Genomic DNA, 72,089 nt, shown 5'->3' with positions numbered 1-72,089 from the left:
ACCAAATGTGCAGGTGAGCATTAAGTGCTCAAAATTAATGAATCGAACGACTCTATCAATCCCTAATGGCTCCAAACAGGGACCAAGAATCAATTGGAGAACAACAATAAAGTCAATTGCAAGATCAATTCAACATCAAAAGAGCTTTTAATGCTAAATTGTCAAATTCTTTGTAATACACTTGTGAGCTTCTTGTTTATTCTTGCTCAAGTGTAATTTGGGTGTGTGCATAATTAGTTGCAAACTCATTTGCCTTTGTGAGATTTTTCTTTTGTTTTCTAAATTTGTAATTTCTCTTTGGGAGAGTGTGTAAACAAGGTTTTGGGGGTGTAAACCTTGTGTGTCATTGTAAGATTACACCTTGTCCTTGAAGGTTTGCAAATCTAGTGGATTTGAGAAATCCTTAGTGTGTACAACTAAGGTAATGGATGTAGACTTAGTTTACAAGTCGAACCACTCTAAATCGTTGTGTAAAGTTTTATATTTTGATTGCATCCTCCACATATTCTTCAAAGGCCAATTCACCCCCTCTTGGTGGTTTTCGGTTGATCATTAAAGCTAACAACCCACCTGCCCAACCTGTTAACCCGTAAAACCAAAAATATGAATCGATCCAAATTTTGAACGAGCCCTATAAGACTGGATCGAAGCGATCCAACTGAACCAGATCAGAACGGTCTAACCAAACCGAACCATTGACCATTGACCGAACCAAACTATTGACCATTGACTGTCGCTGTTGACCGCTAACCACTACCGTTGACTTTGACCAGCGTTAACTTTATCGGAAAACCTTTCTCTTGACATTTTTCGATGTCCTGAGTCCATTTTGCATATCGTTTCGTCAAATTTTAACCCGAAAACCCCAAATAGAGCCTATTAATTCGAAAATGCTTAATATTTTTAGCATTTTTTGCTTATTTATTTTGGAATTTGATTATGGAATTAATTTCATATTATATTTTTGAGAAGGTACCCGTGATTCCCCTTACTGAGGGTCGACCAGATCTGGTACTTCCCGTTCGATAGATCAGCTCGTTACACGTTCTTCGAGAGAGACTCTTAGGTTTTCATAAATTGTTTAATTAAATATTATTATTTATTTTATGTTAGGATTTTGAGATAATTTTTTCGATTCGTAGGGTCTAGCGTTACCGTCGATCGTTATATGCAGACTCGAGAGTATTCTACCATCCCAGATTTCTCAGATCGGTACAAGTGTGTTCCTATTTGGTGTTATAGTATTGTTGTAAACTATCTGTCTGAACTATTTTGAAATTTTAAATATTCAGGATGCATGATATATATTTTACCGTATACTTTGACTTTTGATATATGATTATCGTATATTTCTAATATGATCTCTGGTTACCTTATTTATGTATCTGGTTCTAAAAAATAACATTTTTAATGTTTTATTAAATTAAATTATTGTTTCACTCAAATTCATGCATATTTACCATCATTAGGGGTTATGATTGGAGAAAATATCTCAAGCCTAGTCTCTGACTTGTAAGACCTTGTCCCAGGCTCCTCTGCTTTGTGCAGAGGCTAAGACCTTACCGCAGACCCTTATGCTATTAGTATAAGGTCCTTACCGGGCATACTGGTAGGTGTATGGTTTAGGGAGCCTGCATATTCTAGTGTTCAGATGAGGTATTGTTCATGTTTTAAAAATCACATTTTATAAATGAACTTTTACTGAAATATTTTATATGTATGTTTTTATACACCACAAGGAACACACTGGGATTTTTAGCTCATTCTTTAATTTTTAACTTTTCAGATAGTACCAGACAGTAGGCTAGCGGACTTGGCATCAAGAAGACCAATCTCTCCTCACTTTTGTATCACTATATATTTATGGATGCCATTTTTGTTATACTTTAATGACACATTTTTTCTACTATATTTACGCATCTCTATTGTCGATATTTTTTTTTGACGCTAATATTTTTTTATATTTATCGCATGGACTTTTCTTATGGTTATTTTTGTATTTTACTGTTGGATTTTATTTACTGAAATGGATTTTAAGTGTGCTTTGAATATAAAAATAATTTATTTATATGACATGTAACCGCCTAGATTCGATCGAAACTACCAGGCCGGATCTAGGGGTTACAATTTTTAGTATCATTTTTTAGGCTCACTAGAGTATTCTTTTTCTCCTTTTTTAAGACTACTCTTCTCTTTCCCTATTAGATTAAATTTAGAATTTATAAAAAATAAAAATAAAAAATGAAACCCACCTCGCCTGTCCGGCCCAATTGACGTCCCAAAATTTCTATATATATATAGATTAGAAGGGATTTCTTTCAGCAATAATTTGGTTTTTGTTACGCTACTCAAGGCAAGTATGATCTTTTTCTGTTCATGTTTTTATACATAATTATTTCCCATTCGATTAATAGCCTATTTATCCATTTTTATCTGATGGTTTTTTCTATAAAAAGAAAAAAAATCGAATTTGATTTTATTATAGGTAATATGTTTCAGTGTATGAATCTTTGAACTCGGGTTTAAACTGAGTGTCGTTTTAGCCATCGTTCTGGATGTGTTATTCTGATAACCTGCGTTGAATTTGATGAATGTTTATCTTTGATGCTGGGCATGATTCCAGTGCCCGAGTTGTTTTACTTTTTAACTTTAGTAAATTACACATTACTTTTAGAACTTTAATCTCTTTCCTATTTTACTCATCATACTTTCAACTTTTCCAGTTTGCTCATTAAACTTTAGACATTGAACTTTTTTTTGTTACTCTTCCATTAAATATCTAACGGTGTTATGACGTGGATAAATTAAATTATTTTTAACCATTAAATTCCAGATAAAAAATAGTTGAAGTAAATTATTTTTTAAGTTGTTCTCTTTTCCTTTTTCTTTCCTCCTCTAAACTTATTTCCTTTATTTTCTCTCTTATTCAACCACCCAGCGTATTCTCTGTTGACAGCAAGAAGAGATCAACAAGCCAACAAACAAAGAAAAGTATTTTGGCAATTATTCGTCATTGGTAAGGTTCACAAATATGTAGGTGAAGGAGGCAAGAAACTTTAATGAAATTCAAGTATTTTTTTTTCTTTTGTTATTGATTTTATGATGCCTATTTTTAGCTATTGGTTTCAAGGATTGGATTAGACTTTCATTTTGTTTCTTAGAGATTTGTTATCAATTATATATTGGTTTGCTACGGATTTCCAAAAAACAACTACCCAGATTCCATAGTCCCATCAACATCTAACAAAACCTCAATTTTACCCATTACTAAATCTAATCACAACCTTAATCCCACCCTTAATTTACAACAACAATAAACATGATAATTATAGCACCGATAATAGCAATAAAAACTACAACATCAAGATTATAATGAAGGCCAAGCCGGTTGGTTTGTTGAGGTTGGAGAGTTGAGGGGGGATAGGTGTGGTTGAGATGGGTTTTAGGATGTTTTTTTAAGGTGAGAAAGAGAGAGGAGGATAAAAGAGATGAAATTTATATTAAAAACAGAAAAAAAAATTACATTGGTGATGAATTTGAGTGAGTTTGAAGAGAGCATTGTTAGAAGAAGATAAATGTTGAATACTTGCAGAGAGGAGTGGTAAAAATGGAGGTCAACTTATTATTTATTAAAAATCTAACGTGGCCTATCTGATGTGGCCCTTTTAATATTAAATAATTTCACATCATGCGGTTGTTACCGAGTAAACGGATTGAGTGACAAAAAAAGTTCAATGTCTAAAGTTTAGTGAGTAAATTGAAAAATTGAAAGTACGGTGAGTGAAATAGGAGAGAGAGTAACATTTAGTGAGTAAGCATGTAATTTACCCTTAAAAAATGGATGAGAGGGAGACTTTGTTTGGCTGTAAAACCTTCATTGCCCTCTTATATTTTAAATTTCGTGATTGTTGTATGCAGTTTTTGAATTGATCATCAAGATCTACGGCTTTCTTCTTCTACTTAAATTAACTGGTTTGTTTTTAATTGTTTCTGCTTCCTGCATAATGTTTTCATTTATTTGATGCTCCATTGGCTTATTTTTTGAAAATGGCGAGGACAGGTTTGACTTCCCGGAGTGTAAGATTAAGCCTGCTACTGCTTCACCAACTAGTAGAGGTAATAATATGATCCGCCTCTGCAACTAAATATATTTGTTCGGATCGTAAGATGATTAAACCATGTAAAATCTGGTTCTATGCAACTTTAGCAGTGAGTCTTGGCTTGTAAACTGATGCCTCTTTTTCTTGGTTGCAGCGGATTCAGCTGACCATGTTAGGTTTTCATTCAATTTCAGTTTGGGTGCTCTGCGGTTGGTGTTCAAACATTATTTGTTTAGTTCAAATAATATTAAAACACTTTGGTTGCTGTTTTATCCACTCCCAACTCCTCGCGGTATAAAGCTTGTCTCTTTAAATTGTAGGTAAACTACACGGTTGACCACCGAACTATGGTCATCAATTATTTTGATCACCAACGTTTAAAAGCGATCAAACTTACCACCAAATTATTTAAATGGTTCAATCAAGTCACTGGCCGTTAATTTTTAACAGAGATGATGACATGGCCGCTAATAAAATTGACATAACTATATATTTGTTCCTTGATATTCACATATTCTATCAATTTAATCACTATTTGAATTCAATTAAATAAATTTAGTCCTCCAATATGGAGGTGTCATGTGTCACTATATGATTAGAGGCTGAATTTAATTTATTTTTAATATTTTAACTAAATAATTTTTCTCACCAATCAGGTGGTGACACGTGTCACTACCGTTATAAAGGAAAACAAATTAAACCTACAAAGGAGCTTAAAAAGAGGGAGGGGGATTCAATCCAAGGATTCTAAGAATCATTGATCAAGTCTTTACCACTAGGCCAAACAACTATTTTGGTTCAAAATTGCCTAATATTTTATATATTTTGTTCAAGGTTATTTAACACATGTGCGTATATCTATATATATTAAATTATTAAAACAAATCTAATGAGTAAATTATATTATATATATATATATATATTAAATTATAGTTAATGTAAAACTTAAAAATAAAAACAAGTTTAATATTTTTATTTAAATTATTTTTTAGAATTACTTTAAAATAATAATATATAAAATATTATAAAAATAAAATTATATTAAATTTTTTAGAGAATTCAAATCACAAAATGAAAATGAGATTAATATTTTTATTTAAATTATTTTTTAAAATTATTTTCTAAATAATAATATATAAATTATATTAAAAATTATATTAAAATTATTTAGAGAATCCAAATAATAAAATAAAAATAATTTAAATTAAATTAAAAACAAAAATATTAAAATCATTTTTATTTTTAAGTCTTAAATTAATTATAATTTAATATATATGTAAAATATAATTTATTTATTAGATTTGTTTTAATAATTTAATATATATATGTGTGTGAAATAACCTTGAATAAATTATATAAAATGTTGTGCAATTTTGAACCATATGGGTAGTTTGGTCTAGTGGCAAAGGCTTTCCTAGAAACTCTTAAGATCCTTGGATCAAATCCCTTTTACATAGGTCATGACACGTCACCACTTGATTGGTAAGAAAAATTATTTTTAATAAAAATATTAAAATTAATTAAATTCATCCTCCAATCATATAGTGACACGTGACATCTTTGGATGGTGGATTAAATTTATTTAATTGAATTAAAATAGTGATTAAATTGATAGAATGTGTGAATATCAAGGACCAAATATATAATTATCCTAATTTTATTAACGGCCACATCATTACCTCTGTTAAAAATTAACGACTAGAGGTTTGATTGAACCATTTAAATAATTTGGTGATATGTTTGATCGCTTTTAAACGTTGGTGGTAAAATGGTTGATGACCATAGTTCGGTAGTCACCTGTGTAGTTTACCCTTAAATTATTGACTCGTTTGATCAGTCATGAAGTACTTTACAAGGTTCAGTCATTGTTTCACTCTAAACACTCTGCCTGGTTGTTTCTAAAACTTTGGATGAATAATAAAGAAAATATGATGAATAGCCAAGGAAGAAAGAATAAATGTTTCGTTGTCACTTTAATTTAATTTTATATTAAATTAGTTTTTCTTAATTAAAGATGTCACATATCACGTTTTAATTAGTTCATTTAGTAGTTTTTTAGATACACTTAAAAGTTTTTGGGTTATTTGGGTAATAGAGGTATAGTTTAGAGGGTTCTTCAAACAAAAGAACTTTTGATAGCAAATTGGAAAAAGGAATATAGTTTCGGGGCAATTAGCTAATTAATAGTAGCGTAAAGTAGGCAAATAGTCCCCGAACTTTTAAGATGCTTGTATTTTAGTCACTAAACTTTTGAAATTTGCAATTTAGTCATCAAACTTTTAGTTCGTTTTCAATAAGATCCCTGTCATTAGCTCCTATTAGTTTTTGCTGACATGGCATTTAACTCCCATTAACCCCTTTCTTCTTCTTCTTCTTCTTCCCTCTGTTGCCATACCATCTTCTCTCCGCAAGGAAGGAAATCGAGGAAAAATGAAAATGGAAGGAATATAAGGAGACGCCTGGGAGGTATATTACATCCAAAGTGAAGAGCTTTTGGTTTACAGGCCATTGATGTTGGGGTTGAATCGATCGATGATCTGCAGTATATGAGAATCTAAAAAGCAGCAAAACAAACACCACGTAGTCAGATTTTAGAGGAACATCGCAACAATAGAAACATGTTAATCACAAATTGATCTCCAGTCTCTAAACTACTTCAGGATTCATATAACATCAGCTCATTACTTCAAAACAAATGGAAGAGATTTCACTATTCCTAAGAATTGATGAGAAAAAGGATGACCTGAAAACTATGTTGCACTGATACCGATACGGGGACGGAAACGGGAAACGATAATTTCTAAAATTACAGGGTACGAGGACGACATGGTACGTCAACGTACAATAATTTTAAAATTATAAATAGATGTAAAAAAATTATAAATAAAATCAAATATCAAGACTCAAACTACAATATTAAGTTTAGTTGGATTGGTGCATCATAATCCATGTTTAGCCAAAGACCATGAGAGACGGGGATCGGAACACCCTCGCGGAGGCTGAAGGGGTATCCACGGACAAAGTCCGCACCCTCCCGATATGGGTCATACTGGGTGTTGAAGAAGAAGGGAGTGGACGGGGATCACAGGTTCTTAATGTGCTGCTCGAGGGCATTGATCGCTTTGCCAGATGGTCCTTAGCAACTTAACAATAAAAACAAGACCCAAATCTCAGACCTTGACTTGCAGATTTGATGTTCATCATGTAACATGAATATATAACATCCAAGATTTTAAAATTCCATAGCTGTACATCACAATGCTAGCAGACCCTTAATAATTGTAAGGTATATTTTCATGATTTAGGAACGTGCGAAGCTGCCAAAAGTGCACTCCATGTGAAGGGAACTTTGTAGACACCATAATGAAGGGCACAGAGGAGATTCAACAAATGAGTTAATCCAAATCTCACATCAAAACAATAAAAGCATAGAACTTTTGTTTTGACCAAAATAACAGAAACCCAATACAAAAACACCACAAGAATTCAAATCAATGTAGAGATCCAAAAAATCGACTAAAATAGAAGGGAACTTACAAAGCAGTCATCATCAATGGTGAAAATATACTTCTTCTTGGAGACCATGTAACCAAAGCAACGACAAGCAGAGTCCTTGAAGGAAATGCAGGAAGCTTTAGGACCGAGGATCCTATTGATGTCATTCCTGTTGTAAAGCTTGTAGTCAAATCCCTCGGGGACCTTGATGGTCTTGGAAGGATCACCATCTTGAACGATGATGACATGGTAAGGCTGGAAGAAAGGCCTCCACATCTCAAGAAAGTCCAAGTTCCTTATGGTTGGTATAACGATGTCGAGCTCATCTTTCAGCAGAGCCACTGCTGGTGCTGCTGCTTGTGTTGCTGTTGTAGGGTCTGCCATTTTCACTGCAAAGAAGGAAAAACGAATAGAGAAACGGAGTTTTTAACTTTTTTGCAGTTTAATTGTTGGAGGATTACTGATCTGATTCGAGAGGGAAAGCTGTTATGCCAATATATATAGATGGCAATGGAGATTGAGGAGTCATGTGAGAAACGAGTGAAACGTCCCCGTATCGTTCGGCCGTACCCTGCCACCATGGCACTTCGCTGGTACGTTCCCCGGCCGTCCCCGGCCGTCCCCGTACCGTCCTCCCCGTACCGTCCTCGTGCCAGGGACGTTTCGAGTACTTGAAACGCCCTTCCTCTGCCTTCCCCGTGCAACATAGCCTGAAAATATAAACAAAATCATCTTAGTTCGTTCAGAAGAAAAACTAAACAGTAACTAGAGAAAACGGGAGTGAGTTTGAAACATTCCCCTACTTAACCAATTATAAGAAATGATGAGAAAAAGGAACCGAAATGGGTACTGACCACTCTTAAATTGTGGTTCTACGAATGAGATTTCTTAGCTTCATGAGCTGCTAAGCGGAACGAATTGGTGAGATATGCTTGACCAGAAGAGGCAGTGGTAGCCGAGAGAGCTCGAACCACAGCAATGGTAGACTCAACATCACTGCTGAAATTTTTTCTAAGCTATGAAAATTAAAATTAAAGATATAAATAAAAATTCAGAAACACTATGTAACCCCAGACCCGACCAAGAAGTTACAACTGAATCAAAGTAATCACGTTGACCCCAGAAATAGTTTGCGGACCATTTTAAAAGAAAACATTTACCAAATGCAAGATTAGAATAACACATGCCATATTTTAAGAGGCTGAAAGCAAAAAATTTAACCTCACGCAGTATAAATCGAGACGATTCTTCCGATATCCAAACCAATTGTACATCTGGAAAATCTAAAAATAGAAACAACAACACAGTGAGATACAAAGTCCATTGTGTCCTCTAAATGCAAATAATAATTCAGACATGATATAAGAATAATAAAATAAACAAATAACAACAAAATCAAATATTTATTATCAGAAAATTATACAAAATTCACCTCAACCTTACCTCTCTTCACAAACGAACAGAACGAAAAATATTACCTATTGAAAGAAACCTTAGTTCTCCAAAGTGGATCCGGAGCGGAATATAAAAATCAGAATAGGGGCGTTACCCTCCGAATAGGAACCCGAGTTAACCTCCAAGAAGGAACTCATCAGAAATCAAAATAAGGATGTAATCCCATACAAAACAAATCGGGAACAAATCCCATATAGAACAGATATGAGAACAAATCCCATACAAAACATATCAGGGATTTTTGTTCTCTATAGAGAATCCTATGTGATTATTAGAAATGGCTCAACATTTAAATAAATGGTGATGTCACAATATTCAGAAGACATATATGTCACACATATATATAAATATATATACACAGTTCACGAACAGATTTACAGATAACAACATATAATATAACATGTTAAATATATCAAACAGGTCAAAGAGACACAACTATAACAACTAATCGATATTGTCTAAGCCTTATGCTTCTCACGATCAATCATACTAGGTCATGCAGGGTGGAGACCTAAAAATAATACCCCTAAATGAATACAAATTCCAATAGTTAACCAAAAATAAACTATGAAATCACTAAACAGAATTACGCATATCTCAAGACGAGTCCAAAAACACAAGGGTACCTTCAGAAAATAACACTAGGGAGTGAGTTCAAAATCTCATAATTTACTTAGCATAATTATGATTTTAAATGATAAATGATTCAAAACATGGTTTTCGGGTCAGAATTTAGCAAAATGGAATGTAAAACTAGACTGAGAACTTCGAAAAACGTCAGGATAGATGTCTTCAGAAAAAGTCAATGGTTAAAGTCAACAGTCAACGATCAACTTTCAAAGTTAAAGGGTCGGGTTGGATCAGGTCAATGGGTTGGACCGGTTCAAGGTCAAACCGTTTTAGTTAGATCGATTCAGAAGGTCAGACTAGCAGAACAAAGCCCACTCGCGCACGATGGCACGTGTGGCACATGGGGCCTCATTCGGTGATCAAATATTATGAAAAATTACAAATAAAATTATTTTAAAATACGGGGAGTCACTTACAAGTGTCGGTTTCTCAAAAAGATCGACGAAAATGGGGTTTTTAACAAAACCCAAATATTCAAACCTTCACCGATTGCAAACAGCATAGACGAAAAGTAATCCAAAGACACCGAACGAATGGGGTCTACGAGAAAAATGTATAGGTGCCAGAGGTGTCACACACCTCCACTTGGTTAACAACGAATCAAAGAAAAAAAAACCAAAACAATGGGTAGCTGAGAGAGAGAAGAAAGAAAGAAAGAAAGAAAGAAGATCGGGGGTAGGGGGTTGTACGACTGAAAAAAAAAGGAAAAGAAGTAGGGAAAGTTATTTTTAAACAACTTAAGGAACAATTACGTTAAAAACCCTTCCACTTTAGAGATACTATAAATTGGTATCAAATTTTCTAATCATTGTAAATTTGGCCCCGAAAATCAAAATGTGACACTAATTTTCAAATCAATTAAGGACAAGATTATAATAAAATATGGAAAAAGTAGAAAAGAAAAAGAGGGAAAGGAATGTACCTAAGAGGCAAATTTGGAGAGAGTAGAGAAAGCAAAGCCGTGATCAGGGTTGATAGAGAGCTTGGAGTTGACAAAGAGAATGATGACTTGCTTTATGGAATCCAATATGGTGATTCTCGTTGTTTCATTTCAACAAGCGACTCTGCGTCCGCATCTACATAAAATAGTATGTCCTCACTGTTTATCTGTCTCGGGTTCAATGTGTAATGCCCTGGTCCTCCCTCCCAGGCATCTCTTTCTATTCCTTCCATTTTCATTTTTCCTCGATTTCTTTTCTTGTAGCGAGAAGAAGGTATTCATAACCAGAGGGAAGAAGAAGAAAAAGAAGAAGAAGGGGGTTAACGGGAGTTAAGTGTCACGTCAGCAAAAACTAAACTAACGGGAGGTAATGGCATGGACCTTACTGAAAACGAACTAAAATTTTGATGATTGTATTATAAGTTTCAAAAGTTGGGTGACTAAAATGCAAGCACCCTAAAAGTTTGAGGACTATTTATATACTTTACCCTTAATAATAATAATTAGGGTTAATTACATGTTTAGTACATGCAATACAATAAATTCATCAATGTCATTCTAATTGTCTTTTCTTTACTTTCATACATGAAGTATTTCATCGCCAATCATTTTGTCATTTTTCATCAAAAAATTAGAAGTGGCAACAACAGACCACTCAAAAGGTGATAGATAACATTTTTAAAAATATATATATAATTCTCTAAACCTTAGTCCTAATGACAATAGGTATAGATGCCACATTGAGATCATAAAAAATTTCAATAACTAAACACCATGTCATCATCCACAAAATAACCAAAAAGGAATTACAAATTTAGAGCTAAAAACAAAATAATAAAAAAGAAGTACAAATTTAGAGTTAGGACTAAGATCTACATGAATATATATCCACCAAAAAGATAATAATTGTACTATGAATATGAGGTGATGAAGATTTTTTTATCGACAGTGCTCTTAGTGGCAGAACTTGGTGATAGAGTTTGAGGGTTATATTAAAACTTTAAAAACTTTAGAGGTTTGAATTAAGATTTTTAAAAATTTTGAAGGATTTAGTGTATTTTTTCTAACACCTTGACCCGTATCCGACCCGGATACGCGTCTGAGGTGTCACATTGACTTTTCAACTTTTTGACTATTTGAAAATATGACTAAAATTTAACTTTTATTGGAAAATGAAACATATTTACAAAACATATCAGAGCATCTACAATTTAAAACATCATTAGTACATGCCAACAACATTTCAAATAACAAAACACATACTATTCAAAATCTCTCTGATCTGATAATCTTCTCAATTATGTTGTCCTACCTTGCTAACTCGTCTTACTCCTCGAATCTCTTTGGACCTACGTTGAAAACACTCACAACTTAGTGTGGCATTATGATCAATATAAAACAATAAAACATTTATATAAATTTTACAAAAGAAATATTAAGTATAAAAACAACACAAGTTTTATAACTTATAACATATCTTATTAAACATTGATAAATTTATATTCATGTTACTCTTGCTTATACATTTAATATCATTAACATATAGAATTTTATACAATGTACAATTTATAATCAGTTTACATTTCATATAAACTACATATAACTTATACATTTTTCTATCAATATCAATTTGTTTAAATTATATCCTTTTATTTAGTTAGCCCAACGTATATCGCTGAGAACTCAAGGTATGCGAGTACATTGAGGTTGTGCACTAATGCAGTCACCACTGCTCATATAAATTGCACCGAAGTGCCACGTAGAATTTGTCTCGAAGGACCGCGTAGAACCCTCGACTCTTGGCATGCCAACTATATCCCTAATTCTCATAAAATATACTTTGGGCTTTAGTTTTATAATTATTTTTCATTCCACTGTTTAGAGTGTGTCTTATTCACATAGAGTACATTCACATAAAATATTTTCACGTAGAATAAATTCCACGTAACATTATCCAAGTTTAACATTTATTCACATGGAATTTACTCTCATAGTACTTTTTTCAGATATCATATATTCACATATAACACATATTCATACCTTGGCTTAATTCAACATCATTTATTGATCTCTATAGAAATCATTCCAATAAACAATATAATTGAAATATTTCACATATACTAAAACAAACTTATCATATAAAATAGATTGAGTAATTCATACCCAAAATTTATTCAAAGAATCATTTAGCAAAACAACATGAAATATATTTAACATAGAAGAAAAATTTAAAAGCAATTTGTTTCCAAATCATCTGAGGTCGACTCATCGTAAGTCTGCCTCATTCCATACTTTAAAACATAAATATGAATGCACTCACCTTTGCCTCACTTAATCCCTATACAAATCCTTTTCATTTACACTCTATCTTTATACGTCAATTCGTTCATCATTGGCTTTCGAACGATTCTACACATTAACATGATCAAAATGAATATCGGAGCTCAATTAACATCTAACCAATTAACCTTTAATTGAGTGTAATGAAACACCTAATTAAAATTTTCGACTGAATAGTATTGATACTCTGCCCACAGTACTGATACTTCTCTTATATGGTATCGATACCCCCTACAGTACCGATATCATTTTGGCATTCTGTAATTTCATCTTTACTTACAGTATCGATACCTTACTATTGGTATCGATACCCTTACCAATATCGATACTACTACCATTCAGTATCGATAATGTTCATCCAATTCATATAATTTCATCCCATTTAACCTTATAGTATCGGTACTATTCTTCCAGTATCGATACCCTTACACATATTTCACTTATTTCATTTCAAAAGTTACCCAAAATTTAAATAAATCTCATACTTTTAACCCCATTTAAATCCTTAAACTCAATATCACTTATCATAACAAACTTATAACACTTAACTCCCCTTTATCATCCCAAAATTCTCCATAGAACACTTGAATCTAAAAATCATACACAATCTTCAAACATGTTCTTAATCATTTCTAACACTTCTAACATCTTATCTAAACCCTTGACAAGTCAAATATTCTTTTAGAATTCAAATATTCATCATTTTCTAACAATTCCCTTAAAAACCCATTTTACTAATTTACCAATAACTCATTAATTCCATGGTTTTTAGTTATCTTTAAGCTTCCTTAAGCTCTTATATCACCCAAGGACTGAAAACCAACTAAAAAACGAAGGAAAACCCACAAATCCTTGCTTTCATCCTTAGCATTGAGGAAAACCATGGTCAAAAGATGAAGGGAAACCAATTAACTTACCTTAGCATTGAGGTTCACAGGGAAGAGGAGAAGAGAAGAACTTCTAGATATTTCTTTGTTTTCTTCCTTTCTTTTTGTCGTGATATATATATATATATATATCCTTAAGAAATGAATTTTAAATTCATTCATGGTCAAAAGACCACTCTGCCCTTAAATCCTTCAATCTTTGATGATCAGTCCTATACAACACTTACCAAAATTAGTCCTTAAACTTTTCAATTTATCATAATATAATGACTAACTTTTAAATCCTTACATTTCAGTTATTGACCCGATGTTTGGGGTATTACATTTTTCCCAAAAAATTAGAGTCTAATTAAAATTTTTGAAATTTTTAGAGGCTTAATGAGAATTTTTAAAATTTATGGGAGGGGTTTAATAAAAAAAATCCAATATTTTAAATTTAATCTGAATTTCTAAAAATTTTGGGAAGTCAAATTAATTTTTTTTTAAATTTTAAGAGTCTAAATTATAATTTTTAAAATTTTTGGGGACCATGGCCCCCTCTAGTCTACTTTGTGTTTTGCCACCGGATATTCCTTAAATATAAATGAAATTTATTAATTTACATATATAAAAAATCGAACATTGGGTTTTACGAACTCAATAATATATATCTATTCTACTATAATTCATATAATTCATACACATACATGAAGTATAATTATAAGCATTTTATAACATACTGTCGCGACCGTCTTTCGGTTGGGCCCGAAATTGGCTTCGACTTAGGATTAAATGCTTAGGAGTCGCCACCGACCAAGTTAAAGCGAATTTAGGTGGGTCGGACACCATCTTACTTGATATATGTTGTACTAGAAACGTGTCGGGTTCGGGAGTCGGTTACGGTCACTGAAGGATTAGCACCCTTGAACCACCCTTTCGGTACCAATTAATTTGTCGTTTGTCTTAATCAAGGAAATTAAAAATTAAAATTAAAAATTAAAAATAAAATTTAAAAACCTGATTTGAATTGTTTACCTTTGGTTAGTTGGAAAGGAAAAAAATAGAAAATGTTAGATAAAAATAAATAAATACTAAAGCAATCAAAGAGGGAAAATAAATAAGAAAAATAATAAATCAAAGGGGAAAGAAAAAAATAAAGGATGAAAACAATAAATAAATGAAAAGTAAAAAAAATTATACAAAATTAAAGAGAGGGAAAGAAAATAAAAAAAATAAGTCAAAAGAACAATGAAATAAGAAAAATAATAATAATAAAGTAATGAAATAAATAAGATAGAAAATAAAATTTGATAAAAAGACGAATGATAAAAATAAAATAATAAAACAAAATAATAAAAAATGAAGAGTTAAAAAGAGTTAAATATAAAAAAATAGAAATTGTCAAGAAAATACGTATTAACAAAGAAATAAAAAACAATAAAAAATTAAAAGGATCAAAACGAAAAAAATAAAAAAACAATGGCCAAATCAAAAGAAAAGAGAAAAAAAAACAATGGCCAAATTTTAACATGCAAAAAGTACCTGGGCCATTTTTGAATGAAACATAAATTGGGGACAAAAATGCAAACATATCAAACCCAAGATCCAAATTGAAATGCTGAAAATTTGATTCAGTGACTAAATCGTATAGAAAACAAATTACAGGGACAAGTTTCATAGTTAACCAATACACAAAAATGCGCAGTAGATCCCTATCAAAACGACGTCGTTTTGCATTTAATATAAATGCATGCTTCAAAGGCCAAAATGGCCTGCCCCTCTTCATTTCTCCTCCTTTCGAAATCTGAAGAGAGAGAGAGAGTTGAGAACTCTCTCGACCTCTCGTTCCTCGGTTGAACTCCGGCCACAGTCCAGTGGCGTCGCCGCCGCCGTCGGAAAAAAATTAAAACCCCACCAAATGTTCATCCAGAGCCCCTCGACCTAACCCCGAGCACCAATCACATAAAAACACCCTTAGACAACATAGATCTAGGTTTAAACCCCTGACTTTTACCCTTCTTCGCGAAAACCGTTCGCCTCCCTGATGTTCTTACGTTTCTGTTTTGCTTCTTGGCTGATGTTTGTGTTGTGGCTTGCTTACTGTTGGTTTTTTGAGGCTATTGGCTTGTTTTTTTCGTGTTTTGTTATGATGATGTTTTGATGTTGGTTCGTACTGTCGTTTGTTGGCTTTTGGGGTTTTTTTTTATGTTAGCTTATATGTTGAGATGGGTTTCTCTTGGTTGTACTGTCGAGGGTTCTCGGTCTGTGGTGGTTCTCGTTGGTCCTCTGCGGGTTTACTGTTTGGTGTCGTTTTCTCGCTGTGGTTTTTCCCTGTGTATGGTGATGGTGGGGTTATTTGTACCCCACCGCCATTGGGTTCCTTCCGTTCTTTTCGGGCCTAACGTCGTTCGTGTGACTCTGTTTGTTTCGCTTGACTCTGTTGGCTGTTTGTTTCGCCTGGCCGTTGGCTTCGTTGTTCCATGCGGCGCTGATGCTTGACTGAAATGTGAAACCCTAATTCCCATTTGAACCTCCCACTAGGCCTGCTTACTAGGCCAAGCTTGCAGGCTCGGTTGGGCTTCGACCCATACCTTGGCTTTGGACCTGGAAAGAAAAAATAAAATAAAAATGAAATTAATAAAATAATAAAAAAAAGAAATAAATAATAATAATAATAATAAAATATTTTCCAAAAATCTATACAATATATATTTTCAAAAAAATATTTTAAAATTATATATTATATATTGTTTTCAAAACTATATAGTTTTCAAAAATATTTTTAAAACTATATACTATATAAGTTTTAAAATTGAGTTCAAAACTATATAATATATATGTTTTCAATTTTTTTTTTAAAAAACTATATATATTTTCAAAATGTTTTAAAAACTATATAATATATATTTTCAAAAATATTTTAAAATTTATATATTATATTTATTTTCAAAATGTTTTAAAAAATATAAAATATATATTTTCAAAAACGTTTTAAAAATTATATATTATATTTATTTTCAAAATGTTTTAAAAACTATATAATATATATTTTCAAAAACGTTTTAAAAACTATATATTATATTTATTTTGAAAATGTTTTAAAAACTATATAATATATAAATGTTTTCAAACATGTTTTCAAAACTATATATTATATATATATTTTAAAAATGTTTTCAAACTATATAATATATATGTATGTATATATATAAAAAAATAAAAAAAATGGAACGAAATTTAGTGTCCATAGCTGCCCCTCTTTGTCCTATTTTTCCTTTTTCGTGGAACGAAAAATAGGACAAAGATAAAAAGACACAAATTTTCGTTCGGTGACATTAAAGAATAACTCCCTGTTGAGTCGAGTTACAGATGACTCATCCGTCGCGAAGTCGAGTCCACCTTGGAATGATATGGAATTGAAGCCGCAGTTCGGAATTTGAATCAGAATATGACTTCTTATTGCCAAATTATAGTCCACTTCGGTCTTCTTATCAATTTAAAGACCTTGGCTAAAAATTCGACTGGAAAGTAGTTCATTGACTCCATCATGTGGTAGATAGGCACTCGAGCGGAATGAAATCGAACTCCGAAGATCTTCGTTAACAGATAGATTTTCTCAACTTAAGCTATGCTGTCGGAAAACGGTTCCTTGTCACTAAGGCGCGGTTAACCCAGGTCTTCATCTTGACTTAAAAACCTCAATTGCAACCGAAAAATAGTTATTGCTGTGTCATCGAGCTGAATTGAATCGAACTCGAAAGGTTTTCGGTTGGCAGATAGCCCTTCTCAACTTAAGTTATGTTGCAAATGATGTTCCTTGGAGCTGAGCGTAGTCGAACTCGACGGTATTTGGTTGGCATATAACCCTTATCGACTTAAGTTATGCTGCAAACTATATGCCTTGAAGTTGAGCGTAGTCGAACTCGAAGGTCTTTTGTTGGCAGATAACCCTTCTCGACTTAAGTTATGTTGCAAATGATATGCCTTGGAGCTGAGCGTAGTCGAACTCGAAGGTCTTTTGGTTGGCAGATAGCCCTTCTCGACTTAAGCTATGCTGTAAATATTGTGCCTTTGAGCTAAGCGTAGTCGAACTCGAAGGTCTTTGGTGGGCAAAAATCCCTTCATCGTGAAGTTGAAATCGTGGATGGCCCCTTCATTGTGAAGTTGAGCCTCAAATTGGATATCCTTCATCGTGAAGTTAAAATTGACTCTGAAACTGGAAAGCTGTTTGTTGACAGGCAGTTGCCCCTTCGCTGTGAAGTTGAGCTTGTGTTGTCTGGAATCCAATATCCTTCGCTGTGAAGTTGAAATTGCCTCTGAATGAAACTGAAAAGTTGTTTGTTGACAGTCAGCCGCTCCTTCGCTGTGAAGTTGAGCTTGTGTTGTCTCGAGTCCAATATTCTTCATTGTGAAGTTGAAATTGACTCTGAATGAAACTGAAAAGTTGTTTGTTGACAGTCAGTCACCCCTTCGCTGTGAAGTTGAAATTGACTTTGAATGAAACTGAAAAGTTATTTATTAACAGTCAGTCGCCCCTTCGCTGTGAAGTTGAGCTACTACCATCAATTTCTGAATGCACTTTTGAATCGATTATCTTTCATCTTGAAGTTGAAATTTGACTCTAAAAGCTGTAAAAAATTACGTGTGCTAAAAATGATAAATGTGATGCTCTTAAGTATGCCTAAGATGCATGCAACATGAATGGGTTATGTTTTATCTCTTGGATTGTAGTCTCGTGCTTTGTCTGCCAATTTGGTCCATGGAATCGATTGTGCCCCATTTGCTTCTCGAGTTTTGGCTTTACAAACCTTTCATATTTGAGACTGTCCTGTTTGAAAATGTTTTCCTCATTTTTCTTGTTTTAGGAGGGAAAAAGATAAAAATTCTGTAAAATATTGTTTGCAATTAAATCAAATTATAAACGTGAGTTCAAAGAATATCAAAGGAATCAATAGCTCTTTTAACGCTTTTAGAGTTACAGCTCTTTGAAAAATGTTCAAATGGATGAATTGGCTTTAGGTTGGCCTCCTTTCTAAGGTTTCGATCACCCAAAATGTCATTTTTTGAAATATTGCAACATGTTTTTTGGTTTGGCATTTTAAATGGGTGCGGACAAAATGACACAACTAGCATGATCAATTACTAGACCTTTTATTTCGGTCCTCTAAATTCTTCCATTTGTTCAAGTTTTGTAAGTTCCTCTAACTAAGGTAGTGCAAAAATATCAGTCTAAAAATGAAATTCTTGAGTGCTCGTGTGAATTTGACTATAACAGGTGTTCCTTAACTCCCTTAGTCCATCATTACCGAATATTTCTTGCTTAGATAAATTTGATTTAATTTACCATTGTCTGGCTAGCTGAATCCATAAAGCTGGGGCGTTTAACCAATTGCTTTAGAGGGACATCTTAACATTATAATCACTTTTATCAGGTTTAACTGAAGGGTTCATATCATCACAAAGTCTTCCGCCTGAAAAAACGTAGTGGAGCAAACACCGAATTGCCAAGTGTCCGAGCAATGTCATGGTTTGAATGCAATCTATTCATAAAGTAGGGCTTTCGATTTTCCTCTGTAACCAATTTCCATAGTGGAATAGCTCAGCTTTACGGATTTAATTTCTTAAGATTGTCAAGAAAAACCTGTTATAGTCTAGGTGTTTGTTGAAAGTAAAAAATTTCATCTTTAGAGTTCAATTTTCAAGCAACTGACCTAAACTAGATTCACTTACTCGACTATTCCATCTGTGAAGATCATTATCATCACTGAACATCTTAAAAAAAGTATAATAATGTCATATGCAAAAGGATGCCCCATGTTGTCCGCATCTTATGAAAGGAAAAGGTTATATTGGTTAATTACAAAAGCAGGGTACGGTGTTTGAGTGTATATTCTGGGTAAAGTCAAATTCCTTGTTTTAAATCATGTTACTTCGTCAAAGATATGTAACTTTGAACCATTTATAGAGTTTCTTAATTCATATGATATTCAAAGAATTTTAAGTTTGCAAATGAGATTAATTGTTTAACATCTTTAAAGTAACATAAATTTATTTAAAAGTCGTCACAAAACTTGAGAAAAATGAAAAAACAAATTCAAACAGAATGCCTCAAATGATTAAATGATCTTCCTCACTTGGATGCCCCCAAGTTGTTGAAGTCGATCCGGTTCTGGTTATGCATCTTCTGCACGATTCTCTTGAATTCGTAAGAGTTCTCAATTGTGTGCCCTGGGACACCACCGTGATATTCACAATGAGCATTCTCGTCATACTACATGGGGTATGGGGGCTTCATGGGTTTCACCGGGTATGGTGACACTACGTGAGTGTCACAAGTTGTTTGTGAAGTTCCTTGTAAGTCCTGGAATAGAATCGAAATGTTCCCATTTTTTATGAGACATGTGAATGTAATAAAAAAGAGAAAAATAATGTGAAATATGCAGGAATGCATGATGCATGCAATGTTCAACGCATTGATCCAAAAATGTATCTGTTATTATAAATAATCCTCATTGGGGACAAAAGTGTTTTATCTTTTAAGAGACAAAAATATCCTGACAATTTCTGACATGTTGACTAGTCTTCTGCCTTCGTCTGTCACCGGTTGAATAACCTGTCGAACCGCTCTAGCTTCTCTGGATGAACCGTACAAATATTGAGTTACTTTTTGTACTGGCCCAATAAGTCTCGAATGACTGCATCTCTGGCATTTATCTTTTTTTTAACATGTTCCCAACAAATACATCATTAGAGCCCTCAATTGATAGGAACTATGTGAAGTTCATTTGTCTGTTTCATGAATTCGTCAGCAAGGGTCTCCAATTTCAGCTACTGTTTTGCCATTGTTGTCTTTGAAGGGACTCCCTTTATCTTGCCCCTGCAACCTCTGCCAGTCAGTTCTTCAAAGATAGACTTTAATTGTGCTTGATGTAGACCTGGTTCATTCTGAGTCCTTTATAATACAACAAAGTGATACACTCTTCAATTGTGGGCACCACGTCTTCTGGATTGAATGCGACAAATAGTCGCCTTGTAGATTATCCTCTTTATTTTCATCTCTTGTATTACAACCCCTTTGTCCATTAATGCAGATTATTCATGTTTAACAAACACATTTTTGGTGGATCAATACCTCTTTTAAATGATGCAAGTGATGAAAATAAAATAAAATAAAAATGAAAAGAGTTAGTGAAGTGAAAATAATAAAAATTAATCATGAAAAATAAAAGTCCTACCCCACATGATGTTTACCCCACATGCTTTAATTCCTACCCGGACATGATCTCTATCCTGCATGCTAATTTCAAACAAATCCTAACCGCATATTTGTCTAGTTCGCATGCTTTGAACAGAAAGTAAGGCAGGAAACAAAGCAGCCTAGGGTTTGGAATGAGGTTTTGGGGTGGGCTCTAATTCTCTGTACTCTCCCGGTTTAGGTTCTAAAAAAAGGTACTCGAGTTCTCCTTGCTGGTGCCCCTTGGGCTTGCCAGACCCTTAGTCCTAAGCTCATCACAAGCTTATGTAGACTAAGTTAAACTTGAGAGGATACATTCCCTTATGCCATACGGAGAATAAATTCACACGAAGACATAAGGTATATGAATCCCGAAGGTTACTTGCTAGGCCCATACGGAGAATAAATTCCCACGAAGGCATCGCTTTAGCCCCCACTTAAAAGGGTTCGGAGCTCAGGTATAGAGCTAGAATAACAATTTTGAAAAATATCTGAAATCAGTAAAAAACGTTAATACAACTATTTATTTGAAAAAAATAATCAAAGATAAATAATAAGAATCGAATAAATAAATTATAATTTAAACTTGTAATTTTCGCTAAAAAAGACAACCGGAAATTAATTTCGGCCTGACTCAATTACCTGTCCCCAGTGGAGTCGCCAAGCTGTAGCGACCATCTTTCGGTTGGGCACGAAATTGGCTTCGACTTAGGATTAAATGCTTAGGAGTCGCCACCGACCATTTTAAAGCGAATTTAGGTGGGTCGGACACCATCTTACTTGATATGCGTTGTACCAGAAACGTGTCGGGTTTGTGAGTCGGTTACGGTCAAGGAAGGATTAGAACCCTTGAACCGCCATTTCGATACCAATTAATTTTTCGTTTGTCTTAATCGTGAAAATTAAAAATTAAAATTAAAATTTAAAAACCTGATTCAAATTGTTTACCTTTGATTAGTTAGAAAGGCCAAAAATAGAAAATGTTAGATAAAAATAAATAAATACTTAAACAATAAAAGAGGGAAAATAAATAAATAAATAAATAAATAAGAAAAATAATAAATCAAAGGGGAAAGAAAAAAATAAAAAAATAAAGGATGATAACAATAAATAAATGAAAAGTAAAAAAAAACTTAGATAAAAATTAAAGAGAGGGAAAGAAAATAAAAAAAAGAAGTCAAAAGAACAATGAAATAAGAAAAATAATAATAATAAAGTAATGAAATAAATAAGATAGAAAATAAAATTTGATAAAAAGACGAATAATAAAATAAAAAAAAATAATAAAAAATGAAGAGTTAAAAAGAGTTAAATATAAAAAATATAGAAATTGTCAAGAAAATATGTATTAACAAAGAAATAAAAAACAATAAAAATTAAAAGGATCAAAACGCAAAAATAAAAAAATAGTAACCAAATCAAAAGAAAAGAAAAAAAAGAACAGTGGCCAAATTATAACATGCAAAAAGTACGTGGGCCATTTTCGAATGAACATAAATTGGGGAAAAAAATGCAAACATATCAAACCCGAGATCTAAATTGAAATGCTGAAAAATTGATTCAGTGACTAAATCGTATAGAAAACAAATTATAGGGACAAGTTTTATAGATTACCCGTACGCGAAAATGCGCAGTAGGTCCCTATTAAAACGGTGTTGTTTTGCATTTAATATAAATGCATGTTTCAAATGCCAAAATGGCCTGCCCCTCTTCATTTCTCCTCCTTTCGAAATCTGAAGAGAGAAAGAGAGTGGAAAACTCTCTCGACCTCTCGTTCATTGATTGAACTCCGACCACTGTCCGGTGGCATCGCCGCCATGCCGCCGCCGCCGGAAAAAAATTAAAACCCCACCAAATGTACGTACAGACCCCCTCGACCTATCCTCGAGCACCAATCACACAAAAACGCCCTTAGACAACATATATCTAGGTTTAAAGCCCTCGACTTTTACCCTTCTTCGCGAAAACCGTTCGCCTCCCCGGTGTTCTTACGTTTCTGTTTTTCTTTTTGGCTGATGTTTGTGTTGTGGCTTGCTTACCATTGGTTTTTTGAGGCTATTGGCTTGTGTTTTTCGTGTTTTGTTATGATGATGTTTTGATGTTGGTTTGTACTGTCGTTTGTTGGCTTTTGGGTTTCTGTTTTTTTTATGTTGGTTGATATGTTGAGATGGGTTTCTCTTGGTTGTACTGTCGAGGGTTCTCGGTCTGTGGTGGTTCTCGTTGGTCCTCTCCGGGCTTATTGTTTGGTGTCATTTTCTCGCCATGGTTTTTCCCTGTGTATGGTGATGGTGGGGTTATTTATACCCAACCGTCGTTGGGTTGCTTCCGCTCTTTTCGGGCCTAACGTCGTTCGTGTGACCGGTTATCCCGGGATACCTACCGGCTGGCCATTTCGCTTGACTCTGTTGGCCGTTTGTTTCGCCTGGTCGTTATCTTCGTTGTTCCATGTGGCGCTGATGCTTTATTGAAATGTGAAACCCTAATTCCCATTTGGACCTCCCACCGGGCCTGCTTGCTGGGCCAGGCTTGCAGGCTCGGTTGGGCTTCGACCCATACCTTGGCTTTGGACCTGGAAAGAAAAAATAAAATAAAAATGAAATTAATAAAATAATAAAAATAAACATAATAATAAAAATAAAATAAAATAAAATAAAATATTTTCCAAAAATCTATACAATATATATTTTCAAAAAAATATTTTAAAATTATATATTATATATTGTTTTGAAAAATGTTTTGAAAACTATATAGTTTTCAATTTTTTTTTAAAACTATATACTATATAAGTTTTCAAAATGATTTCAAAACTATATAGTATATATGTTTTCAAAAATGTTTTTTAAAAACTATATATTTTCAAAATGTTTTAAAAACTACAATATATATTTTCAAAAATATTTTAAAAATTATATATTATATTTATTTTCAAAATGTTTTAAAAACTATATAATATATATTTTTCAAAAACGTTTTAAAAATTATATATTATATTTATTTTCAATATGTTTTAAAAACTATATAATATATATTTTCAAAAAAGATTTAAAAACTGTATATTATATTTATTTTCAAAATATTTTAAAAACTATATAATATATAAACGTTTTCAAACATGTTTTCAAAACTATATATTATATGTATATTTTAAAAATGTTTTCAAACTATATAATATATATGTATGTATATATATAAAAAAATAAAAAAAAATGAGACAAAAATTAATGTCTACACATACATCTTAGCATTTGTTATTAAACATAATAATCATTATTTCAACCCACCCTTAGTAACTCAACACATTTCGTGTTTCATTTAATATAGCCACTCAATCGGAATATCGTCTATGCATGGATCGTATAAATGCCATCTATGATAATATATTAAATAAACGTCATTTGTAGTTATATATCGAATGAATATTACTAATGATCGTATGTCAAATAAATATCACTCATAGTCGTACAATATATCAAACAAATACAATTATTCGACCTCAATTCCCAATTCTATTAATTGTTTCATTATTAGTCACATTATTTATCGAAAATTTATTTTCGATTTGTATTCACTTATCCAAGGTAATTAGAGATGTTAAAAAATATTGGATCCATGATACTCGACCTACTAACCCTTTGATCAGGTTAAATATTATCAGCTAAATTTAAAAACAAATCTGTATTTCTTGATCGAGTACCTACTAACCCTAGTGGTTTTCTTTTTACCAAAAAAAAAAATAATAAGTCCTGGGTCAAAAAAATCACTTAATCTTTTATTTTAGTTTAATTTTAAATTTTATTTCTTCAAAAAGAATTCAAAACTCCCTGTATATTCCATGTGACCAAACCCCAATTTCAAATTTGCCTAATTTCCCTCGTCAATCGATTCTTAGGTGGTGTTTGTTTTTGCAGAGGTAAAAGGTCTGTAGTCTGCGGACTACATCTGCAGGAATCTGCAGCAGAAGAGGTGGACCAAAAGTCTGCAGTCTGCAAGAAGAAGAATGTTTGTTTTTTAACGTCTGCAGACTACTAAAATAAACTGAAATATAAATAAACTGATTTTTTAAACTTAAAAGAGTTTTACAATTCTGAGATTTAAATAATTTTAGTTTTACAATACTGAAATTTAAATAATTCATACAACTACAATAATAATTTTTTTAGAAAAACAAACAACACCTTATTAATTCTATTATAAGTCTCACATAATCACATGTATTATTAGTTTTATAAGTTTTATAGAATAAAATTTATAAATGATCATTAAATTATATGATTTTTTTAAACATTAAATTTTCTAAAGTTATATAATAATATTAAATTTTGAATTTTATTATCATATGGCACAACAACATTAATTATCATTAAACTATTATTAATCAATGAATCGTACACCTCTCCTATTTTTAAACATTAATTATCATTAAACTATTATTAAATATGCAATTATGTAATACTTTTATTTTTTTAAAATATATATTCATAATTTATTTTTATAATTATATAATATTTTTAGAAAATATTTTTTAATTTATCAAATTATTTTATGATTATTTTTATTTAATTATGATTATATTTTAAAATTTTAAAAACATAATTTATAATTTTTTATATTTTAAAATCTTAATTATCAAATAATGAAATCATTTTTTATTAAGCAATGTGGTTTAAATACTTACATTTCATATAAAAAGTTTAAATATAATTTAAAAATAACAAATCCAAAAAATATTATATTTAAACTTAAATCAAAATAATTAAAATAAATATAAAATTTTAATAATATATAAAATAATTTATATGATATAAAATTAAATATCTATAATATAATATTAAAAAATTAATATTTAATTTATTTAAAAAATTAATATTAAAATTAATATCTATAATATAATATTAAAAAATTAATATTTAATTTATTTAAAAAATTAATATTAAAATTAATATCTATAATATAAAATTAAATATAAAACCTCTTTGAAGAGGTTTGAAGACCTTTGAAGACATAAAACCATGTCTGCGCCAAGAAGACCTCACGTATACGTTAGAAGAGCTTTTGTCTTCTAAAAAACAAACGGTCTGCGAAGCCCAAAGTCTGCGCGTGGTCTACGCAGCGCAGACATAAGAGCTTTGCAGACCTTACACAGTAAAAACAAACACCACCTTACAGTCTCTCACTCTCTCATCTCGTCTCGACCGTCGTTCCCAATCTCACTGGTCACTGTCCCATCGTCAGTTGTCACTTGCCGTCACTCGCAGACCACAACCAGAGCCAATCAGTCTGGTACTTTTTCTTTGCCTCTTCTATCTGTAATTTCATATTTTCTTGGGTAAATTACTGAATTCTTTCAATAATGCATGGTTGTTTACTGTGATGCTTAGTTGCATTAGGGTTGATCTGTGATGTCTAAAGAATTTTACATTAAAAATCGATGTCTAATGCTTTCAACATTACACTTTTAGGTGTTCGGACGTTAACTATCGTTAAGTGACATGTATCATGATCTGATAATTTTGATAATTTTTGTTTAAAATAAAAAAAAAATTCAAAAGAAAAAGCTAATTTTTTTTCAAATCTGAAAAAATCCAAAACATTTAAAACCTTAATTTTAATCCCTTTGCCTCCACCGGCCACCACCAACGTTGTCAATCGGTCGAGCACCCAATGATGTGTGAGTATTAGAAGTTATAAAATGGTCCCTCAGTTGTATTACACTACTTTGTTGAGTCACTGATTATTAAAAGTTATGAAATGGTCCCTCGATTGTAGTGCATTGCTTTCTCGAGTCCGTTGACTATTAAAGTTACAAAATTGTCCCCTAATGAAACCCCCTAGACCCAGACTAGACGGTACGCCTGAATCTAGGCGGTCACGTGCCGTATTCAGAGATCATTTTCAGATTCAAAATACATTTAAAATTCATTTTAGTAAATAAATTCCATGTAATGGTAAAATACTGAAATAACCATCAAAATACGGTAATTATATAGAGATATCAGCGTTAGAAAATAAAATATCGATAATACAGATACATGAAGACAATAGTAAAAACATGTATCACAAAAGTATAACAAAATGGCATAAAAATACACAGTGACACAAAAGTGAGGAGATATCAGTCCTCCAGATGCCAAGTCCGCTAGCCTACTGTCTGGTACTATCTAAAAAGTTAAAATTAAAGAATGAGCTAAAAAGCTCAGCATGCTCCTTATGGTGTATAAAAACATACAAATACAATATTTCGGTAAAAGTTTATTTTATTATAAAACATGCTCTTTAAAACATAAACACTACCCCCATCCTAACACCAGAATATGTAGGTTCCCTGAACCATACACTCACTTGTATGCCCGGTAAGGACTTATACTGAATGCATAAGGGCCCGTAGTAAGGTCTTAGCCAATGGAAAAAACAGAGGAGCTTGCGGTAATAAGATGGGTACTTGTTTCAGATGTGGGTCTGATGACCATTTCTTGAGGGATTATCCAGAGTTAGCTCTCACCGTTCAGACTCTAGTTCAAACTCCCGCTCGTACTCAGAGTATAGTTTAGACATCAATTTTGGGTCATAGTTAGTAGAGAGCATCTGGGTCTGCTAGTAAGGGCCAACCTTCTCAGAGTAAGGTACAACTCAGACTGAGGCCAGACAACTTGGGTTGATATATACTGCTAGACATCGACAGGATCGTAATGAGTCTGATGTGATTGCAGGTAACATCACTATTTATTTAGTTTCGTACCTTGCTTTATTTGATCATTGTTCTAACCATTCCTTTATATCGCATTCTGTATCTGGGGGTCTCGATATTTCGATTGAGAATACCTAGAGTTCTGTGATAGTTCAGATTCCAGTAGGTCAACCCGTACAGTTGGACTGAGTTTATAGAGGGTGTCCTATAGAGATTTATGAGGATACTTTGGAGTCGATAGAAGTTTTGTTCTCGCATCTGTTCAGACCGAGTAAATTTTGATGACAAAATTTCTTTTTAGGGGTGATTATCACACCCCAATTCCAGGGTACCTTAACAAAAATATAATCTCAAATAAATTCCATAATCAAATCCCAAATAAATAAGCAAAAATGCTAAAAATACTAAGCATTTTCGAATCAATGGGCTTGATTTGAGGCTTTCAAGTCAGAATTTGATGAAAAAAATCACAAAATTGGACTCAAGACGTCGAAAAACGTTAAGAGGGAGGTTTTCGAAAAAATTCATCGTCGATCAATGGCAGTGGTCAACGATGGCGGTCAACGGTGCGATCAGATGCTACTTGGCACAGTGCGGCGTGGATCGGCACAACTGGAATGGTTCAGGTTGGACCAGTTTTAGCTGGGTCGATTTCAGTGTTGAAAAAATTACAATTGTTTTTATAAATTATTTAGAAGCGTTTTAAGGCACTTATCAACCTCAGTTCAAAATTCTAAACAGTGGAGAGCCTGATTACGCTTTGCCGAAAACTTGTTAGAGCTCACCCCTCCTCACTTCGGCGACAACAAACACGAAACAACCAAAAATGGACTCAGAACATCACCACGATTACAATGGCAAGGGCGGTGTAGCAAACATAACTACGATTGGTTATGAAACGGAGTTTGAATATTTTTTGCTTAAACTTGCTAAAAAGGGAAGATTTGATGAGATAGAGTTTTGTTTCAAGAAATGTAAATTCTAGGTTTTAGTGGGGTTTTATACCCAAGTTTAAAAAAGGTAAAATTATACACAGGTCCGTAGGCTTTTAAAACTTTCTGATTTAAACCCAAAATTAACTAAAATTTTATTTTGGTCCTTAATTTTTTTATCAAATTTTCAAATTAATCCTTGAAATAAATTAAGAAAATTTAACCTTATAATTGGGGTGTGATAATAACCCATTTAAAGAAATTTTGTCATCAAAATTTACTCGGTCTGAACAGATGCAAGAACAAAGCCTCTATCGACTCGAAAGTCTCCTCAAAAATCTCTATAGGACACGCTCTATAAACTCGATCCAACTCTACGGCTGGCCTACAGGAATCTGAACTATCACAAAACTCTAGGTATTCTCAACCGGAATTTCGAGACCCCCAAATACATAATACGATATAAATGAATGGATAGAACAAGGATCAAATAAAGCAAGGTACGAAACTGAATAAATAGTTACATTACTTGCAATCACATCAGGCTCATTGAGATCCTGTTGATGTTTAGTAGCATATACCAACCCAGGTTGTCTGGCCTCAATCTGAGTTATACGCTACTATGAGAAGGCCATCCCTTACTAGCAGACCTAGATGCTCTCTACTAACTATGTGACCCCAAGCTGGTGTCTAAACTGTACTCCGAGTACGAGTGAGAGTTTGAACAGTGGGACCTAACTCTGGATAATCCCTCAAGAAATGGTCATCGGACCCACATCTAAAACAAGTACACATCTTATTTTTACATTCTACATGGTGATGTCTCCCACAGTACTCACAAGTGGCAATTTGAAGAACCATCCTGACTAAAAGCATGAAGTGTTAGAGTAGATGACGATACATATCTAGAATACTCATCCATACCTCTCCTATTGAGACGCAAAGAAACATCACCAGGACCAGAAGATCCCCCGAATTAGTCTCTATCTCTATCTCGGTCTCTATTCCTCCTACGCTATATGCACACTCGTTCAATCTCCTCAACAGTCTTGGATATCTCTACCAAGGTATCAAAGTCCCTCTCCCGGTGGGTAGCAATCTGATCGTTAATCTCATACCTCATTCTATTTTCAAACCTAAGCACCAATCCACCTCGGTGTCCACCAAATCAGAGCATAACTACTCACTTTGATAAATTCAATCTCATAATCCATAACAGACATATCACCTTGCTGTAAGCTTTGAAACTCCTGACACCACTCCTGTAAGTATCTCTCTCCGATGTAGTAACTCCGAAAATGCCCTTTGAAAAGATCCCTAGTCATCTGATCCATAGTGATACTCAACATCTGTCGGAGGTCCCCAAGTAATGCCCTCAAACGAAATCACTTCAGTAGCCAATAGAGAAATAGATATATCTACAGCAGACATATTAACAGGAGCTATAGCTGCCCTCTGAAACATGAGATAAACAACTCTGTCTATGGCACCTTGATCAATCTCAGCATACTCATCCTCATTGATGGGAGGGTCTCTCACAGGTGTGACCGGATCCTCTCAAAAAGTAGACGGATGAATACACGAAACATGAAGATCCCTAACTAATGGTGGGTCCTCTAAAAAAATAGGAGGATAGGTCGCTCGTCCACGAGCTTGAAGTTGACCTACCCTACGACTTTGAGCACTCATCATATCAGATTTAATAGGCTCTACATAAATAATTTAAGACTAAGTTAGACCGTCATTAGAAATCTCAAATCCGTTAAAAACTCGTAAAACAAATTGACAATGTATTTGTAAAATATCTTTTAAAAATATAGTACACAGACTCATCCATAGTCCGAGTGTTTAGAATCAAAAGCTCTGACACCGAAAAGTGTAACCCTCTAGACGGTACGCCCAAATCTAAGCTGTTACATGTCGTGTTCAGAGATCATTTTAGATTCAAAATGAATTTAAAATTTATTTTAGTAAATAAAATCCATATGACGGTAAAATACTGAAATAACCATTAGAAAAGTCCATATGGTAAATATACAAAGATATCAATGTCATAAAATAAAATATCAGTAATAAAGATGCGTGGAGACAGTAGTAAAAACACGTGTCACCAAAGTATAACAAAAAGGGCATATTGAAATATACAGTGATACAAAAGTTATGAGAGATCGGTTATCTTGAAGCTAACTTTGCTAGCATACTTTCTGGTACTATATGAAAAGTTAAAATTAAAGAATGAGCTAAAAAACTCAGCGTGCTCCTTATAGTGTATAAGAACATACAAATAAAATATTCTGATAAAATTTTATTTTATAAAAACATGCTCTTTAAAACATGAACACTACCTCTATCCGAACAACAGAATGTGTAAGTTCCCCTGAACCATACACCCACCTGTATGTTCGGTAAGGATCTTATACGGATCGCATAAAGGCCTGCGGTAAGCTCTAGGCCAATGCACAGAGCAGAGGAGCCTGCAGTAAGGTTTTACAAGTCATAGACTAGGCCTGAGATATTTCCTCCAATCATATCCCCCGCAATGATAATAAATATGCATGAATTTGAGTAAAAACAATACTTTAATTAAAACATTAAAACATGCATTTTTTCATAATCAAATACAAAAATATGGTAACCAGAGATCATGTTAGAAACATATATTAATAAAATATCAAAAGTCAGAGCATGTTGTAAAACAGATGTCATGCAGTCATAATATTTAAATTTCCAAAATAGTTCAAACAAATAGTTTAAAACAATATTGAAACACCAATAGGAACACATCTGAACCATCTGAGAAGTCTAAGACAGTAGCTTACTCTCGGGTCTACCTATCACGATTGGTGGCAGCGCTAGACCCTATGAATAGGAAAAACTATTACATAAAATAAATAATAAACTTTAATTAAACAATTTACGGAAACCTATGAGTCGCTCTTGAATAACGTACAACCGACTAATCTATCATATGGGAATTATCGGATCTGTTCGATTCTCGGTCAGGGAAATCACATATACCTTCACGAAAATATAATTTCAGATCAATTTCATAATCAAATCTCAAATAAATAAATAAAAATACTAAGCATTTTTGTATTAACGGGCTTGATTATGGGCTTTTGGGTCAAAATTTAACTAAAAGGGTCGCAAAATCAAACTTAGGAAGTCGAAAACCGTCAAGATGGAGTTTTTTTAAAAAAGTCAACGTCAGTCAACAATCAACAATGGTGGTCATTAGTGCGGTGTGGCGTGGATGGGCATGGTTTGATGCGACTTGGCCGATTTTGGTTGGAACGATTTTAGCATGGTCAATTTTAGTTGGGCCGGATCAGATTTGGGTTTGGGTCGACAGTACGACTCGGGTAAACATTCCCCACCTCTAGACATTGCACGTGGGGGCGCGTGCGACTTCTTTGAGAATCAAAAAATTAAAAAAAATTCTATAAATTATTTAGAAGCGTTTTTGGGCACTTACCAACCTTGGTTCACAATTGTGACCGGCGGAGAGCCCGATTACGCTTCGCATGAAACTTTTTATCACTCACTCCTCCTCATGCCATCGACAGCGAATGCAAAATGACCACAACTGGACTCAAAACATCACCACGAACACGATGGCAAGGGTGGTGTAGCAAACTGAGTTATAGTCGGCGATGAAACGGAGTTTGAATATTCTTAGCTTAAACATGCTAAAAAGGGAAGGTTTGATGAGAGAGAGTTTTGTTTCCAGAAATGGAAATTCTAGGTTTTTGTGGGGTTTTATATCCATCTTTAAAGAAAAGGTAAAATTATGCACATGGTCCTTAGGCTTTTAAAAATTTATGATTTTAACTAGAAATTAATTAAAATTTCATTTTGGTCCCTAATTTTTATCAAATTTTAAATTAATCCTTGGAATAAATTAAGGAAAATTTAACCCCTGAATTGGGGTGTGACACCTAACTATACATATGTTCTAAACTCATCTTTTTTTTTTTGCTAAAAAATTGATGGCGGTTTAAGCTAGACGTTAACATTTTGACTATGATATAATAAAATTTGATCTCAAAATCTCAAACAATTATCATATCTCAGTTAACAGGTTAACGTTTAACTCAGACTGTCATAAATTTTTTTAATAAAAAATGATGAGATTTGAACATATGTGAGAATCATTTTGTAACTTTTAATAATCGTAGACTCAACAAAGCAATGCATTATAATTGGGGATCATTTTGTAACTTTTATTAGTCAGGAATTCAATAAAGCAATGCTCTATAATCAGGTGACCATTTGTGTATTTTACCCTAAAAATAATAAAAAAATCTGATTATCTGAACAATATTATCATATAAAGTGATCTTCAATAATTATTGGATACATTAGCGGAAAAATATTTTTATTTTCGTATACGACTTTAAATCGGATTACTTAAGGCTCCACAATAATCTTTCCGGTGGCATGGCCACTAATGCTCTTTGCCCAAGCCTCCTCGGCCTTACTTAAGGGATGCTTTGAATCAATTACCGCTTTAATCTTTCCTTCTTTCACTAACTTAACAAGATAATCAAGCTTCTCTTTCTTAGGCGTCATAATCATTGGAACCAGCTGCTTCTTCGAGAATGTAAGCTTCTTCAGAGCAAAAGTCATGAAAGCAGTGGGCCTAGGGGTAATGTCGAACACCTTGCCGTTTGCACTCAAATTAGGCTCGAAAGTAGACCAAGGGAAGGCAGTTGCGCAGTGGATTACAGCGTCGTATTTGCGACCGGAAGGGCTCTTCAAAGCTTCCCCTTCTGGGGTCTTGTAGTCGATAACCTCGTCGGCTCCCAGGCTTTTGATTAAGTCGATGTTACGAGCTCCACAAGAGGCAGTCACATGTGCGTTTCCGAGCTTTGCTAGTTGAACTGCGTATTGACCTACGCCACCTGAAGCAGCGGTGATCAGGATGTTTACTTGCTGGCCGCTTCCGTCGTCCTCGAACCCGGCAATCCGGAGGAGGCACTCGTGAGCTGTGAGGCCAGCAATCGGCAAAGCTGCACCTTGTTCGGCTGATACCTCTTGAGGCCTTGAAACTGTCATATTCTCCTTAGCCACTGCAAATTCAGCTAGTGCTCCTCCATTTTCATTCTGTCATTGCAAAACATAGAATAATAAGAAAACAAAGCCATAGCCAATGACATAAATGATGCTAAATTGCAGATAAAACAAAGCTCGTCTATCAAACAAACAGAGTTTCACCCTGACCCGATTAACATAGAGGAGAAGAATAAGAATGGCAACTTACAGAAAGTACAGCCACGACTTTATGACCTGCTTTGTAATTCTTGACACCTAATCCAACCTCTACGACTTCTCCTGCTACATCGATACCTGCTCCAAAAAAAATTGTGTAGCCGGTGATCGGAAATAAGCGTGAAGAAAACAGCAAGAAGAAGTAAGGTACCAGGGATGTTGGGGAATTTGCGAGGCAACAATGGCCACACAACCCGTTCTGTATTCTCAAGTCAAAATGGATTGATACTACTGGCTTCCACTTTTACCACAACTTCATCTTCTCTTGCAGAGGGAATCGGAACTTTAACATGCTGCATCAAACTTGAGTTTTTTTTTAAACTTGTGCTGGTTTTCTGTTTTGATATAAGCAGTAGCTGAACAAACTGGATTGGGATTTCCATTTTAAGAATGAAAACTAAAATATATGTCCTTTGTTTTTACTTTAGAAGCAGTAAAACTATAAATAAAAAGGGGAAAAAAGCAAAGAATGAAGAAGAGTACCTTGAGAGCAGCGGCTCCTCCACCATAACTATTGTATTGAACGGCACGCATCATGCTATTTTTCGTTCAGGAGAGAAGGAGAGTATGGCGTTATTAAATTATTTAAAATATGCCTTGGGTTCAACTTATACTAAAATTCAGACTCGGAAATGGCTAAATTCATGGATATACCCCTCTTCTAAATTTTTTGCATCTTACCTCACGGCCCACACTAGGCCACGGTTCCACAATTTGCGTTTTCTCTTTTTTATTGTATATATTTTTTCAAAAAAATCTATATTATGTATAAAAATTTAAATTACATTTATATTATATCTATTACTGTTAATATATTTTATAATAATTATTCAATACAAGAAAAGGTTGAAAAATACATTTGGCGAACTCTCAGCGTGGTCAATAGTGTCGGACCCTGTTACGGTTGATTTGTTCTTCTGGTCAGGTTTAAAACTAACTACTTTTTCTCATATGACAACTTTAATTAAAATTCTATAAAGAAATAGGTTTAATATCAAAATAAGTGTCCAATCTATATAAAAAATTAGAATAAGTGACTAAATTATTTTTTAACCTATCCAGATGTCTAACGTTACAAACGTTTCTCTTTTAGAGAAAAAAAGAAATTGAGGAAGAACGAAGGAGAAGAATTGTTTCAGAAGAGAAAGGAGGAAAATGAGAAACGACAAAGGAGAGGAGAATCGACCGTAACTTCTGGGTTTACTTTCTAGGTTAAACATTTAGTTTTAATGTTAAGAATAAAATATTAGTTTTAATGTTTTATTCATTTTATTTTTTATATATTCAAATTTAATAAAAAAATAAAAAAAAAATTATAATAAGTGTCACGTGTTAGAAAACGAATGGATAATGGTTTTCATTTAACGATCGAGGCACCTAAATGGGTTGAAAAAAAGTTTAAACACTTATTCGAGATTTTGGGTATAGTTTGAGCATTTATTTTGGTATTAAACCAAAGAAATATTAGCTGTTTCGTTAGTTTACACAACTAACATATCTCTAGGGATGGGGATGAAACCCGAACCGACCCGATCGGGTTGAATTTTTTTAAAAAATTTAGGTTCGGATTAGATCAGATTTTATATTAAAATATTCGAATTCGGGTTTAAGATTAAAATAATCCTACCAGACCCGAACAGTAACCCAATTATTATTAGAGAAAATCGCCTCAGTGACCAAAAAAAAGTTATAATATACGATTTTAACCAACTTTTTTTGGATTTGCCAAAATGACCAACAAAATCGCAACGCGAAATAACAATCGCAACGCGATCCCCAGAATCGCAAATCAGTTTCCAAAATCGCAACGCGATTCTTGAAAATCGCAATGCGATAGTACAAATTCGCATTGCGATAATACATAAATCGCAACGCGTATCCGTAAATCGCAACGTGTATCCGTAAATCGCAACGCGTATGGGTAAATCGCAATGCGTATCCGTATATCGCAACGCGTATCCGTAAATCGCAACGATAATCCGTAAATCGCAACGAGAATCTGTAAATCGCAACGATAATCTGTAAATCGCAACGAGAATCTGTAAATCACAACACTGAAATTTTGGGTATATAACACTGAAATCATAAACTAAATCCCTAAATCGCAACTCATTCCATCTCCATCTATCACTCTCTCCGGCGACATCCGTTCCTATATCCAACGACATCCTTCCCAATCCGGCAACAGGTTTTAGTTTCGCAGCTCGTCTGTTTAGTAAATTAATTTACAACCATGAAATCATCTAATGTTGATCATGTTTGGATAGATTTGTGTTTTGGAGGGTCATGGGATAATGTTCATGGTGTTTTACAATATATGCCTTTACCCATGAATCTTCAACTAAAATTGTCTTTACAAAAGTTAACTTATGAAACTCTAATGCTACGTGTTTCAAAGAAATTGAATTTAGAGCCCCTAAGTGGATTTAGGCTATCTTATCAGAGAAATGGTAAAGTTTATTTGTTAACCGACAATGAAGATGTTGAATGATTCATTGCTTACATTAGTGTTTCACAAGATGATGTTACATTGTATGTTGTTGAACCTAGAAGTAGTATTGTTGGGTCAGTAGCGGGTAGTAATCAACTAAGTCAAAACCCACAACCTTTCTCTAATCCAAATCCCAATCAACTTTCAGCACCAAATTCGGTTTTCGTATTGACCAGTTAGACGATGATGAGCCAACAGAAAAAATTGTGAGTACTAGTCAGTATTCAAAATTTGGTCTTGGTCAATATCCGGACTTTGATATTGGTCAATACACGGATTTTGATGATGTTTCAGAAGAAGAAACAGACCCTGCGTGTAATGATTTTGATATTGGTCAATACCCAAATTTGATGATGAAACAGCCGTTGACGAAGAAGATATTGTTGATGATAATGAGGAGGAAGTTACGACTGTGAATGAACATGTTGAACATCCATTCTGTAATTCATATAATCCTGAAGAAAAAAAGAAGAAGAAAAAGTCCCCGAAGAAAAGAAAATGACACGGGCGTATAACTGGAATATGCCAGAATTACTTCAGATACCGGAAGAAGAGTTGGTAAAGAAAGCAGTTGATTGTTACACAAAGTTATTCGTATCAAGAAAGATGATTGTTTTGATACAAAGGAAGACTTGAAGATAGCTTTGTATACGAAATGTGTGGAAGATGGCTATCAACTAAAAGTTAACAAATCAAGCAAAGATCGTTTCGAAACAAGGTGTATGATTGACAAAAACTGTACGTGGCGTATGATTGCAAAGAGAATAAAAGATTGCAAAATGTTTCAAGTTAGGACTTTTATTGATAAACATACATGTTCAAGAACCCAAGTTTTTCCTCACCATAGACAGGCAAACAAAAAGGTGTTGGGTGGTTTTCTGGCTGAGTTAATGTTTTTGAATGGCAGGGTATATCGGGGACATGAAATTATGACTGACATGAATGCTCGGTTCAAGATAGTATATCATATTCTCAAGCTTGGAGAGCCAAATGTTATGCCTTGGAATTGTTGAGGGGGTCGCCAGAAGCATCGTTTGCCCAACTGCTGGCTTATTGTCACAATTTAAAGCTGAAAAATCCTGGGTCGGTAACTCATATCAAAAACAGATAGAGATGGACGCTTTGAGTTGCTGTTTATCGCCATTGGTGCTACGGTTAGTAAATCATATAATTTTGTTGACTCATTTTTTTAGTTACATGCATTCACATTTAAATGATTATATTTCTGTGTATATTATTTTGTAGATTCGTTCGTTTATTACTTGCATGCGCCCAGTTATTATAGTTGACGGAGCACATTTGAAAGGTCGATACCTTGGAGTAAACTTATTAGCAGTAGCCATGGATGCTAACAATGGGATATTGCCAATAGCTTACGGGGTTGGCAAATCTGAAACCTCTGATCATGGACATGGTTTTATGGGGCATCTTAGGGATTGCATAGGTTCCTATTAGCAATCTGACAATCATATCCGATAGGGCAAACTCAATGACAACGCGTTAGAAGGTGTTTCCCAGATGCTTTCATGGACTTTGTGGTGTTCATTTGTATAGAAATCTAAAATCAAGGTCTGCTGGTATAAAAAAGCACAAATGGACATACTGGAAGGCTGTAAAAGCTTATCGGGAAGTGGATTTCAATAAGCATATAAATTGTTTAAGACGTGTTTGCCTCAGTGTGCTCAAACACTAGAAGATGTCAGGTTTGAAAGATGGTCAAGAGTACATCAACTTGGAGCAAGATATGGTTTCATGACGTCTAATAGTGTAGAATCAATCAACGCTCTAAGTCGTCATTCCCGGAAATTACCCATTACTATGTTAATGGAGTTTTTTCGAGCCTCTATTCAACAGTGGTACTACAAGAAAAGAAACCATGCATGTATTATTTCTTTGAATTCGTAACATATTTATATATTTTACTAAGTATTGTTTATTTAAATTTACAGGAACATTGGAACATCGTGTTACCATGGACTGAAAAAAGATAATGAAACGTGTTGTGAAGTCAACGTCATGGAGAGTTGAACCATGTTCAAACACTTTGTTTCAAGTACTGGATAATAACTTAAATGGGCTAGTCGATCTAAATGCAAAGACTGTAGTTGTATGAAATGGCAAACATCTGGTTATCTGTGGCCATGTTATAAAAGTTGCTCTTCATTTAAACCAAGATGATTCAAGCGCATACGCTATGGATTGCTACACTACAGAAGTTTATCGACAGACTTATGCCGAGATTGTCTACCCTATTCCACATCCTTCTGAGTGGACATACCAGATGACTTACAAACAGTTTTGCCACCAGCCATGGACAGAAGGCTACCTGGCCGACCAAAAGTCACGATCGTATACCGTCTAAGGGTGAAGAAGAAGAGATCGACATGTAGTCGGTGCAAGGAAAGTGGTCATACAAGGTTGACATGTGGATCACCAGTGCCATCAAAATCATCTTTTCCTCTACCAAAATATGGATCCTCATCAAAATCCAAAGCTCATATGGTGTCAAGCAAAAGGCAATCATCTTTAAAATCCCAATCACAATTGGCTTCACCTTTTGGGACTGTTAACTTAGGTGATTTTAAATGCAAACGTTGTATTATGTGGATTTTATGTGTGAACTTTTAACATTTTCAGTTGAATTAATGACTCAGGCCACCATTTTGACTTAACCAACTCTTGTTTTCAGTTGTTATCACTATTAGCATGCATTGACTATCGCAACACGGAAATTACAATCGCAACGAGAGAATCGCAATGCGAAATGAAAATAGGCAATGCATGAAAATTTGCGGAAATGAAAATCGCGCAAGAATTGCAATGCGAAATGAAATCGCAATGCGAATGAAAATCGCACGATAGAATCGCAATGCGAAATGAAAATCGCAATGCGAATGAAAATCGCAACGAGAGAATCGCAATGCGCCTTCAACATAATGCAGATTGAAATCAACAAAATCACCATTACATTTCAATCAATTAAACAAGCCAAATAAGAATTATATTCGCATCAATTACACAAATCAACTTTTACAAATCATCTTTTACAATCAATTAAACAATCAAAAAATAAGCAATAATTCTTATTTCCGATCATCTACTATTGAATCAACTTTTACAAATCAATTAAACAATCAAAAAACAATCAATTAAACTATTGAATCAACTTTTGCAGCCATACATCATTTTCACGCAGTTCACTTCTGAGATTAACCTGCAGAAACCAAACATTTGCTCAAACAACACTTTCTACACATCTAAAACCTACAAACAGCAAATTATTGAATTCTAGGTACTTAACCAAACATTTTCAAACCAAAAGTATATAAACTTACCAATTGTTTATGGACATTTTTATAACGCGGATGCAGGTAGGCAGCGTCTCGTATATATCGATTTAGCCATATAATGCCGAAACCACAAGCCTACTGCAGCTCTATCTCTATCGGTGGGAGGTAGATACTTGATGCTTCCCGTCGTCAACGCTCCAACGCCAAGCATACGAGAGGACCACAATCTCCTCTGGCTCCGCTCATTTGTTGTGGCGCGGTCTCGTCTCTAATAACTGTAATATGAGCTTCTTTGGCTTCTTGTTTCCAGAACGAGTCCAATAATTGATCGCATCCAAGAATTTAGCCAAATGAGAGCTCCATCCCTTAATAACATCTCTTAAATCAGCCAATGATATGTAATTTATCATGCTGTCATACACTATTGTCTTAAGGGATGGGAGTGAAGCTCGACGAGAATCCAATGTTTACGTTCCAAAACAGGATAAACACCTGCAATCATAAGTAATAATTCATTCATTTGCGCACTTATTTCATAAAACCTTTAAACTCAATCTAAAATAAATACTAACCTTATCGACCTCCCACCATGCAGGATAAAGTTTAGCTTGTCCATTGCCCAAATCAAATGATTCATCTCGTGCATTCTTCAAGTGAACGGCGTGAAAAGACGTCGGCATAATTGTATATCGTATATTTTTATTTTTCTTAAGTTTTCTTATTATTAGAAGACGTGTCACCCACGCATCGATATGCTGTTTTACAAAAAAGACATATATTAGTGACTTACATAAATTTAAAAAAAAATTAATCAAATTGAAATATAAGAAAAATATAAGACTTACCCCCCCATCGAAATAGCCATTGTCTTCGACCCCTAATAATACGCCCCACCAAGACCGATCAAGCAACAAATAGATATCATCGGTGAGCTTGCATATGTCAGTGAAACACCCCTGGCTCCGCTCATGTAGATAAAAATCAACAGCGGTCTTAGCCCAAAGGGTGTTATCCAGAATTGTGTCCGGTAGTTGTTCCCTCTCCTCTTCAGATACCGGTATGGTACTGGCCGGTAACTCATACGAGAGCCAACTTGAATCCATCATGTCCGGCACGTCAGAGGGTTTCTCAAGAAGCCTACATATGACGCCATGTGAATCGGGCTCTTGAATGGTGGAGGGACCTCTTCAATGATGACAGTGGCCTCTTGAACGGTGGGAGGGGACTCTCGAGGAATGATAGGGGGGGCCTCTTCAACGATAGGAGTGGACTCTTGAGGGATGACAGGCGAGTCGGGCTTCTTCTTGCGGTGTCTTCGCACTATTGGGGTGTACGGAGACTTAATAGCACGTGCACGCTGTCTGATGCGTGAACTCCGTCGTGCAAGCATAACCCGACGTAAAGCATCCACTCTATCGGGCCGCTAAATAATTAAATACAAAAATCAGTAAATAAACAGACATGATATTTAAACAGTGAAAACAAAGACAAATATGTTTCAAACTTGCATTGTATTCACCCAAGTCATTATTCTATCATAGTTCACAAAATGCATAAGATAACAAGAAAAATATGTTTCAAACTAATACCCTGAAGTTAGTATTTGTCTTTGTTTTGTCTATTGGTTGAAGTAATGCAATCCATTCAAGTTTCAATTTGCAGAAGAAGAAATAGTTTACTTTCGCAACACGAAACTTAAAATCGCAACGCGAAACCAAAATCGCAACGCGAAATGAAAATCGCAACGACAGAATCGCAATGCGAAATGAAAATCGCAACGAAAGAATCGCAACGCGAAATGAAAATTGCAATGCGATTTTGGTTTCGCGTTGCGATCTTGTCGTTGCGATTTTTGGTTTTCGCGTTGCGATTCTGTCGTTGCGATTTTGTTTTCGCGTTGCGATTTTGGTTTCGCGTTGCGATTTTTAAGTTTCGTGTTGCGAAAGTAAACTATTTCTCTTCTGCAAATTGAAACTTGAATGGATTGCATTACTTCAACCAAAAGACAAAACAAAGACAAATACTATTTCACAGTGTTAAAGAATACACAATTTAGCAGAATTGGCAGCAACCGAACAAATTTACTTTCAACCAAAAGACAAAACAAAAGACAAATACTATTTCACATTGTTAAAGAATACACAGTTTAGCAGAATTGGCAGCAACCGAACAAATTTACTTTCAACCAAAAGACAAACAAAGACAAACTATTTCACAGTGTTAAAGAATACACAGTTTAGCAGAATTGGCAGCAACCGAACAAATTTACTTTCAACCAAAAGACAAAACAAAGACAAATACTATTTCACAGTGTTAAAGAATACACAGTTTAGCAGAATTGGCAGCAACCGAACAAATTTACTTTCAACCAAAAGACAAAACAAAGACAAATACTATTTCACAGTGTTAAAGAATACACAGTTTAGCAGAATTGGCAGCAACCGAATAAATTTACTAAGCAATCTAAGTGAAATGGCTAATCTAAGTTCATAAATTTTTTAATAAAAAATGATGAGATTTGAACATATGTGAGAATTATTTGGTAACTTTTAATAAGCGTAGACTCAACAAAGCATGCATTATAATTGGGGATCATTTTGTAACTTTTATTAGTCAGGAATTCAATAAAGCAATGCTCTATAATCAGGTGACCATTGTGTTTTACCCTAAAAATAAAAAAAAAATCTGATTATCCGAACAATATTATCATATAAAGTGATCTTCATAATTATTGGATACATTAGCGGAAAATATTTTTATACGACTTTAAATTGGATTACTTAAGGCTCCACAATAATCTTCCCGGTGGCATGGCCACTAATGCTCTTTGCCAAGCCTCCTCGGCCTTACTTAAGGGATGCTTTGAATCATTACCGCTTTAATCTTTCCTTCTTTCACTAACTAACAAGATAATCAGCTTCTTTTTAGGCGTCATAATCATTGGAACCAGCTGCTTCTTCGAGAATGTAAGCTTCTTCAGAGCAAAAGTCATGAAAGCAGTGGGCCTAGGGTAATGTCGAACACTTGCCGTTTGCACTCAAATTAGGCTCGAAAGTAGACCAAGGGAAGGCAGTTGCGCAGTGGATTACAGCGTCGTATTTGCGACCGGAAGGGCTCTTCAAAGCTTCCCCTTCGGGGTCTTGTAGTCGATAACCTCGTCGGCTCCCAGGCTTTTGATTAAGTCGATGTTACGAGCTCCACAAGAGGCAGTCACATGTGCGTTTCCGAGCTTTGCTAGTTGAACTGCGTATTGACCTACGCCACCTGAAGCAGCGGTGATCAGGATGTTTACTTGCTGGCCGCTTCCGTTGTCCTCGAACCCGGCAATCCGGAGGAGGCACTCGTGAGCTGTGAGGCCAGCAATCGGCAAAGCTGCACCTTGTTCGGCTGTACTCTTGAGGCCTTGAAACTGTCATATTCTCCTTAGCCACTGCAAATTCAGCTAGTGCTCCTCCATTTTCATTCTGTCATTGCAAAACATAGAATAATAAGAAAACAAAGCCATAGCCAATGACATAAATGATGCTAAATTGCAGATAAAACAAAGCTCGTCTATCAAACAAACAGAGTTTCACCCTGACCCGATTAACATAGAGGAGAAGATAAGAATGGCAACTTACAGAAAGTACAGCCACGACTTTATGACTGCTTTGTAATTCTTGACAGCTAATCCAACCTCTACGACTTCTCCTGCTACATCGATACTGCTCCAAAAAAATTGTGTAGCCGGTGATCGGAATAAGCGTGAAGAAAACAGCAAGAAGAAGTAAGGTACTAGGGATGTTGGGGAATTTGCGAGGCAACAATGGCCACAACCCGTTCTGTATTCTCAAGTCAAAATGGATTGATACTACTGGCTTCCACTTTTACACAACTTCATCTTCTCTTGCAGAGGGAATCGGAACTTTAACATGCTGCATCAAACTTGAGTTTTTTTTTTTAAACTTGTGCTGGTTTTCTGTTTTGATATAAGCAGTAGCTGAACAAACTGGATTGGGATTTCCATTTTAAGAATGAAAACTATATATGTCCTTTGTTTTTACTTTAGAAGCAGTAAAACTATAAATAAAAAAGGGGAAAAAAGCAAAGAATGAAGAAGAGTACCTTGAGAGCAGCGGCTCCTCCACCATAACTATTGTATTGAACGGCACGCATCATGCTCTTTTTCGTTGAGGAGAGAAGGAGAGTATGGCGTTATTAAATTGTTTAAAATATGCCTTGGGTTCAACTTATACTAAAATTCAGACTCGGAAATGGCTAAATTCATGGATATACCCCTCTTCTAAATTTTTTGCATCTTACCTCACGGCCCACACTAGGCCACGGTTCCAATTGCGTTTTCTCTTTTTTATTGTATATATTTTTTCAAAAAAATCTATATTATGTATAAAAATTTAAATTACATTTATATTATATCTATTACTGTTAATATTTTATAATAATTATTCAATACAAGAAAGGTTGAAACATACATTTGGCGAACTCTCAGCGTGGTCAATAGTGTCGGACCCGGTTACGTTGATTTGTTCTTCTGGTCAGGTTTAAAACTAACTACTTTTTCTCATATGACAACTTTAATTAAAATTCTATAAAGAAATAGGTTTAATATCAAAATAAGTGTTCAAACTATATAAAAATTAGAATAAGTGACTAAATTATTTTTTGACCTATCCAAGTGTCTAACGTTACAAACGTTACTCGTTTAGAGAAAAAAGAAATCGATGAAGAACGAAGGAGAAGAATTGTTTCAGAAGAGAAAGGAGGAAAATGAGAAACGACAGAGAAGGAGAGGAGAATCGACAGTAACTTCTGGGTTTACATTCTAGGTTAAACATTTAGTTTTAATGTTAAGAATAAAATATTAGTTTTAATGTTTTATTCATTTTATTTTTATATATTCAAATTTAATAAAAAACTAAAAAAGAAATTATAATAAGTGTCACGTGTTAGAAACGAATGGATAATGGTTTTCATTTAACGATCGAGGCACCTAAATGGGTTGAAAAAAGTTTAAAACACCTATTCGAGATTTTGGGTATAGTTTGAACATTTATTTTGGTATTAAACCAAAGAAATATTAGCTGTTTCGTTAGTTTACACAACCAGAATGATGACATATCTCTAGGGAGGGGATGAAACCCGAACCGACCCGATCGGGTTGAATTTTTTTAAAAAAATTTAAGTTCGGATCAGATCGGATTTTATATTAAAATATTCGAATTCGGGTTTAAGATTAAAATAATCCTACCAGACCCGAACAGTAACCCAATTATTATTATTATTATTATTTTACTTTCCGTTGCTTTACAGCTTTACTTTACTCCTTTATGTCCCAAACAATTATAGTTTTTTTTTGCTTTACTTTCCATTAAAGTGTCTGACTTTTTTACGTGAAATAGCAACATCACTGCTAAAAGCGGTTGAAGAGTTGCCAGTATTGGTCATTGCTGGTGCTGAAGATTCCTATTTTCTCTCAAAATTCCCAGGGCATGGCTTCAGAATTTGCTAATTCGGTGAGTATTCTACTTCAATTTGTATCCTCTACACTCAAATTAAATTCCGATTTTATCTAGGACAGTCAAACTTCTTGGTCTATCACTTTTATTCTGGTATGTAGTTTTAAGAAATTTATTACTTTTTATGTCCCAAACAATCTATTTACTTCAATTTACTCCTTATTTGCTTCGGCTTTTCCTGTTTTTAGTAAATAAAAAATAAATCGGGTATGGTCGGGTCGGGTCAAGTTTTATTAAATAAAAATTAACTCGAGTCGGGTTTTTAAGTTATGCAACGGGTCAAGTTCGGGTCGAGTTCGAGTCGGGTGAAATTTTATTTCAATCGGGTTGGGTTTCGAGTGAAGGACTTATTATCGAGTCGGGTCGGGTGGACTAAAAACCCGACCTAACCCGACCCATGCTCATCCCTAATCTTCTCCCATTACTAACCACATGATCTATAAGCCATCCACCCAATTTCTGCGAACCCCACAGCTCACAATGAACGATACCTTACATACAAAACCCACCGCAACTTTTGACCAAATTGAACATCCACAATGCACCATGTTTTGACTATGTTCACTAATATCATTATATCAATTTTCAAACATTCAATCGTGTCTTACTAGTCAGAAAACATTTGCTCTTTAAACATCACATTCTTTTTATCATAAATAAATGGGTAAACTACTCAAATAATCACTTAATTATAGGTTGGTGTTGATATGACTATCATACTTTTATTTTAGGTAATATAATCACATAATTATATTTAAGTGGCATTGCAATGTGGGTTTTGATGTTAAATTTATTTCTAGAACTTTTAATACAGTCGCGCATAATTTAGCATCTTGGGTCCTTCGTTATGGGTAATCTATGTTTTTCTAACTCGGTTTGTCATGTGATAATTGCATCTGATGTATCCAACGACATTATCCCAACGTAATACAATGTTTATGGTACTTTTCCCCTTCTAGGACTTAAAAGAGTTTTTAATGAAGCCCGTAATTTCAAAAAAAAAAAAGGTTTCAATGTAGCCATTTGCCGTTACAAAACAAATTTCGTACATGCTATTGTTGTTATTGACTAACAGCGAGTTAAAGGTCTGCATCAGCTACGTCACTTGTTTTGTAACAACAAGTGGCTATATTAAAACCATTTAAATAGTTATGTGGTCATATTATTAAAATTAAAAGTATGATGGTCATATCAACACCAACTTCATAATTACACGTCATTTGAATAGTTACCCAAATAAATTCAAAATTTTAGGTACTAGTTATGGGGCTATCCAGCTCAGTTGGTAGAGCACAAGGTTCTTAACCTTGAGGTCGTGGGATCGAGTCCCACGGAGGGTATTTCATAATTCGGAGGTCTTCTACGGAAGCTGCTCTCAACCTGATGTTGGGGACAGCCTACTATCTTACCTCCCCTACCCCATTACATATGGGAACAAGAGACATCATTTTATGGGGCTAGCCATTACACCAATCATATGAGCGAATTGTCAATTCCAAGCCCCTACAACATTTCAACATCGTTGTCCGAAATGTCATCGAGAAAACAAGTAGGAACTATATGTGGATACAGTGCTTACAACACTAACAAAACTTGGCAACCGTCTCTTAAACCATGGCTCCACGATTATCTTACCAGTGGCATGGCCATCCATGATCTTAGCACTAAAAAAAATTCAAATTACAGACGGAAAAATTCAGACAATTTTAAAATCTATAACAATTTACCAATAAAAATAAATTATCTCGTCATAAAGTTGTGACCTGAATGTAGTTTTTGACCGAAATACCGTCAAAAAGTTTGTTCATCTCAATAAAAAAATATTAATTTAATTTATGACGGAACAATGATTCCGTCGGAAATTTTTGTTTACTTTAATAAAAATATACCAATTTAATTTGTGATGGAATAATCATTCCATCAGAAATAAAAAATAAAAAATATTATTACCATATGTAAACAATTACCATTTATATGCATTTTCCTTTACTTTTTATTTATATTGTAATTTTAGAGTGTAAAATGTTGTTTATCTATTTTCAAGACTTATATATAGCATACTCAATCATCTCTTATAATACAAATAAAATATTCCTCTACAAAGGTTATTGATTGCATTTAATTAATAATAATATATAGCGCAAATTGCTTCCTTTTTTTTATATAGTTAATGCAAATTGTTTTGAATTAATTAATAAACTTCTTTTAATGATATTGATAACATTGTTATCATTTTTACATTTATAAGAAAAATAATATTTTAAATTTTATTTTTTGGTTTTTTTGTTGCATAACTCTGAAATTTTCTATGAAATTTGTGAGATGAGGTAAGTTTAAATTTATTTTGAAAACATAATGATATCAATTTATTAGTATTATCATTTTAATTAAAAAAGGTGCAAAATATGTCAAAAAGTAAAGAAAATATTTTTGCATGTAACATAGTTTAATAATATTTTTGCATATATATAAAAAAAATTAAATTTTTTGCATGTAATTTACTATAATAATACCATAAGTCTTAATTGTTTTTAGAAAATTTAAAAAATAGAAATTAAAAATTATTATTAAAACTTTTACTAATTTAAGTATCTCAATTAATAATACATAAACATGTTTTGGTATTCAGAATGGATCGATCTTGAATGTACAATATTGATAGGTTAATGAATGGTCACATTATTAATCCTGATTTTGTGTCACCACTGTTAGAGTTCATCACATTTTCATTAAATAAGCCTATATTTGTTGATCGAGGAAATATTAGGTGTCCATATAATCGACCTAAATGCAAAAATAAAAGATTTTGAGATCCATAAACGGTTAAAGTTCATGTGATCGAATGGCTTGTTCCATATTATTACAATTGGCAGCATTATGGAGAGCCGCATTTTTCTCTCATTGGTTACTATAACCATATGACGAGATATAGAACTCCAATTCCAGAGTATGCATATGATCCATGTGGTAACAATCATGATTCCCATGAAGTAGATATTGGTGGTCCTGAATTAAATGCATATATGTCAAAAGATAATCAACCACCAATTGGTTCGATGCAAATGTTTTACAATAGACTTGGTGCTCTTATGAACATATATGGCCTAGTAGCATGAGTCCAAGTTATCAATGGTTTCCGAATTAATACACTGGAAAGCAATATCATATTCCTAATGCATGCTACGATGACCTTTGTCGAATAATGCAGAGGTTAATGCCCGAATATTATGTCATGTCTGAATATTCTTTTATATTTTGTTAAATTGTAATGGTTCAATACTTTTATTTGCTCATCAATGAAAAGACAACAAGGTTACTGCACTTTTCCTTCCATAGGATTTAGAGGGAGGTTTTTAGAGATGACTACCTTGTTTATTTTAAAAAATTAAAATTATATTTGTACTTGTTTAAAAGTATGCACAATATAACTACCGAATAGATTACAAAATAAACAAAATGATTATTATTTTATTTTTATTTTATGTGATAATTTTAAAAGTGTTTTAATTTTGTGACAGAATATATGGGCTCTCACAAATTTGTGACGAGTCCACATGTTCCGCCACAAAATTTATAGTTTTTTAATTATCCGCTCATTACCTCCAATTTCCTCTATTAAAACATAAAATTTGTGACGGGTCCATGTGTTCTGTCACAAAATTTAGAGTGTTTTTAATTATCTGCTCATTTCCTCCAATTTCCATTCATTGAAACATAAAATTTGTGACGGTCCACTTGTTCCGTCACAATTTTTTAGTTTTTTTCAATTACCAACTCATTTCCTCCAATTTCCCTCCATTGAAACATAAAATTTGTGACGGGTTCATATGTTTCGTCACAAAATTTAGAGGTTTTTTACTTACCTGCTCATTTCCTCCAATTTCCCTCCACTGAAACATAAAATTTCAAACATACCTATTTGTACCCTTTTTTCTATTTAAACCTTTCTAAACTCATTTTTCTCTAATTTCTTTTTCCTTCTCTTCTTATTATCTCCTTTTTTCAACAAAAGTAATTTAGATAATACTTATTGAAGTTACATTTTATTACAATTTATTTTACTAAAATTTTAAATAATTTTTAAAATTTTTAATTTGATTATTTAGACATTTAATTTGGCTTATGTAGCTCGTCAACTCCATCTCTCTAATCTAGTTTAGATATTTCATTTCAACTACTCAAACAAATATGACTACTCAATCAATCTTGTCCTCCTTCATGTTGCAGGTTGTGACATTGTAATTCAATATATGGGAGTTACTGCGGGAATCGTTTTTTTTCTGGATGGTGCACTTGGTAAGGGGTTGGATGATTTTTTATATGATAATTGTTTTAAAAATAATTTTTTAGAAAAAAGTATTTTAAATTTGTGATGAAATTTGTGGACCCGTCACAAATTTCTGATAGATCTAACTATTCCGTCACAAAATTGTGACGAATATACATGTTCCGTCACAATTTTTTAGATTTTTTTACCTGCTTCCACTTCTTCAATTTCCCTCCATTGTACCATAAAATTTTAAATTTATCCGTTTTTTTACTTTTATTCCTATTTAAACCTTTCTACACTCATGTTTCTCTCATTTCTTTCTTCTCATTTAATCTCTTCTTATTAACTCATTTCTTTCCCCCCAAAAGTTCTTCTCTTAATTTCATCATCTTTTATTATCATTATTATCAATATCGATGTAAGTTTTAGTTTTGTTCAATGTAATTTATTTTAATATATACTTTGTTTATTATTATTTTTAATTAATCATTAACATCTTTCATTATATCTTGTAGGTTGCTTGCAAATTTTTAAATGATAACAATTCTTTAGTATACAAATTTTGTATTGTACTCTTTTTTTATTATTGAATATATTTTTATGTATAGTTTACAATCATATATTTATTTATTAGAAATATTAAATTGTGAAATACATGTTGTAAATCCATATTATTAGACTGGTTTCCTGCAGTTTAAGCAGAACTCCACCTTCATTGGAGTGGGAACGGGGACTTCAACATGCTGTAACAATCATAAAAATTCAAAGCCCTCATTAGGGATGGAATAAACTTTTATCTAAGGAGGGACAAATTTCTAAAATTTTAAGAATGGACAAATTTATAAATTTTAAGAAATAAAAATAAATTATCAATAAAATATATAAAAAAGATCTAAAATATATCATAATTTAAAATTTTCATGGATGAATACCGAAAGTTGATAATAACTTTTCAAGATGATATCAAGCAGGACAATACTGAAAAAACATTTCCAAAAAAAAAGCTATCATTTGCTTTTTCCATCCTAGAAAATTTTACTTTCCTCAGTTCTTCCCGGCCCACATTCAAATCATTTTGATGCTTTCAATCGCAAGTTCAAATAACATAATTTAAATCCAAATAGAATATCGGAAAATACCCTCTATTGATCAATATAAGCACCAGATCATCAACCTTGATTGAAATGTTGTCCACTTAAAAAGCGAACTAGTATCTCAATCCAGAAAACTATAAGAAAAATAGGTAATAATAATGGAGGGAAATTACCTTCAAACCGGCATCACCTCCGCCATATCTGCTATATTGAAGGGCATAACGTTTCATTTTTTTTTTGAATATATTCGCATAACGTTTAACAATATTGTCAAATTTACCTTTATTCTTTTTTTTGACACATTTGACCAACCAACGTTTCATTTTGGGTCAAAAAACATTATCGGTAGATGAAAATCATTAATCAACTGACAGTCAACGATTGATGCTGACCAAACACGTACAAGTAGAGGGAGATGCAGACTGGCGTCTCCAAGTCATGGTAAATGATGAGTGGCATTGCCACGTCAATTTTTTTAAAAAAATAAAAAAATATTATTATTAATATTTAATTATTTATTACCTGTAACACCCAAATTCTGGACTAGTAGTTTCGAGTTTACCCAAGAGGTAAGTAGACCTCGCGATTTTTATAATTAAAATCGTCGGGCTTAATTTGGGTTGGATTTGGGGACCAAGCCATAAAAAGGGAAGTTTTAAGTATGAGACAAAATACGAAGGACTAAATGCAATTATTGTTAAAGGAAAACAAACTGAATTTTGGTAGGTTTTATTTCATTTTGGGCATGGGATTTTGGTAAGCAAGAGAACCATATTTTCATCTTCTTCAAGCATTTCCTACAACTCTTTATATGCTAAGAAATCATCGTATCTTTGTTAACTAGAGAAAAAGGAGAGAAATCAACCAAGTTCAAAGAGGATAGTGCTTGCTAGCTAAAAGAGGTTCATTTCGAAATTCAAACATTAAGGTAGTGTATTTATAATCTTTTGGAGTATTAAGTTTCATAAATTTAGAGATTTTGCTAAGAATTGGTGCTTTGTGCATTTTATGTTACATTTGATTTCTCAAGCAAATCACGTTTTAGGTGTTAATAATGCATTTTTATGATACCTTAAGAACCTAAACAACTTATTAAAGCTTCAGAATAAGTTTAGGAACCAAATGAAGTCATTTGGGATGATTTTTTTAGTGATTCTCAAGCCTAAATAAACTATTTCAGGATTCGAGTATCGATACTGGGATGAACAGTATCGATGTTGGTTAAATTGGGGCTAAAATTAGGGATTTCGGAAGGGAGTATCGATACTGCCAAGGTGAGTATCGATAGTCACGGTGATAGTATGATACTAAGGCCCTTTTTTCGAAACAGAATGCCTTTTTGGTACCCTAGGTTATCGGTACGACAAGTAGAGTATCAATACTACTCACTTTGGATGGTTAGATTTGACTTGTTTAAAGCTCGTAAGAGCAAAGTAAGATCTGTAATAGTAAGACTTAGTCCGTGAGGGACATAAATGACCAAGCATAGTTAGTAACACTCATATGAGTAGGTTACATCAGGTGTAGCCATATTAAGCGTAATATATCGAAGTATCTTCAATCGAGGATGTATACAATAGTTGAGACCAAGGATCATTACAGGAGATATCCAATAAGTGGTACGATGAATATGTTAGATTCAGTGGTAGCGAAAAGCAAGAGCTTTTAGAATGTCAGTGAACCTAGGAAGAGTAAGCCATCATTTTCAGTTCAAGAGGTTCTGAAGGGAAGTACGATAAGGTCGAATAGAGTACCAGTAATAAAAAATGAACCAGAGCCGGATGTCGGGCTAGCCAGTTCCATAGTTAATAAATAAGCCTTCACATAATGTTCTAGATGAGAGAACGAGCGAGATATAAGCTAGTGAAAGGATTACTTCACTTTAGTGAGTCCAACTATGTTAAGGTATATCCAGGTTACCTTAGTTGCCCTAGTGGGGCATTGTCAGTACGTGAGGCACTTTAGGGTCTAATTAGGGTGCGAGGCCCGAACACTCGCAAAGTGTGGGTTAGCGATGTCAGTGTTATGTGGCTTGTAGGCCTTAGATATGCATGGGTAGTTATGTCAGTTTAGTACAGTAGATAAACTTTGATGCACTTAAATTCCTGTTCTTACTCCTAAGCTATTCCATATTTAAGGTAGGCTAAGGTGTTGTTTCGAGATGTACATAAAATTCCTCCAACCACTCCACCAGACCTACTTCATGTTGTTTGTTTAAGTCATGCATGTATAGTCCAATCATTGTATATCGGATATGTTAAAGCTTGGCTTGAAGACTATGTGAGATCGAGCTAATACTTCAGTTAGGCGGGAACTATACAGATGCTATGTGATACCTAGTTCCCCTAAGTGATCTACCTGATGGCTATGTGAAGACCAGAGATCATTCAATATGTTTTGGGGGAATTGCACTGATGCTAAGTGACATCAAGTTCCCTTAGTAACTAGTGTCTGATAGCTACGTGAGACCAAATATTAGTCAGGTTTGCATTTGGATAATGCATGGTACATTCAGGTTTGTATTCAGATAATGTATAATATGTTCTAGTTCGCATTTAGATAATGTGTATCAGTATAACCATTAGGGTTAGAACCGTTTAGAGGAATACTCATGGTGAGGTCCTTAGCGGAGGATTAAGGCAAGCATGAGACCTACTTCAGTGATAGAGCAGTAAAGCCTTAAGTAGGTAACACTTGATCTAGGTCATGCATACACCTATTGCTTAGTATTATGTCTTCAACATGCTTATATGTATATCTATTATGTCCTGCCTCAATGTACATAGAAAGGCCTTGTAGCAAATTTCTCCTGTCCATGATACTTAATGGTCGAGACACTCCCTCCTATACATGATACTTAATGGTCGAGACACTCCTCCTATACTAACCATTGAAACACATAAGAAGCATCTTAACAAAAAGGGCACGACATGAAAAGGTAAGGAGGGACCTGGTGCAGTAAGACTTCTTTCTTCCGAGTCGTATAACGTGCCCTCCATCTTCTGCATGGACAACAATGTAGACACAAAACCTCCATCAAGGTAATTTTAGTTATGTTAGTCAATACGAAATCCAAAATGCCAAGAAAAGACCTAAAGAAAATAAAATATAGGGACCTTGAGATCTATTTTTTCGTATAATTGATGATGGTGGTGGAGTATTTGGGAAGCCTTGACCTGCTCTTAGAGTTGTCTAGGCTCTACCTCAAATGAAATTTGTAACACCCCCAACCTGTATCCAACCTGGATACGAGTCAGAGATATTACATTGACTTTTAAAACACAACTCATTACAAATAATAGTAAAATACTTGAACTTATATTACGAAAAATACAATAATAAACATATGGTAATATAAGTTTACCAAAATATTCAGAGCATACACAACTTAACTTGTTGAAAACATTTTGATATTTCGATATAACAATTAAGTTAAATGAATTTTAAGATTTTCCAAAATGATTTTCTAAGTATATTCGATAAAATTATTCAATATCAAAACATTACTCCAAATATTTCAAAAATATTTTTAATCCTTACTTAAGTGTAAAATTAAGTTTTAATCTTAAAACAATTTCAAAATAATTTTTCAAAGTATTTCGAACCATTTCAAAGTCAAAACTCCAGATTGCTCAGAGGGAACCGACCCCCCAAGGGGATACCGATTCCCCCTGAATGGTTTGGCTCGAGATTTCTAGAATGCTCGGAGGGAATCGATTCCCCCATAGGGGGTACCGATTCCCCCCTGTTCAACGGTCAAAATATTTGAATTTTACACTTAGGGAACCGATTCCCTATGAGGGGGAACCGATTCCCCCACGCTCCAAGCATTTTTATTAAATGTTTTCACACTTAAACGGCTATATTATCTTCATTAATTATCCAACGTTCAGAAGTGATTCAAGGTGTATTTAAACAAGTTCTGAAGCCCTTGATCAAAAAGAAATCATAGAGAAACAAGAGAGAAACATCAAACACCAAGTTTGTGCAAATCAAGCTAATTTTCCTTTCAATATTCATTTTGCTTTCAAGAACACCATTTGTGCTCATTTGTAATTATTTGAGTGTTCTTTTCTTGTTCTAGAATTTTGATGTTCTTTTCTTGTTCTAGAATTGTGCAAACATCTTACCTTGTGAGGTTTTCCTTGTAAGTTTGCAAATTTGTAATCTTCTCTTGGGAAAGAGTGTTCTCAAGAATTGGGGTATATTCTTGAGGGTGTTGTAAGGTTATCTCTTTGGCCTCAAAAGAAAGAACAAGTTAGTGAATTTGTTGGAAAATCCTTAGTGTGGATAGCTAAGTAGTGGACGTAGACTTTGATTGAGAAAGTCGAACCACTCTAAATCACTGTGTAATTACTTTCAATTTTCTGCAAAAGCTTCCACCAAATTTTTAATTTCCAATTCACCCCTTGGCCAAATCCGTCAATCGATTAACTCAACAATTGATATCAGAGCCTAACTCATTTGAAGGTTTAATCGCCTCTTGAGTCGATTCGGGAAGAGTTATATCGATTATCAAAGTCATCAATGGCCTCCGCTTCAAACTTCACTCCGGTCTCGATTCGATGCCCGTCAACAAGCCTCCTTTCTTCAATGGACCTAACTATGCTTATTGGAAGAATAGAATGATGTACTTCATTCAAGCAAGTGACATGGGAGCATGGAATGCTATAGAAGAGGATACATCAAACCTCTCACTCATCAAGGTTTTGGAGTGAAGGAGAGACAAGAATGTTCCAGCTCAACTCCAAGCCATCCATCATTTTTGTGCTCTTGGACCAGATGAATACGGAAGAGTTCATCGTGTACAACCGCCAAAGAAATAGGGACAAACTTCAAGTCACTCATGAAGGTACAGATGAGGTAAAGAAATCTAAAATTATTATTCTAACGCATAGCTATGAAATTCAGGATGAAACCAAATGAAGATATCAAAGCTATGGATAGATTTTCAACGATTGTCAATGGTCTCAAATCATATGGAGAGATCATTTCAAATAAAAGCTTGTGAGGAAGTTAGTCTCCCTCTCAAAATCGTTGCAATCAAAGAAGACGGCAATCATCGAGTCTAAGGACTTAACGTCCTTAACTCTTGAAGAGCTAATTGGGTCACTCCTCACTCATGAAATGATTCTCGAAGATGAGGTGGACCTCGACAAAATTGATGAGACACCAAAGGAGAAGGATAAGAAGAAAAACATTGGAGTTGCTCTCAAATCCACAAAAGATGAGAGTGATTCGAATAACGATGTCGATGACGAGGAAATGGCATTGTTTGCCAAACGGTTCAGAAAATGATGAGACCTTATCGAGGAAGAAAATTCAAACGAAATGAAGGCCTAAAAATGAAACGAAAGAGAAGGACCCAACATTTGCTACGAATGCAAAAAGCCAGGGCATGTTAAATATGATTGCCCACAATGAAGAAAAAGGGTCAATCAAAGAATAAGTACAAGGCTCATGTGGCTACATGGAGCGATGAAGAAAGTTCCGATGAAGAGGAACAAGAAGTAGCTAACTTGTACTTGATGGCATTTGGGGAATATTTTAAGGTAACCTCTAACTCATTCGATTTTGATGATTTATCCTATGATGAGTTATTAGAGGAATATAATGGGTTGGCTTCGGATTATGAGAAATTATTTTTAAATATAAAAACGATGTTTCAAAATTGAAAAATGAAAACAAACTATCCAAAACCAACAACGATCTTGAAAGTAAAATCAAAGATTTGCAAATCAAACTAGAAGAGTTTGAAAAGAAAAATTTAGATTTGCAAAATTTACTTTCAAAGATCAATGATGATCATCAAAAGAAAATTGATGATCTTAAAACTTCTTTTGATAAGTTGGAACAAAACATTTTGAAAAAGGTGGAAATTCAAAATCCAACTTTGTTAGAAAAGTTTTAGAAACTACAATCATAGAGGTCCCAAAGAACCTCTAATGGAAAAAATCGTTAGAAGTATGTGGGTTCCTAAAGAACTCATTACTAAAGATAAAAATCCTACACAAATGGATACCTAAGGGGACAGGATTTGGAAAACTAATGAATATGGACCAAAAGAATTTGGGTACCACAAATCAAAAATTAATCTATGTTTGTAGGGAAAGGAACATTGCTACAAGGCACGGGAAACAAATTCAAATTCATGGTACCTTGATAGTGGATGCTCAAGACACATGACCGGAGACAAAAGCCGATTCATTGAGCTTAACGCCAAAAATAGGAGGAGAAGTGACTTTGGAGACAATTCAAAAGGTCACATTGAAGGTATTGGTACAATAGGTAATACCTCTTCCATACAAATTAAGAATGTTTTATATGTGAATGGATTACAGCATAATCTATTGAGATTAGTCAATTATGCGATAAAGGATTCAATGTCTTATTGAAATTAATGGTTGTAAAGTCATTGACATTGCATCTAATCGGATTATGCTTGTTGGTCATAGAATGGAACATTTACATGTGCATTTAGATTCTTTTGATATGACTAATTTATGTCTAGTTGCTAAGGATGAACATGATAGTTGGTTATGGCATAGGAGACTAGGACATGCTAGTATGAGTGTTTTGCAACGGCTAATTCAAGGTGATTTAGTTCGAGGGTTGCCTAAGCTTAAATTTGATAATGATAAAATCTGTGATGCTTGTGCTAAAGGAAAACAAAAGCGTGTTTCTTTTAAATCCATTAATGACGTATCAACTAGTAGAGTATTACAATTGATCCATGTAGATCTTTTTGGGCCAACTAGGACTACTAGCTTGGGTGGAAAACAATATGCATTTGTCTTGGTAGATGACTATTCTAGATATACTTGGGTTCTATTTTTAAATACTAAAGATGAAGCATTAGAACATGTAGATCTTTTTGGGCCCAACTAGGACTACTAGCTTGGGGAAAACAATATGCATTTGTCTTGGTAGATGACTATTCTAGATATACTTGGGTTCTATTTTTAAATACTAAAGATGAAGCAGTAGAACATTTCATCACGTTTTCAAAAGTAATCCAAATGAAAAGTTACTCTATAACTAGTGTTAGGAGTGATCATGGAAACTGATTTGAAAATCTTGGATTTACTGAATTTTGTAACTCTAACGGTATTAGCCATAATTTTTCAGCACCTAGAACCCCTCAACAAAATGGAGTTGTTGAGAGGAAAATCGAACTTTAGAAGAAATGGCTAGAACCAGCTTTGTGAAAATAATTTGCCAAAATATTTTGGGCGAAAGCCACAAATACGCTTGTTATGTTGTAAATCGAGTAATGCTTAGGCCAATTTTAAAGAAAACTCATATGAAATTTTCAAAATAAAAACCTAACATTAGTTATTTTCATCCTTTTTGGATGTAAATGTTTGTTTTAAACAACGGTAAGAAATCTTGGCAAATTTGATGCTAAAAGTGATGAAGGAATTTTTCTGGGTTATTCCTTAAATTCTAAGCCTATCGTGTATTTAATAAAATAACTTTAGTTGTAGAAGAGTCTATACATGTTGTTTTCGATGAATCCCCTTCCGAGGAAGATTCTTGTGTGAATGATGATGTAGGTGTTATAAATACAAATGACGTTAGACATGACGTTGGAACCATCATCGAAAGAAGAAACGAAAAATGAGGAAACTCATGATCCTCTTGAGAATCCAACCATTGAAGAAAGGGAGGTATCTTATCCAAGAGAGTAAACTATGTCAAGGATGGTGAAATTATAGGTGATCCATCAAAGGGGTAACAACTCGATCTTCTCTTAGAAATTTGTAATTATGTTGCATTTATCTCATGCATAGAGCCTAAGAATATTAAAGAAGCTAGGATGGAAGCAATTAGAAGTTATTAGCATTTGCATGTTTTCATGAATTTAAATTATATCAAATGGATGTTAAAAGTGCATTTTTAAATGGTTTATAAAGAAGAAGTGTATGTGGAACAACCTCAGGTTTTGAAGATTCAATTTCCAGATCATGTTCTTAAATGACAAAAGCTCTTATGGTTTAAAACAAGCTCCTAGAGCTTGGTATGAAAGATTGTCAAATTTTTTAATTGAAAAAGGTTTTTCAAAAGGAAAGTTGACACTACATTGTTTTTAAAGCATAAAGGTAAAGATTTATTAGTAGTTCAAATTTATGTTGATGATATAATTTGGTTCTACTAATGATGTTCTTTGCCAAGAATTGTCTAAGCTAATGCAAAGTGAGTTTGAGATGAGCATGATGGGGGGCTCTCATTTTTCTTGGACTCCAAATCAAGCAAAGAAAAGATGCATCTTCATTAATCAAGCTAAGTACATTAAAGATATGCTCAAGAAGTTTGGACTGGAAAATGGGAAACCTCATGACACTCCAATGAGCTCTTCAACAAAGCTTGACTTAGATGAAGGAGGTAAATGTGTAGATGTTAAACTATAGGTCAATGATTGGATCTCTACTTTATCTAACTGCAAGTAGACCAGACATTATGTTTAGTGTTTGCTTATGTGCTAGATTTCAATCATGCCTAAGGAATCACATTTACTAGCTGTTAAGAGAATCTTTAGATACCTTAAGGACACTCCTAGTTTAGGACTTTGGTATCCTAGAGACTCTAGCTTTAGCTTGCATGCTTTTTCTGATGTGGATTATGGAGGATGTAAATTAGATAGGAAAAGCCTCCGATACTTGCCAATTCCTTGGAAATATGCTGATTTCTTGGTTTTTCAAAGAAACAAAATTGTGTTGCATTATCTACCACTGAAGCGGAATATATTTCAGCCGGTAGTTGTTGTGCACAAGTTTTATGGATGAAACAACAACTTTTTGATTATGAAATTGAAGTAGGTACTATTCCTATCAAGTGTGACAATACTAGTGCTATTGTCTCACTAAAAATCCCATCCAACACTCTAGAACTAAACACATTGAAATTAGACATCACTTCATTAGAGACCATGTCACTAAGGAAGATGTAGTTCTAGAATTTGTTGATACTTTGCATCAATTAGCGGATATTTTTACAAACCTTAGATAAGAAAGGTTTGGACACTTAGGAGAGAATTAGGTTTAACTGACCTATCTTCACTTAGTGTTTAAAATAATTCAGCACTTTTAATAATACTGAAAAATGCTCATAATAGTAATTTTTGATTGCATTCATTGCTATTAGTTAGGGGGGAGTCTATGATTCTTGATGACAAATTAACTTTATGTTCAAATATTGATTAAAGATTAATTTAATTGTTTGAGCATAATTATTTTTTCAATATATGAGTTGCCTATACCACTAAGATTAATTTAGCATTTTATGTGCTTAAAAGTCGGATTTTAGCATTTTGGTGCAGAGGGAATCGATCCCCCCCATGAGGGAACCGATTCCCCCTTTGAATGGGAACCGATTCCCCCCACAGGGGAATCGATACCCCCTGGGGTTCTGTTAAAATCGGGCAGAACACCCCAAAATTCCCAAAACCCTTCTTCAAGTCGTTTCTCACCCTCAAACACTCAAATCTCCATTCTTGCCTCAAATCATTGATTTTAATCGGAATTCACTTTAAATATCATCTCCTAAACTTGCAATCATCATTAAAATCGTGCAAACAACATCTAAATCCCCTCAATCTTCATCTTTCAAGGTAAATTTTTCTAAACTCTCTATTCCATTGATTTTGAACATAGGAATAGTTTTAATAGTTCTAGGTTGAAATAGTGATCGGGCATTGATTGTTTAGTGATTAGAAACTAAATGTTACAACTAATTTCATCAAAAACACAAGAATTTTCCAAAAATTTTCAAATTTTCGAAATTAAAAAAAATTCAAATTATTGTGTTTTGATTAAATTATGTTGTTGTTATGAAAACTATACATATATTGTTTCTCAAAACCATATTTTTCAAAAGTTTTTCAAAAACTTTTCCCATTAGGATTGATTTAGAGAACCTTGAAATATTGAGGACTCAATTGAGTTTTGGGATTAATTGAATTGCATACATTTGTTTTTAAAATTGCAGGTTATCCGATCTATTCCGATTTCCTTCACCATGTCTAATCCTAAACATGCTAGGTCTTCATCTAGTCGTTCTAGTCGTCAACCAAATCCACCTCCAAATCCTCCTCTTATTCCTCAAAATCCTATTCCAAATCTTGATCCTAACTTGACTATCCAAATTCTGTTTCAATCAACCGGGTCCTAAAGATTATCGTTATTGGTTTTACCAATATTTTGACTCGTATAAGATTAGGGAAGAACGTATCCCATCTCTTCAAGCTATGGTTGCTATTAACTTTAAATATCTCCCTATCTTGCCCGAATGGAAATTTGATAAACTTTTCGAACTTGAACCCATTGTCTATCATCAACTTGTTCGTATCTTTTATTGTAATGCCGTTTGTATCAAAAATCGTGACAAAACCAAAACCATAGGAGTACGTTCCTACCTCCTAGGTCAATATTTCCATCTTGATCCGGATTACATAGGCAATGCCTTAGGCTTGGATAATGAAGGTTTATCAAATGAAAAACAAGTTTTAGGCTCACGATATAAACGAAATGATAGTGCAAGTGTTCTAGATCTTCATGAGCATTTTCTTCATCTCATGATCACTTGGTGGTTTTGACCATCCGGGGGTCGTTATTCTACTCTCAGAGCTTTAGACCTTTGGTGGTTGCATTGTTTTGAACACAACATAAAAATAAACCTTTCCGAGATTATCTTTGTTGAGATCGTTGAAACCGTTAACCTAGTGCCAAATAAGAAACTCTGTTCTTCACTAGTTTACGGTTGTATCCTTAGTAATCTCTTTTCTAAAGCCGAGCTTCGAGTTGGTCTAGATGTCGCTTTTCCTCTTAAGAAACAAATCAATCTTCTTTCTTTAACAAGAGCGGGATGGGTCAAAAATAAAGAATCCGGTGAATGGGTTCGATCTTCTGCAACTACTCTGGGAGCTAGTTCTTCACAAGCTACACCCGAAGCTGACGAAGATCTCGAGCTTGAGCAATTAATGCGAGACATCGATGAAGCTGAAGATGAACCTGAGCAGCCCGAGGAGCAGCCCGAAGAGCAAGCACAACAATCGACTCAAATGCCTCCATATTTTCAATCTTTTATAGAGACATTTGATTACCGATATGCGACCATGGATTCGCGCTTTAATTCTATGGAGTCTCATTTATCCACAATGGGAGCTCAACAATTAGAAATTCTTCGGGAAATGCGTGCAAATAATGAAGCAACCAACGCACGTATTAATGACCTCACTAACGAAATGGCCGCTATGCGAGCTCGTTTTCCTCCTCCTGATCCGGATATGTGATTAAATGTTTTACTTTGAACTCCAAACTTATTGTTTTAACATTTTGAATATTTTGGAATGTTTGAATTTGTGGATTGTGAATTTGTTTGGATTTATGGATGGTGTGAACTTATATGTTTGGTGTGATTTATTCATTATTACATCATTTACATCATTATTAGCAATATGACCAATTTTACCATATCACATTGTTTATGAATATTGATTATGGAACTAATGGCTAACGTTTCTCTTGATTGTGATCTTAGCAGCTTATGCATACATATACCTAATCAATTGGCTAAATGATTTTCACGTTTCTTTGAATCTTTTTGATTTAACAAAAAGGGGGAGAAGTGTTTTAAGTATGTTTTAAGTGTGTTTTAAAATGATAAATGGGAGAAGTGTTAAAGTAAGGGGGAGTAATTTCAAAACTTGATTTCAAAATCTTAAAATTACTAAAATGTTTTGTTATATCAAAAAAGGGGAGATTGTTGAAAACATTTTGATATTTCGATATAACAAATTAAGTTAAATGAATTTTAAGATTTTCCAAAATGATTTTCTAAGTATATTCGATAAAATTATTCGAATATCAAAACATTACTCCAAATATTTCAAAAATCATTTTTAATCCTTACTTAAGTGTAAAATTAAGTTTTAATCTTAAAACAATTTCAAAATAATTTTTCAAAGTATTTTGAACCATTTCAAAGTCAAAAAATCCAGATTGCTCAGAGGGAACCGATCCCCCCCAAGGGGGTACCGATTCCCCCCTGAATGGTTTGGCTCCGAGATTTCCAGAATGCTCGGAGGGAACCGATTCCCCCATAGGGGTACCGATTCCCCCCCTGTTCAACGGTCGAAATATTTGAATTTTTAACTTAGGGAACCGATTCCCTATGAGGGGGAACCGATTCCCCCCACGCTCCAAGCATTTTTATTAAATTTTTTCACACTTAAACGGCTATATTATCTTCATTAATTATCCCCAACGTTCAGAAGTGATTCAAGGTGTATTTAAGCAAGTTCTGAAGCCCTTGATCAAAAAGAAATCATAGAGAAACAAGAGAGAAAGCATCAAACACCAAGTTTGTGCAAATCAAGCCAATTTTCCTTTCAATATTCATTTTGCTTTCAAGAACACCATTTGTGCTCATTTGTAATTATCTTTGAGTGTTCTTTTCTTGTTCTAGAATTGTGCAAACATCTTACCTTGTGAGGTTTTCCTTGTAAGTTTGCAAATTTGTAATCTTCTCTTTGGGAAAGAGTGTTCTCAAGAATTGGGGTATATTCTTGAGGGTGTTGTAAGGTTATCTCTTTGGCCTCAAAAGAAAGAACAAATTAGTGAATTTGTTAGAAAATCCTTAGTGTGGATAGCTAAGGTAGTGGACGTAGACTTTGATTGAGAAAGTCGAACCACTCTAAATCGCTGTGCAATTACTTTCAATTTTCTGCAAAAGCTTCCACCAAATTTTTATTTGCCAATTCACCCCCCTCTTGGCCAAATCCGTCAATCGATTAACTCAACATAACTCTTTAATTACATGTCAAAATCCATTTCCATAACAAAATGACCTACTGATTAAGTTGCTTCTGATCTGATAGTTGCAGGAGTAATGTTGTCCAGCTGCTTAACCTCGATCGTCTACTTTATCAGATCCTACGTGTTAAACACTCACATGCTAAGTCATCGACTTAGTGAGGCAATATAATAATAATATCAATAAATATAAAGTAATTGCCAAAATGAGATGAGTTGCAATAATAAAATGTATGTAAACAATGCAATAACCAAAATTATGTTTCTTACACATATACTTATCAAATTCACATTCACAAGTTCGCCTTAGTAAGTTCATTAGCCCATGGTACCATACAGAGAACCTAAGGTATGTGAGTATTGTGAGGTTGTGCACTATGCTGTCACCACAACTCATATAATTGCACCTAAGTGCCACGTAGAATTGCACCGGAGTGGCGCGTAGAATTGCACCGTAGTGCCATATAATAATGTCTATAAGGACCACATATCATTCCTTAAGAATCATATACATATGCCAAGGATCAAGTATGTGTCTCACCAGGCCTCACACATGTTCCAAAGAATACATATATGTCCCGAAGGACCACATAGACCCTCTACCCTTGGCATGCCAACTATACCTATAGTTCTCATTTACATAACATGGGCTTTCACAATTTATCTTATTTGTATCACGTAGACATATTATTTTCATACCTTTATCACATAACTCATATAACTTTTTCTTGCATATTCATGTCCCATAATGCATATGGTATGGATTCATGTCATATATCATAATATGAAATACTATCATGTATCAAAATATTGAATCTAGACTTATCACAAGTCTAGAACTGAATAAAATACATATTCATGCTATGCATATGCACTCACCTAGATTTCTTTGTCTTTCCCTCGATTGATCCTACTTGTTGATGGTTCTGGAACTCGTTTAGGCTCGATATCTACATAGTAATTCATTGATAATTATCAGTATACTAATTAATATATTCTAAACTATCATTTCTTAGGCTAAAAGAAAAGCCATTTTCATCTTTTAATGGAGGTATGCATCGATGCACTACACCATGCATCGATGCATAAATCCTATTCGATGTTTGTATTTAATGGGGATGCATCGATGCACTCCTTATGCATCGATGCATAAATCCTATTCGATGTTTTCTTTTTAAATTACTGCATCGATGCACTGCATGTGCATCGATGCACCTTAAACAATTTCTGGGATTTATCATCGATGCATCGGTGCACAATGAATGTGCATCGATACACATTGCCCAGAATTGTCATTTTAGCACGAAAATCTCTTCTTAGTCTATTTAACACTTTATATTTCCCCTCTTTATATATCCTTAACTTGCATACTCTTACTTAAACTAATTATTATTCATTCCATATCTTTGAAACTTAAAAATCCAATTCTCCATGTAGAATTTAAGAATCTAACCCAAAATCCAACATGTTCTAATTTGAATTCTAACACCTCATACTTCTTAGTTAGCTTTATGACAAGTAAAATTCCACTTTTAATTCTTATTAGGAACTCTAATCCAAGATTTCACTTTTCTACTTCCTTTCTTTGATTCTTCATATTCTCCTCATCTTATGGTTTTAAGATAATCTAAGCTTTCCTTAAGCTTAGTTATCAACTAAGGATCAATAAGAAACCTTAAATTCATCAAGAATTTAATCAACAAGAAAACTCACCTTTAGCTTGGTCTCTCGATGGAGAAGAAGAAGTGAAGAAGAAGAGAAATCTGGAAACTTTTGTTCTCTTCATTTGCCTTCCACGTGGATTTAAATATCCTCATCTAATATTTAATTATTTCCCCTATTAAAAGACTCCTTTACCCCTTTAGTTCCTCCTTCTTTGTTAATTGATCCTACACAAAACATTCTCATTAAATCTTTCAACTATTCAATTTATCTACTTTGGTCACTGAATTTTATAATTTCACAATTTAATCACTAACCCGGTATGGAGGATGTTACAAAATTAGTTAGAAAACACCATATATTCTTACGAGCGCTCTGGGTTGTTCATTTATTGTGACAAGTTTGTGCCTTCAATCTCTTAATAAGAACGTAAACCTTGTATAATTGTCCTGTTTGATGCTCATAAAAGCCTTGTCGCTAGGTCAATTGACTACGAATGGGGCTTGAGATTAGTTGCTCAATTTCTGTTGTGCCATTTGAGATAGATCTTGACTTGAGTTTTGGTTTTCTTGTACTTCGTCACGTGTTTTGAGTTACGAGTATGATTCTGATTTGCGAGTTTGCTACATGGCTAAACATTTTTTTTGATTCTATTAGTTAGTAGGTTCCATACACCTTTGCACCAATATTAATGTACAATTGGTAAAGTGATGGTCGATCAGGGATAGATCGAGAGGGTGTTGGGGTGCGGTCGCACATTCTAGAATTTTCAAATTTCCTTATATTTTAGATTTTTCTTTGTATTTTCTATTAATTATCTAATTTCGCACCCCCTAAAATTTTTAATATAACTTCTTAAGTTTGCACCCGTAACATAAATTTATGCATCCGTCCCTGTCTATGATGGTTTAGACGACGTGAAAAAAGATTGCTAAGTCAATTATATATAGTTTACCTTTTCTGTTTTGGGAAGATAACCACTGAAGACGAGGAAAAATTATTAGATTATCCCGATTCACAATGTCATCTGTGGTCTAAACCAATAATATTTGTCCATATAATTTTTTCTGAGGTGAATCTTCACCTCTTTCTTACATATAAATAAGAAATTGGTAGTTATTTAAAAATTAATTTAAAATTGGTGACTCTCATTCATTAGGATTACATATGATGTGGTGAGCTAAGTCTATCAAATAATTTATCGACGATGAGAGGACCTTATCTTATACGTATGTTCTATCTTCATTTTACTCTTTTTATTTATTTATTTATATTTTCTTTCTCTTGGAATTTTCGTATATTCTAGGTTTATGAAACACGTGATAGTAAATGAGTCTCGTTTCAAGTATCCGATACGTTTCTGGCGCAGGAACGACGAGGGTACGTACCGAGGACGTGCCACGGTGACAGGTATGGCTGACTGAATTTGGGAATGATCAAAACTTATTTGGGGACATATCGGGGACGTCCCCAGAGGTAATTTTGCTCTGCAACTTAAAATCCTCAAAGTATGTATTTTGAACCTTTTTTTTACCTGTGTTCTTCCTCAGCCCATAGAACGCCTTCTCTCATGATCAGGCTTTTTAGCCCCACTGGATCTCTTCCTGTAAGCATCAAAATCGTGATGATCAAACATTTCTGATGTAAGGTAACCTGGAATTGGAACCCTTCCTTCAAACTCGGGTAAGCCAAGCTTGAAGGAGACATCAAAGAAGAGTCAAACCTCCAAGTTAATTGAGTCTAAATTCCCTTCTTTCACTGAGAAACAGACCACTGTCTCAAAAGCCACACGCGGTTCAAGCAAGAAGAAAATTGTCTTCAAAGGCTCAGAGAAATTGCAAGTTGGTGGCAGGAGAATCGGCCCAAGGTTTTGTGAAAAGGAAGAAAATAAATAATAGGAAGAAGATATGGCAAAGAGGCAGAAAGAAGAGTTAGAATAGGATTTAAAGAATTTTCGTTATAATTTCCAGTTGATCCCTGAGCTTTCTAGGGCTTTAGAATCAGACAACAAATTTTGCAGTATTTTAAATTGGACGCTAAAATTAATTAAGGGATTTGGAAAAAAATTCTCAAATGTTAGGATTTTAATTATGATTAAATTAGGGTGTTACACTAATTTTCTATGAAGCATTGACTTTATTTATGATTTTTAAATCTATTTATAATTTTTTTTAAAAATTATATGTCGTACCCTTGTCGTCCTCGTCCATGTACCCTGTAATTTTTGAAATTGCCTTTTTCCATCCCGACCCGTCCACGTATCCGTATCAGTGCAACATAGTTATAGGATCAGTTAGTAAATCGAGTCCTGTCAAAATTTTTATTTTGAAGTCCGAGTCATTATGTTTATTCCTTTCGCCGGTAATTTGATAGTGAGACTCTTCTTTATTACCGGTATATATATTTTTGGATTGTTCAATAATTGGCGGAGAAGCATAACACTACTTAGCTGCTCAGTGGCATAAACCAAGGACATTTGGAGGTATAATAGCTTTTGGTTTTTTAAACATAATAGGATAATTTGAAACAGATTTTAGTTTTTGGAGACAAAATTGTTAGTCTTTTACGCTGATAATTTGACAACACACAACCAAGCAAACCTTATACAATCAAACATTCTCCGTAACATATCCCATAGCCTGCATGCAATTATTCCACACATCCGTCACCACCTTCGAAACCATCTCCGAAAACCCCTCAGCGATCTCCGGCAAGCCCGTCAACAACTCTTGAAGCGACGTCCGTGTCTTCTCAACGAGCTCCCCGAAAGCCGCCCCGGAAACAGAAGCCAAGGAAGTCACCACATCGATCAAGAGATTAAAACCGGAAGAGATAAGAGACCCCGTCAGCTCTACAATCAGGTCCAAAAAGTACTCGATACACGTCCTGATCGCTCCGGCTAAGTGCTCCAATGCGCCCTGGAGGGCCTCACCAGGTACCCTGAAAGTATGTATCAATAACACGAGACAATATGCCGTGGTGCTGAAGATCAACCAAGTCACCAGATTCGCTACCGTGCTGACTACGGAAAAAACGAGTTTCAGTAGGATCGCTAACATCCTTATGGTGAATGTTATTAGAACAAAGAAGAAAAGAATATGAGCGTATGAAACGAAGAAGATATGAAGCAGTTTTCTACAGGAGTTTCATTTTTTTCTGCAGAATTTTCGTGGTGGTGTGGAGGGAGGTATTTGATTGGAATATAAACAGTTGAAACTTGTCGAGATGACATGTTCACGCGTAGTATTATATATAGGGAGTAGTTTGGCTTCACTTCTTGGAAATTCGGATGAAGACTAAAATTACACATTAATAATAAATATATTATACAAAGACCCTAGAAAATATTTAAGTAAATTACAGATAAGACTTGGTAAACCCTATTTTAATGAAAGCCTTTTGTTTTCCTCTTCATAACCACGGTTACATATTTTTTTTCAGGTCAATCTGGTTTTAGAACTTTTAATTTTGGGTTTGAGTTTTTTTAAATTTGGATCAAATTCATGTTTTAACCATTTGAATTTGAGTTTAAATTTTTTGATCCGAAAATTTAAACTATTTATTTGAGTCATTTAAGTTCAAGTCATTTTGATTTTAAGATAATTTGAATTGAAATCAATTAAGATTTATGTAGGACGAATTTGGGTTCGAGTCATTTTCTTAATTATGTTAATAAAAATATGATTGCATCATCATAAGTTGTAAATTATGCAGATCCTTGTATTATAAAAATGGCTTGTAAACTGAACCCTGCTCCAAGTCAACGGTGGGAGGCAACATACAAATAAGAAGAACGTCAGATTATAGAGCAAAATATAAAATTGAGAATTTGATTTTAAAACTGCAAGTTGATAAAAAAAAAATGAAGAGATGATAGAGGTTAATAGGTTGCTTGAAAGGGAAGAGATTCCCAATCCAGGTTTTAAGACAGATGTTTTATACCTAACTTAAAGCCAAATACCTTGGGTAATACCACTATAACCCTGTAAAATTTATGATAAAACCTATATTGCTTCTTTCACTTTTATTTTCAAAACATTTATGTTTGGTTTCTATATCCCACACATATAAAGATAAATATATGAAATAAAAAACACATGAAATAATAAGAAAATTTTAAATAATATATATTCAAGCTTATTAGTCACATTAAATCAAGGTCTTTATTTCATGTAAATCATTTTTCAAAAATATTTTTTTACTCATTTTGTAGGTCAGCTTGCAAGATATTGGACGAAACTTGATTCTTTTGTTGATACTTCCTTAGGATCTTTAAATATTTTTGCAGACCTTGATTGGGAGTCGATCAGTAGAACGTTAAAGGGTCAATAGATACTCTATCGAAGAGAATTTCTGGAGTTTTTTCATTTAGCTGTGGATCTTGTATGAATTTTTGGGATCATTTCATATCCACTATATGTGCTTTTTAAATAAAAGAAAATATTTAAAAAAGAAAAAAAAAGATGAATTTGTGTCTATGTATTCTGACAAACAAACTGTGCAACCAACCTAAGGCAAAAAATTCATATACAAACTCAAGCAATCAACCCCCAATTCGAACAAATATCATTATACCTATCTAATTGCCTCTGCTTTACCTTACGCCTAAGCTTTAATTTCACCAACTCTCGAACCTGCTTAAAAACCATACCAATAGTGGAATCAACCTGTCGAAACAGCCTGTTATTCCTTTCCTTCCAAAGAATATAGATGCTACCGTTCCAAACTAACCTCAAAAATCTGAGCAGGAAGCTAACAACCCTTCAAAGAACTGCAAACCCAATCCAATTCTCTATCCCAAGCCAGAATAACTCTGTCCAAACCACAAGCCCGAGAAGAGACACTCCACAAATCCCTTGAGAAATCACACTGAAAGAAAAGATGATCCCTCGTCTCCTCATCACACCTGTAAAACAAACACAACCTCCACATTCATGCCAAAAGAATGCAATCTATACCTCGTAGGCAGCTTATCAAGAACAATCATTCAAATAATCATAGAAATCCTAGGAATATGCCCAGAATTCCACACAACCCTATCCCAGGGCACGTTGGACTCTTGCCCCCACACAATCTTCCACATGCCTGAAATAGAAATACAGGAAGAACGTAATAATTCGTCAGGCTAGCCGCTAATCGAAGATGCATTAGGCTTCTCCAAGTCCAGCTGCATTGTTGGGGGCACTTATGCGGCCAAAAGGAAATGCCTTTAAGAACATATTCCTGAATCCTAGATATCCACAAGGAACCTTCCTGAAGGAGAAGTTTCTGAATCAAAAATAAACCAAAAGCTCTACTCCAAAGCTTAATATTATGCAAACCCAAACCCCCTCCGACTTTGGAGTACATACCTTCATCCAACTCACCCTAGCCCTTTCGATAGGCTTATCTTTCCCCTTATAAAAGAACCTGACGCATAGTTTATTAATACGCTTTATCACCAGATCAGGGAGCACGAGTTACCTACTCCAAAAATGTTGAATACTATAAAGAACCGATTGAATAAGCTGTCACTTGCCAGCATATGATAGCTCTCTTGCCATCCATGTCTGAAGCTTAGCAGAAATCTAATCCAAAAGAGGGCCACAATCCACCACCAAGAGCATCTTAGCCACCAAAGGGATGCCCAAATACATCACAGGCAAAACTCCAAGCTTAATCCCCAAAGTGTCCTGCAAAGCCACCTTATTAGAAACACTCATACCCGTGGAGAACATCTCCGACTTTGAAGGATTGATCTACAACCCCAGAAATAAAAAGAAAGCCTTCATAAACTGCCAAACTCCCATAACAGAATCAACAGTCCCACGAGAAAAAACCATCAAGTCATCAGCAAAGCAAAGGTTCATGAGATGAAGGTAGTGGCATTTAGGATGATAAGAAAAGATGCCACACTCCGTTGCCCTATCAAGTAGCCGTGATAAAACGTTCATGGAAAGAACAAACAGATAGGGAGAGAGGGGTCCCCTGCCTAAAGCCTTTAACACCATTAAAAAACCCCACAAGAGCACAATTTGGAGAGATAAAAAACTTCGGGTGTAGTAATACATTCTCTAATCCAACCAACCATGATAACAGGAACATTCAAAAATTTCAAGATAGCCAAAATAAAACTCCAATCAACAGAGTCAAAGGCCTTCTGCAGATCTAGCTTTAAGTGCATCTAGGGGAGAGAGTGGACCTACTGTAACCATTAACAAGCTCCTGGGCCATAAGCGTATTGTCCATAATATCCCTGCCAGGAATAAACGCGCTCTGACTTGAGGAGATCACCTTATAAAGAAAACCCTTCAGCCTATTCACAATAACTCTCGAGATACACTTGTAGATAACATTGCAACAAGAAATAGGTATAAAGTCCATCATAGAACTAGGGTTTGGGACCAAAACAAGTGTAGTAGCATTAATGACAGAAGGCATACTACCGGAATCGAAGAAGAAAAAATAGCCCTCAAAATATCAGCCATTACAAAGCTCCAAGCAGCCTTGAAAAAATAGGCAAAGAAAGCATTAGGCCCAGGAGCCCTATCAGAGTACTATTCAAACATAGCTCTCTTAATCTCTACATGGGTAACTCTAGCCTGAAAAACATTACGAGCAGCCTCAGAAAAGGTAGAGCTAATAACTCCTTAAGTAGCTCCACGGAGCAACCAGATACACTCTCATTTCCAGTCCCAAGAAGCTTCTGGAAATAGCCCACAACCTCATCAACTATATGATCAAAAGATGTCCATGATCCTTAAGGATATCACAAGTATTCATGTCTCATTCCAGCACCCAAAGAGCATACGAATTCTGCCTATAGAAACTCTCCTTAACAACCACCAACACTTGAAGATCCCCCGACACAGACCTTTCCAATTCTAAAACTTGGGGATCAGGAGACCCAGATAGAACCTACAGCTGAATCCTCTCTAACTCCAACCTTTTATTGTGGTAAGAAATCATTTTCAAGTTTATAAAAAATTCTTTGTATTTTTTATAAAATTTTTTACGGTCATATTTT

At 34.1% G+C, this 72,089-nt stretch overlaps 3 pseudogenes; all 3 read right to left on the bottom strand.

Moving 5' to 3' along the window:
* Nucleotides 1–6,450: 6,450 nt before the first annotated feature.
* Nucleotides 6,451–7,979, bottom strand: LOC120171134 (annotated as a pseudogene).
* A 25,001-nt stretch (nt 7,980–32,980) lies between these two features.
* Nucleotides 32,981–34,346, bottom strand: LOC120171160 (annotated as a pseudogene).
* An 8,163-nt stretch (nt 34,347–42,509) lies between these two features.
* Nucleotides 42,510–43,946, bottom strand: LOC120171156 (annotated as a pseudogene).
* Between the last annotated feature and the right edge of the window lie 28,143 nt (nt 43,947–72,089).

Source organism: Hibiscus syriacus, unplaced genomic scaffold (assembly GCF_006381635.1).
Source record: "Hibiscus syriacus cultivar Baekdansim isolate YM2019G1 unplaced genomic scaffold, ASM638163v2 tig00111812_pilon, whole genome shotgun sequence".
Lineage (NCBI taxonomy): Eukaryota > Viridiplantae > Streptophyta > Magnoliopsida > Malvales > Malvaceae > Hibiscus > Hibiscus syriacus.
This window is presented reverse-complemented; position numbering and strand designations above follow the sequence as displayed.